Source organism: Balaenoptera musculus, chromosome 20 (genome assembly GCF_009873245.2).
Source record: "Balaenoptera musculus isolate JJ_BM4_2016_0621 chromosome 20, mBalMus1.pri.v3, whole genome shotgun sequence".
Classification (NCBI taxonomy): Eukaryota; Metazoa; Chordata; class Mammalia; order Artiodactyla; family Balaenopteridae; genus Balaenoptera; species Balaenoptera musculus.
The window spans coordinates 6543093-6606870 of NC_045804.1; the positions used below are offsets into that span (position 1 = coordinate 6543093).

The following is a 63778-nucleotide window of genomic DNA, read 5'->3' on the forward strand; positions in this document are numbered from 1 at the left end:
CTTCTAAGGTATTACTTTTGCCCCTTGGGTTTTTGTCTGTTTCTGGATTCTCTGTTCTGTCTCATCGACTGATGATGTTTGCCTGTTTGCTTACACCACATTTTCTTCATAACTGTGGTTTTATAATGTCTTAAATTTGGGTAGGGACTTCCCTGGTGGCGCAGTGGTTAAGAATCCGCCTGCCAATGCAGGGGGCACGGGTTCGAGCCGTGGGCGGGGAAGATCCCACATGCCGCGGATCAACTAAGCCCGTGCGCCACAACTACTGAGCCTGCGCTCTAGAGCCCGCGAGCCACAACTACTGAAGCCCACGCGCCTAGAGCCCGTGCTCTGCAACAAGAAGCCACCACAATGAGAAGCCTGCGCACCGCAACGAAGAGTAGCCCCCTCTGGCCGCAACTAGAGAAGGCCCGCGCACAGCAACGAAGACCCACCACAGCCAAATAAATAAATAAATTTTTTAAAAACTGAATAATCTATTTAAAAAAAAAAGTTGGGTAGAATGATTTTAAGTCCTACCACTTTATTCTTCTTTTTCAAAATTGTTTTGGCTATTCCGATTCCTTTGCCTGTCCATATAAATTTTACAAACATCTTGTCTCTATACAATCTTTCCTTGTTTTTATAGATCTAGAGTGTTTCCAACACACCAAGCAATTCTCCAGTCCCCAGAGGACACCAACAGAGTGTCCTACAACTTTAGCTCAGTTCTGACATTATCCACCGGAAGACAGCATCAGATCCCACAGCGTAAGGGTTCAGTCCCACCCAACTCCCACCCCGCCATCCCCACCCCCGCTTTAGACACCAATTGCAAGTCCATGTTATTACATGTACTTCTGACCATCCAGCTATGAATCCGAGGTTCCCATGACTCCCTTTTTGGGTTCGATTAATTGGCTAAAGCACTTCACAGAGCTCAGGAAAACAGTTTACTTAGTAGAATACTGGTTTATTACAAAAGACATTACAAAGGATACAAATGAACCACTAGGTGAAGAAGTACATAGGGTGAAGTCCCGAAGGGCGCCAAGCTCAGGAGCTTCTGTCCCTGTGGATCTGGGGTGCATCATCCTCCTGGCACGTGAAGGCACCACTCCAGAAGCTCATCAAGTTTGTTGTTCAAGAGTTTTTCTGCAGCTTATCTCCAGCTCTGCTCCCCAGTGGTAGATGGAGCTGAAAGCTGCAACCTTCTATTCGCTTGGTCTTCCTGGTGACCAGCCCCATCCAGAGGCTATGTAGGGATCCCACCCTAGGTCACCTCATCAGCACCAACTCAGTTGTGTTCCAAAGGGCTTGTTATGAATCACAAAATATACTCCTATCACTTAGGAAATTAAAAGTGTTTCAGGAGCTCTGTGTCTAGAACAGAAGACAAAGACCAAATATATTTCTTATTATACCACCAGGTATAGACTTGTGCTACCCCAACTCTCTTTGTTCTAGGTAGGACTTTGACACTCAGATCAGACTTTGAGGGGATTCTAAGGGTGGGAGAAATGTGAATTTTATAGAAAAACTCAAAACCGGACATTCACCTGCTTCCTGGGAGAACAGATTGTATTTTACCTGAGGAACACAAAGAATGCAAATTTGCTTTCTTTTACTCACTGAGTTGGTAAGTGGTTACAAAAAGATTCAGACTGCTGAATGCTCCCCTCTAGGCTGCAAGGCCAAGTCTGTTCACTCTTTGACAGCAAAATGATCACAACACTTCTGACTTCACCTGCAAGATATTACTTATCCATTGGAAATATGTTTTTCATCAAGGTCAAAGAACTAAGGTGAAGTGGGAATCTGTGTGGTCTTCTGTGATTGTCAGGTCTGAATATACTGCCCTCCAATTCTCTGGTTTCTAGAATAGACAAGGCTGCAGCTCAACATGGAAGCTAAGGGCGGAGTTGAAGTGGGAGTAGGTCCCGCCTGCTCCACTGGTCCCCCTGGAGCCCGGAGCCGGGACCACCCTCTCCCCATGGCCTCCTTCCTGGGACTGGAGCCCTCGCTGTCCTTCAGCCCCTCCACTCCCAAGTCCTCTGCTCTTGCGCTGGACCTGGGGCCCATGCTGCTTCCCTGTAAACTGTCCACTTTGCTATCGGCCCTGCCCGTCTCGTGGAATTGTGGTGAGGTTCAAATGATCAAGCACAGAAAACATCTGGAAAGCTATAACCCAAACTGGCTCCTGTAGGGAATGGAAGGGGGAAGTGGAGAAGAGAGATCAGGGACATGCCTCATCTTCAAACGACTCTGATCTTGTTTCAAATTTTTTTGAACAATTATGAATTCCTTTCGTGATTAAAAAAAGAGTTTAGAAATGTTTACAGTGACTAAATATGTTACTGTAATAATGTATTTTGTGGTCTTCAAAGAGTTTCCAGCCTTGTTAAGCTGCCAGCTACTCTTCTACGCCTGTGTGGGGGTCGGTTGGCCCAGCTGTGGATACCAATGAGATCAACTGGGGTGGAACCTGGGTTCCAGGGGAGGTGGGGGCTAGAGGTGTGTCTCCATGGGGCTGTGAGGATGGCTCCTCCTTCCTCCCTCTGAGCTCCCAGGTATGGGACATGTGTTTCTCCCTGGCTGTCTGGCCAGACCAGCTTGCAGGCAGGAGCTGCGGTGCCAGAGAGAAGGATGATACAGAACAGAATGGAGTCAGCACAGAACACATTTTAAAAAAATCAATCGCCGGGACGGCAGCCCACCAGAGTAAGGGAGCTGGGCGCCAAGGCCATCATCCCAAGAAGCCAGCTTGCAGCTGCGGGTTCTGGGCATACTGATGGCTCAGCAGACACTGGGGCCAGCCTTGGCCAACTGTATTCAGTGCCCAAGGGCACAGCCGGGGGCTGGCACACCTTCACCAGGAAGTGAGGAGGAATGGAGCCGTGTGCATTTGTACTTGTTTATTTGCTGTTTGAAGCTCCTCGCACGTGGGTGTGGGTGTGAATTTCCCCATGTGGCTGGAGTCCGCCCAGGACAAGCACTTCCTTGCTCACAGCCCCTCCCAGGTCTGGGAAAGTGGCTGGGGGCACGGTCCATGGAGAACCCAGGAGACCACAGGAGCAAGAAAAGGGACCTGATAAGGAGACTACTGTTGTTCCTAACAGGGGCGGTCCCCACCCACTGTCACTCTGCTCATGATAGGAGGGCAGGTCCCCAGGATGACTCCGAAGAAGTGGGAGAGAGGCAGGGATGGCAGGGAGCCCAGGCCCCTCCAGCGAGCTGAGTACACCCGGTCACACTGAGCTCAAGTAACAGTGGCTCTCACCCCTCCGGAATTTACCTCCTGTCCCTCAGGCTCCGCAGTCATTTGGCTAGTAAGTGACAGCAGCTCACCGGAAACTCTTCATGTGCTGGGAACAAGTTCTATCCATTCCTCCTGGGCTGCCCAGGACCTGTTGGACAGAGGGAACCGGTGGTTCTCTGCTGGGGACTGCAGCTGCCCAGTGACCAATGGCTCAGGGCAGGAGTAAGAAACAACCCAGGTCCTGAGTCAGCACCACTTAAGACCTCAACCCGCTCTCATTCTGAACAAGTCCAGCCCATCAGGTTGGGAGAGACACCCAAACATCCCCTCCAACAGACTGTCGCTTACTCAAAACACAAATCTCCTCTATCAGCCCAAACAGAAATCATCATGCAGAGGGCAGCTTGAGGGCTTCCCTAATTCAGGAGCCAGCAGTTTGTTTTTTATGTTTTTTTATAAATTTATTTATTTTATTTTATTTTTTTTGGCTGTATTGGGTCTTTGTTGCTGCACGTGGGCTTTGCTCTGGTTGCGGAGGGCAGGGGCCACTCTTCGTTGTGGTGTGCAGGCTTCTCATTGCAGTGGCTTCTCTTGTTGCGGAGCACGGGCTCTAGGTGCGCAGGCTTCAGTAGTTGTGGCACACGGGCTCAGTAGTTGTGGCACATGGGCTCAGTAGTTGTGGCTCATGGGCTCTAGAGTGCAGGCTCAATAGTTGTGGCACTTGGGCTTAGTTGCTCTGCGGCATGTGGGATCTTCCCCGACCAGGGCTCGAACCCGTGTCCTGCATTGGCAGGCAGATTCCTAACCACTGCGCCACCAGGGAAGCCCGCCAACAGTTTTTGTAAAGGACCAGAGAGCAAAGACTTTTGACTTTGTGGCCACGTGGTCTCCATCACAACTACTCAACTCTGCCATTGCGGCATGAACACAGACAGACAATACATCAACAAATGGCTGTGGCTGTGTCCCAATAAAACTTTATTTATAAAAATGGGCCAAGGGCCGGATTTGGCCTGTGGAGTATAGTTTGCTGACCCCTGTTGTAATTCACCAGACCCCTGCTCAGGCAGGTCTGAGCAGCCTTTAAGACTGGCCATCCTCCCTAAACTCTGCACCTGCAGTATCCCTCAAGAGCCCGGATGTCCATCACTGCAGAGAGGAGAGTTTGTATGGGGGGAGAGGAAGCAGATGTTTGCTGAACTGAGCCCTCCACCCCGACCCCGGAAATCACTTCACCTTTGCCCAATTTAATTAAACCTGATCAGATACCTCCCCAGTGAACACGTGTTTGTGGCTCCATAAATCACCAAGGTAGGCCCCTTACTTACAGAGATGAACAAGGAGAGACCCTTCTGCAGGGGGTATGTGAGTCTAGAGAAAAAGCTGGAAGCCTGAGGAGGGACCATGGGGCTTAGGATCAAGCTGCTGTGGGAAAAAATGGGTTCAAGTCTCAGAGCTGCTGTCACTTACTAACCAAATGACCTTGGGCAAGTTACTTAATCTCTCTAAGCTTTATACTTTCCCTGATTTATAAAATGGAGATAAAAACAGTCCTTGGTTCCTGGAGCCCTGAGGTTTAGATCAGATAATACATGCAAAGCATTTAACGCCTAACATTTTGGGGGCAGGGCCGTACCTGCAGCTATGGCTGTTAACTTACTCAATGGGCATCTTCCATGTGTCAGACCTGTGCTAGGAACTGCTAGGTTAAATCTTATTTAATGCTCATAGCAACCCTATGAGGTAGCTCTTATTATCTCCATGTTACAGGTAAGGAAACTGAGTCTCAGAGAAGTAATAATTTGCCCCAGGGCACACAGAGTTAGTTATAGTCAAAAGGGAAGTGTGAAAAAAGAATCTGAAAGAGAAATAGCTATATATGTATGTATAACTGAATCACTTTGCTGTATACCTGAAACTAACACAACACTGTAAATCAACTATAGTTCAATAAAAACAAATAAAGGTTTTTTTTTTTTTTTTTAGGGAAGCATGATATACAAGAAGAAATGTACAAGAAGAAAAGGATGGGAGTGGGCAAGGGAGCTGCGGAACGTCTGCAGACAGTGGGCAGGGAAGCAGCTCCATTGGAATAACTGCATTTTCACTTTCTGGGGAGGAAGAGGGAGTTGCCTCTGAGCCTGTCTCTTGTACACCTGCCAGTCTTTCCCAGGAAAGGACAGATTCTTTGGGGGTTGTTGGGTGTATATCCCAGTGCCCCCGTGTACTGGGTTGGATGGTGTCTCTCAAAAATTCACATCCACTCACCTGGAAACCCAGGTCATGACCTTATTTGGAAATAGGGTCTTCACAGACAAAACCACAGTCAGGATTGACATGGGATCAGACTGGATTAAGATGGGCCCTAAATCAAATGAGAGTGTCCTTGTAAGAACCAGAAAAGGAAACATGGCAGGCGACTTAGGGACAATGGTGATGTGGAGATGGAGGCAGAGACTGGAGTGATGTGCCTACAAGCCAAGGATTGCCGGCAGCCTCCAGAAGCTGGGAGAGGCTGGAAGGATCCTTCTCTAGAGCCTCCAGAAAGAGTGTGGCTCTGACGACACCTGGATTTCAGACTTCTGGCCTCCAGAACTGTGAGAGATTAAATTTCTGTTCTTTGAAGGCTCCCAGTTTGTGACAATATGTTACAGCAGCTGCAGGAAATTAACACACCATGTGTGAACTTTTGAGGGTAGTTCCTGGTGTCCAGGTGCCCGGCACACTCTGAGGTCCACAATGATGTTAGTAGGATAAGAGAAGGGACAGGGAAAGGACACAAGAAGGGAGAAATCCACCGGTGGGCCAGGATGGGTTTGGAAAGCCAGGGAGTGTAATGCAAGTTTAAGGGAAGCCACTGCTAGGAGCCAGGAATAGGGGTGAAGTTAGGAAATAAATGGGAGGCGAGGCTGGCCGAGCAAGGATCCATCTCCTCTCTGCCTGAGAACTGCAATTAAACGGGGCTGGTGACAAGTTCTTCATTAAAGAAAGATGGCACATTCAATGAATGCATTGTTTGGTCGGCTTCCCTCTTCCACTTCAAGCTGCCCTCACCACCCCCACATCAGGGCCTGTGCCTGCACAGCTGTCCAGCAGACAATCTGAAACCACTCCCATGAAGCCATTCAACTTCTAGGTCAGAGCTGTGGTCAGGATGTGGGAATAAAACCAGGCTAGATGGTGGCCATGTATAGACCTCTATGTTGTGGCTCTGATCTTGGTGCCCCAGGGCCTGTGCTCTACCAGGATTCCCGTTGTCCAGGGCAAGCCAGCAGCACCTGGGTGACAAGGGAGGGGACTAAGGTTTCCCAGTAGCTTTTTGATTGAGAGGTTTCTTCCTGTCCCCACACTCCACCAAAGGCTGTTGTCATAGCAACAGCCCTTCTAAGCTGGACAGCTCAGGAGCCTGAGTAGTGGGACTGTTCCATAATCCGAGTGGTAGCTTGTCTCAAAGATGGTGACCAGGGACTTCCCTGGTGGCACAGTGGTTAAGAATCCGCCTGCCAACACAGGGGACACAGGTTCGAGCCCTGGTCCGGGAAGATCCCACATGCCACAGAGCAACTGAGCCTATGTGCCACAACTACTGAGCCTGCACTCTAGAGACCTCAAGCCACAACTACTGAGCCTGCGTGCCACAACTATTGAAGCCCACGAGCCTAGAGCCCGTGCTCCACAGCAAGAGAAGCTACCGCACTGAGAAGCCCATGCACCACAACAAAGAGTAGCCCCCGCTAGATGTAACTAGAGAAAGCCCGCGTGCAGCAACAAGACCCAGTGTAGCCAAAAATTAATTAATTAATTAACTAAAAAAAAAAAGATGGTGGCCATCAATTCCTGCCCTCCTATGTTCATACCACTGCCCCATTGGGAGGTAGAGTCCATTTCTCCACTCCCTGTAGCCACGCTGCCCTGTGGCTGCTTCGACCAAGAGAATATGGCAGAAGGGATGCTGAGCCATGTCCACACCCAACTCTTGAGAGGACCGGCCATTTCTACCTGCTCTTGGAGTTGTGAGCTGCCACTTAAGAAGCCAGGGACAGGGGCTTCCCTGGTGGCGCAGTGGTTGAGAATCTGCCTGCTAATGCAGGGGACACGGGTTCGAGCCCTGGTCTGGGAAGATCCCACATGCCGCGGAGCAACTAGGCCCGTGAGCCACAACTACTGAGCCTGCGCGTCTGGAGCCTGTGCTCCGCAACAAGAGAGGCCGCGATAGTGAGAGGCCCGCGCACCGCGATGAAGAGTGGCCCCCGCTTGCCGCAACTAGAGAAAGCCTTCACACAGAAACGAAGACCCAACACAGCCAAAAATAAAAATTAATTAATTAATCAATTTAAAAAAAGAAAAAAGAAACCAGGGACAGGAGATCTGTTCAAGATGGCGGAGTAGAAGGACGTGCACTCCCTCCCTCTTGCGAGAGCACCGGAATCACAACTAACTGCTGAACAATCATCGACAGGAAGACCGTGGAACTCACCAAAAAAGATACCCCACATCCAAAGACAAATGAGAAGCTGCAATGAGATGGTAGGAGGGGCAAAATCACAATAAAATCAAATCCCATAACAGCTGGATGGGTGACTCACAAACTGGAGAACACTTATACAACAGAAGTCCACCCACTGGAGTGAAGGAGCCCCACATCAGGTTTCCTAACCTGGGGGCCTGGCAACGGGAAGAAGAATTCCTAGAGAATCAGACTTTGAAGGCTAGCAGGATTTGACTGCAGGACTTTGACAGGACTGGGGGAACAGAGACTCCACTCTTGGAGGACACACACAAAGTAGTGTGTGTATCGGGACCCAGGGGAAGGATCAGTGACCCCATAGGAGACTGAACCAGACCGACCTGCTAGTGTTGGAGGGTCTCCTGCAGAGGCAGGGGGTGGCTGTGTCTCACCATGAGGACAAGGACACTGGCAGCAGAAGTTCTGGGAAGTACTCCTTGGCATGAGCCCTCCCAGAGTCCGCCATTAGCCCCACCAAAAAGCCAGGTAGGCTCCATTGCAGGGTCGCCTCAGGCCAAACAACCAACAGGGAGGGAACCCAGCCCCACCCATCAGCAGACAAGTGGATTAAAGTTTTACTGAGCTCTGCCCAACAGAGCAACACCCAGCTCTACCCACCATCAGGAAGCTTGCACAGCCCTCTTAGATAGCCTCATCCACCAGAGGGCAGACAGCAGAAGCAAGAAGAACTACAGTTCTGCAGCCTGTGGAGGGAAAACCATATTCACAGAAAGATAGACAAAATGAAAAGGCAGAGGACGTTGTACCAGATGAAGGAACAAGATAAAACTCCAGAAAAACAACTAAATGGAGTGGAGATAGGCAACCTTCCAGAAAAAGAACTCAGAATAATGATAGTGAAGATGATCCAGGACCTTGGAAAAAGAATGGAGGCAAAGATCGAGAAGATGCAAGAAATGTTTAACAAAGATCTAGAAGAATTAAAGAACAAACAAACAGAGATGAACAACACAATAACTGAAATGAAAACTACACTAGAAGGAATCAATAGCAGAATAACTGAGGCAGAAGAACGGATAAGTGACCTGGAAGACAGAATGGTGAAATTCACTGCTTCGGAACAGAATAAAGAAAAAAGAATGAAAAAAAATGAAGACAGCCTAAGAGACCTCTGGGACAACATTAAACGCAACAACATTCGCATTATAAGGGTCTCAGAAGGAGGAGAGAGAGAAAGGACCCGAGAAAATATTTGAAGAGATTATAGTCAAAAACTTCCCTAACATGGGAAAGGAAATAGCCACCCAAGTCCAGGAAGTGCAGAGAGTCCCAAAGAGGATAAACTTAAGGAGAAACACGCCGAGACACATAGTAATCAAACTGGCAAAAATTAAAGACAAAGAAAAATTATTGAAAGCAGCAAGGGAAAAACGACAAATAACATACACAGGAACTCCCATAAAGTTAACAGCCGATTTCTCAGCAGAAACTCTACAAGCCAGAAGGGAGTGGCATGATATACTTAAAGTGATGACAGGGAAGAACCTACAACCAAAATTATTCTACCCAGCAAGGATCTCATTCAGATACGACGGAGAAATCAAAAGCTTTACAGACAGGCAAAAGCTAAGAGAATTCAGCACCACCAAAAAAGCTCTACAACAAATGCTAAAGGAACTTCTTTAAGTGGGAAACACAAGAGAAGAAAAGGACCTACAAAAACAAAGCCATAACAATTAAGAAAATGGTAATAGGAACATACATATCGATAATTACCTTAAACATGAATGGATTAAATGCTCCAACCAAAAGACACAGGCTTGCTGAATGGATACAAAAATAAGACCCACATATATGCTGTCTACAAGAGACCCACTTCAGACCTAGGGACACATTCAGACTGAAAGTGAAGGGATGGAAAAAGATATTCCATGAAAATGGAAATCAAAAGAAAGCAGGAGTAGCAATACTCATATCAGGTAAAATAGACTTTAAAATAAAGAATGTTACAAGAGACAAGGAAGGACACTACATAATGATCAAGGGATCAATCCAAGAAGATATAACAATTATAAATATATATGCACCCAATGTAGGAGCACCTCAATACATAAGGCAACTGCTAACAGCTATAAAAGAGGAAACTGACAGTAACACAATAATAGTGGGGAACTTAAAAATAAAATAAAATAAAATAAGATAAAAAGAAAAAAGACCCAATGCAGCCCAAAATGAATAAATAAATATTTAATTAAAAAAGAAATAGTGGGGAACTTTAACACCTCACTTACACCAATGGACAGATCATCCAAACAGAAAATTAATAAGGAAACACAAGCTTTAAATGACACAAGAGACCAGATAGATTTAATTGATATTTATAGGACATTCCATCCAAAAACAACAGATAATACTTTCTTCTCAAGTGCACACAGAACATTCTCCAGGATACAACACATCTTGGGTCACAAATCAAGCCTCAGTAAATTTAAGAAAATTGAAATCATATCAAGCATCTTTTCTGACCACAAAGCTATGAGACTAGAAATCAATTACAGGGAAAAAAACGTAAAAAACACAAACACATGGAGGTTAAACAATACTTTACTAAATAACCAAGAGGTCACTGAAGAAATCAAAGAGGAAATAAAAAAATACCTAGAGACAAATGATAATGAAAACACTACGATCCAAAACCTATTGGATGCAGCAAAAGCAGTTCTAAGAGGGAAGTTTATAGCTATACAAGCCTACCTCAAGAAACCAGAAAAATCTCAAATAAACAATCTAACCTTACACCTAAAGGAACTAGAGAAAGAAGAACAAACAAAACCCAAAGTTAGTAGAAGAAAAGAAATCATAAAGATCAGAGCAGAAGTTAATGAAATAGAAACAAAGAAAACAATAGCAAAGATCAATAAAACTAAATCTGGTTCTTTGAGAAGATAAAAAAATTGATAAACCATTAGCCAGACTCATCAAGAAAAAGAAGGAGGACTTCCCTGGTGGCTCAGTGGTTAAGAATCCGCCTGCCAATTCAGGGGACACAGGTTTGAGCCCTGGTCCGGGAAGATCCCACATGCTGCGGAGCAACTAAGTCCGTGCGCCACAACTACTGAGCCTGTGCTCTAGAGCCCATGAGCCACAACTACTGAGCCCACGTGCTGCAACTACTGAAGCTCGCGTGCCTAGAGCCCGTGCTCCACAACAAGAGAAGCTACCGCAGTGAGAAGCCTGCGCACCGCAATAAAGAGTAGCTCCCACTCACCGCAACTAGAGAAAGCTCTCACGCAGCAACGAAGACCCAACACAGCCAAAAATAAATAAATGAAAGAAAGAAAGAAAAAAGAAAGAAAGGGAGGAAGGAAGAAAAAGAGGGAGAGGACTGAAATCAATAAAATTAGAAATGAAAAAGGAGAAGTTACAACAGACACCACAGAAATACAAAGCATCCTAAGAGACTACTACAAGAAACTCTATGCCAATAAAATGGACAACCTGGAAAAAATGGACAAATTCTTAGAAAGGTATAACCTCCAAGACTGAACCAGGAAGAAATAGAAAATATGAACAGACCAATCACAAGTAATGAAATTGAAACTGTGATTTAAAATCTTCCAACAAACAAAAGTCCAGGACCAGATGGCTTCAGAGGTGAATTCTATCAAACATTTAGAGAAGAGCTAACACCCATCCTTCTCAAACTCTTCCAAAAAATTGCAGAGGAAGGAACACTCCCAAACTCATTCTATGAGGCAACCATCACCCTGATACCAAAACCAGACAAAGATACTACAAAAAAAGAAAATTACAGACCAATATCACTGATGAATATAGATGCAAAAATCCTCATCAAAATACTAGCAAACAGAATCCAACAACACACTTAAGAGATCATACACCATGATCAAGTGGGATTTATCCCAGGGATGCAAGGATTCTTCAATATACACAAATCAATCAATGTGATACACCATATTAACAAACTGAAGAATAAAAACCATATGATCATCTCAATAGATGCAGAAAAAGCTTTTGACAAAATTCAACACCCATTTATGATAAAAACTCTCCAGAAAGTGGGCATAGAGGGAACCTACTTCAACATAATAAAGGCCATATATGACAAACCCACAGGAAACATCATTCTTTTTTTTTTTTTTTTTAGAAAGAAGGTTTATTTATTTATTTATTTATTTAAATTTATTTATTTATTTATTTTTAGCTGTGTTGGGTCTTCGTTTCTGTGCGAGGGCTTTCTCTAGTTGTGGCGAGGGGGGGCCACTCTTCATCGCAGTGCGCGGGCCTCTCACTGTCTCGGCCTCTCTTGTTGCGGAGCACAGGCTCCAGACGCGCAGGCTCAGTAGTTGTGGCTCACGGGCCTAGTTGCTCCGTGGCATGTGGGATCTTCCCAGACCAGGGCTTGAACCCATGTCCCCTGCATTGGCAGGCAGATTCTCAACCACTGCGCCACCAGGGAAGCCCCAGGAAACATCATTCTTAATGGTAAAAAACTGAAAGCATTTCTTCTGAGATCAGGAAGGAGACAAGGATGTCCACTCTCGCCACTATTATTCAACACAGTTTTGGAAGTCCTAGCCACGGCAATCAGAGAAGAAAAAGAAATAAAAGGAATACAAACTGGAAAAGAAGAAGTAAAACTGTCACTGTTTGCAGATGACATGATACTATACATAGAGAATCCTAAATATGCCACCAGAAAACTACTAGAGCTAATCAATGAATTTGGTAAAGTTGCAGGATACAAAATTAAAGCACAGAAATCTCTTGCATTCCTATACACTAATGATGAAAAAATCTGAAAGAGAAATTAAGGAAACACTCTCATTTACCATTGCAACAGAAAGAATGAAATGCCTAGGAATAAATCTACCTAGGGAGACAAAAGACCTGTATGCCGTAAACTATAAGACACTGTTGAACGAAATTAAAGATGATACAAACAGATGGAGAGATATACCATGTTCTTGGATTGGAAGAATCAATATTGTTAAAATGACTATACTACCCAAAGCAATCTACAGATTCAATGCAATCCTTATCAAATTACCAATGGCATTTTTTACAGAACTAGAACAAAAAATCTTAAAATTTGTATGGAGACACAAAAGACCCCAAATAGCCAAAGCAGTATTGAGGGGAAAAAATGGAGCTGGAGGAATCATACTCCCTGACTCCAGACTATACTACAAAGCTACAGTAATCAAGACAATATGGTACTGGCACAAAAACAGAAATATAGATCAATGGAACAAGATAGAAAGCCCAGAGATAAACCCACGCACCTATGGTCAACTCATCTATGACAAAGGAGGCAAGGATATACAATGGAGAAAAGACAGTCTCTTCAATAAGTGGTGCTGGGAAAACTGGACAGCTACATGTAAAAGAATGAAATTAGAACACTCCTTAACACCATACACAAAAATAAAGTCAAAATGGATTAGAGACATAAATGTAAGACCAGACACTATAAAACTCTTAGAGGAAAACATATGAAGAACACTCTTTGACATAAACCACAGCAAGACCTTTTTTGATCCACCTCCTAGAGTAATGGAAATAAAAACAAAAATAAACAAATGGGACCTAATGAAACTTAAAAGCTTTTGCAAAGCTTTTAGGCAGAAGACCTAAATAGACATTTCTTCAAAGAGGACATACAGATGGCCGAGAAGCACATGAAAAGCTGCTCAACATCACTAACTATTAAAGAAATGCAAATCAAAACTACAATGAGGTATCACCTCACACCACTTAGAATGGGCATAATCAGAAAATCTACAAACAACAAATGCTGGAGAGGGTGTGGAGAAAAGGGAACCCTCTTGCACTGTTGGTGGGAATGTAAATTGATACAGCCACTATGGAGAACAGTATGGAGGTTCATTAAAAATCTAAAAATAGAATGACCCAGCAATCCCACTACTGGACATATACCCAGAGAAAACCATAATTCAAAAAGGCACATGCACCCCAATGTTCATTGCAGCACTACTTACAATAGCCAGGTCATGGAAGCAACCTAAATGCCCATCGACAGATGAATGGATAAAGAAGATGTGGTACATATATACAATGGAATATTACTCAGCCATAAAAAGGAATGAAATTGGGTCATTTGTAGAGACGTGGATGGATCTAGAGACTGTCATACAGAGTGAAGTAAATCAGAAAGAGAAAAGCAAATATCGTATATTAACGCACATGTGTGGAACCTAGAAAAAGGGTTCAGATGAACCAGTTTGCAAGGCAGAAATAGAGACACAGATGTAGAGGACAAAGGCATGTACACCAAGGGGGAAAAGTGGTGGTGGGGGTGGTGGTGGGATGAATTTGGAGATTGGGATTGACATATATACACTAATATATATAAAATGGATAACTAATAAGAACCTGCTATATAAAAAATAAATAAAATAAAATTCAAAAATTGAAAAAGGAAAAGAAAAAGAAGCCAGGGACGTTAAGAATCTGCCTGCCAATGCAGGGGACACGGGTTCGATTCCTGGTCTGGGAAGATCCCACATGCCACGGAGCAACTAAGCCCGTGTGCCAAAACTACTGAAGACCGCACACCTAGAGCCCACATTCCACAACAAGAGAAGCCATCGCAATGAGAAGCCCGCTCACCACATCGAAGTGTAGCCCCTGCTCGCCTCAACTAGAGAAAGCCCACTCGCAGCAATGAAGACCCAACACAGCCAAATATAAATTAATTAATTAATTTTAAAAAAAAAAGGAAGCCAGGGACATACCGCTGGACAGAGAGGCCACGTGGGGGAGCCCTGAGCTTCCACCTCGGACATCCAGCTCAGTTGGGCCTTCAGATTACCAGAGCCCCAGGTGCTCTCTGATACAGCTGCACAGAGGCCCCGCTCCCACGGCCGAGGAAGAATGGGCCAATTGAACCTCATCAACCCACACAACCATGAGAGATAAAAATATTGTTTTAAGCCTCTAGATTTGGCGGTAGTTTGTTTACACAGCTCTCAGTGGTAGGAACATTCTGAAAGAGTAACCCCAGTCTTATTCCCTGGCTACTTTGGGGCAACTGAACCCCCCCACACCATACTTCAAGTCCATGATCCCTCATTGATCCCTCATTGATGATTTGGCCCAGTGGTGTCCCTGGTAACCGGCCCTGGTTACGAGGCTGAGTTGTTGGGTGGTGCTGCTCCTCCTAGGATTGGTAGGAAATCTTTACATTAAAATCAACAAATATCTGTAAAGCAGCTAGGAGGTCTCTGGCACTCTGAGGAGCTCAAAGAGACATACAACACTTTTTGTTTGAAGAGCGTTAAATAGCTTAGCAAGCATGCTAACTTATTGAACATCGTTTTACCCGTGACAACCATGAAAGAGCAAGGCAGGCATCATTCCTTTTGTTCCTGAACAGGAAAGTACACAAGACCACACAAATAGAAGCAGCAGAGCCAGAGCTGAAAGCCAAGTCACCTGGCTAACTACCTGTCCACAGCCCTCCTTTGCGCTGTACCCTGATTGTCCCCAAACCATCCAGATAGCAGTTTGGGGCTCGGTCAGGCCCATTTTCCCAGGTCAAAGGAACAGAAAGCTGGGGAAGAGAAAGTGACCACAGGTGCAACATATGTGTTATAATTATGGGCCCTAAATTTACTTTCCTGAGTTCTGCCCTTAGTTGTAATAACTTGGCAGTTACTTACCTTGCTGAGCCTGTCTCTGTCCCTGTAAAGGGAGATGCACTTCTGCAGAGAGCTGCTGTGAACCCAGGGGGAGGGCGGGCTCTTGCGACTGTCTCCAAGGACAGAGCGCGTGGAAGTGGCCCTTGGGGATTCTGGAAGCTAGGTCACCAAATGCAAGCTCTCCGCCTTGCTCTGCATGAGTAGTGTGACGTCCCCTGGCAGCCATGCTGTGAAGAAGCCCAAATCAGCCCACATGGGGAGAACCGCCCAGCCAAGCCTTTTCTGAATTCCTAACCCAAAGAAACCATGAAAGATAAGAAGATGGCGGCTGTTGCTTGAAGTCACTAAGTTTGGGGGTTATTTGCTGCACAGCAGTAGATAACTGGAAGAGACTGGGTTGGCGGGGGGCAGTTAGTGGGTTGAATGGTGTCTCTACCTCCCCTTCTCCCCAGCCAAAAAAACAAACAAACAAACAAGAAAAGATACATTCCCCTGGAACCTCAGAATGTGACCCTATTTGGAATAAGGGTCTTTGCAGATATAATTAAGATAAAGATCTTGAGGGAGTTCCCTGGTGGTCTACTGGTTAGGATTCAACACTTTCACTGCCATGGCCTGGGTTCAGTCGCTGGTTGGGGAACTGAGATCCCGCAAGCCCCACGGCACAGCCAAAAAAAAAGACAAAGATCTTGAAATGAGATCATCCTGGATTGGGATGGGCCCTACATCCAGTGACAAGTGTCCTTATGAGAGACAGAAAAGAAGACACAGAGACACAGGTGCTGTGAAGCCAGAGGCAGAGATTGGAACGAGGCTGCCACCAGCCAAGGAATGCCTGGAGTCACCAGAGCTATAAAAGCCAAGGAAAGAAAGAAAAATAAATTTTAAAAAAGGCAAGGAATGATCCTCTCCCTAGAGCCTTCAAAGGGAGCATGGCCTTGCTGACACCTTGATTTTGGACTTCTAGCCTCCTGAACTGTGAGAAAGTAAATTTCTGTCATTTTAAGCCACGAAGTTTGTTGTAGTTTGTCATGGCAGCCCTAGGAAACTAACACAGAGGTGAGAGGCAGTTCAGGACCTGCTGTTATCATGACAGTAACTGTATTTTATGACTCCTGAATCAGACGCAGAACTGACAAACAGAAGTGCTCCTCTGTTCCTCGTGGGAACAAGAGGACAGAAGCTGTGTGGTCAGGACCTCTTGGATGATGAATGATGCCTGTTTGTCACAGCCAGACCCAGAGCAGACAAAAGATCAGGGCAGGAGGCAGACAGGAGCTGTCTATCTGTCGTAGTTCCTTACAGAAAAGTTCACCTAAAACAAAAATAAGCAAAAGTATGAATGACCTGTGTGTGTGTGGCGGGGGTCTCAGTCTCTTGACCCTAGAGTTCAGGTTACCTCCCTCTAATCCTCATAATTCAACTTTTTGGCAGAGGCTGGCCAAAAAATCCTTCCCCAAAAAAATCTTGTGCGGATTTGGAATGAAATCGTCATGCAGCTGGAGTTGGTGTAACTAAAATACGATGCTTCACAGGAGCACGGACATCTGCAGTGGCAACAGGTTTTGAAAAAAGGGGCTGCAAACTTCAGTGCCGACAGGGCCAGGCAGGTAGCATAAATGAGAGAAGGCTGAGTGTGGGAGACAATAGGGAGGGGTGAAGAGTGGGGCAAACGGAAGGGCTCCAGCTGATGCCTCTTGTGTGGGAACGTGGCCGCATCTTCCAGTTTTCTAAGAGAAGCTGGAAATCTAGATTTACATATAACATCTGATTTTTAAGTTCTAGTGATCAATGCAAATTTTAAACATTGGGTGGATAAAATGAAATGTGTCTGGCAATTCCCTGGTGGTGCAGTGGTTAGGACTCCGTGCTTTCACTGCCAAGGGTCCAGGTTCAATCCCTGCTCAGGGAACTAAGATCCCACAAGCCCCGCAGCATGGCCTAAATAAATAAATATTATTAATAATAATAATTTAAAAAATGAACCGTGTCTGTAGACTGGATTGGGCCTGAGAGCTGCTGTTTGTGACATCTGCATCTGTGACCATTTAACCCAGTCTGGCACCATAGATGCCTTGCAAGTCTCCTCACCCTCCTCACAGTGGTTCAGTCATCAGTTCTGGAAGTTCTGACTCCACCATGGAACAGGGCGTGCTTCTGACCTCTCCTCTCCACCACCAGTGCCGTCAGCTCCCCATCCTCTCCCACCTGGACCAGCAACCCTGGATCCCAAGAGACACCCCTTTGGGGGCCAGGTCAGGCCTCGGTGGTCTTGCCCCAACCTCATCACCAGCCTTCAGTCCTCCTCTCTCCCTCCATGGTCCCTTTTCTTTTCTTTTTTGGCTGCACTGCTTGGCATGTGGGATCTTAGTTCCCCGACCAAGGCTCTTAGTTCCCCTGCAGTGGAAGCACGGGAGTCCTAACCACCGGACCACTAGAGAAGTCCCACGGTCCCTTTCATGAGCCACATTGGGTTACTCGTTGCTTTCTGAACCCACCAGGACCCCATGGCCTCCAAGTCTCCTTTCATGCCGTTCTCTCTGCTTAGAATTCCTTTCCCTCCCGCCTTTGAATTCCTCTCAGAGTTCCTGGCCCAGCTCAAATCTCACCTCTTTTCTTATTCTCTCTTGGATTCTCCCACCCTCATTCCTGGCATCCATGGAGTCCCCCATCTTCATTCCCGTGGACTTAATGTACGTCTGTGACTGATATCACCCCATATCCCAGCGACTGGTTGATATTGACCTTGCTGATTAGATTACACATGTCTGGAGTCAGAGACTGACTCAGTTTCCTTTGTACCCCATGCCCCTGGCACAGCCAAGGAAGAATTTGATAGACAAATTTTGTGACCAGAATCTAGAACCCACTGGAACCCATGAGAAAGTTCCAATGTGAGGGCTTGGGAAAATGACTGAGACATCAAGGACTTTTAAAGTGACCTTGGGACTTCCCTGGCGGTCCAGTGGTTAAGACTGCGCTTCCAATGCAGGGGATGCAGTTTCGATCCCTGGTCAGGGAACTAAGATCCCACATGCTGGGCGGCAAGGCCAAAAAAATAAATTAAAAAAGATAATAATAAATAAATAAAGTGACCTAAAGAACTGTCTCCCTGTGCTGCCATCACAATGGCAATGCCATCGACTAGGCTGGCCATTCTAACCATCGACACCCATTATTGCTATACGACTGTAATCAAGGGCGATACCAACTCATACGTACACAGGGTTTTACACATCACATAGCATGTGCTGTGGGTTGAATTAAGCCCCCCACTCCCCAAAAAAGATATATTGAGGTCCTAACCCCCGGTACCTGTGAACGTAGCCTTATTTGGAAACAGGGTTCTGTAGATGCTATCAAGTTAAGATGAGGTCATACTGGATTAGGGTGGGCCCTCAATCCAGTATGACTGGTGTCCTTTTAAGAAGACCATGTGATACAAAGCAGACATTGGAGTGATGCAGCTGCAAGCCAAAAAAAACAAAAAAAACAAAAAATGCCAAAGATCTCCAGCAGCCACCAGACGCTGGAAGAGACAAGGAAGCCTTCTTCCCTAGAGCCTCAGAGGGCACATGGCCTGGCTGACAACTTGATTTTGGACCTCTAGCCTCCAGAACTGTGAGAGGATACATTTCTGTTGTTTGAAGTCACCCACTTCGTGGTACGGCTGCCCTGGCAAACTCATACAGCATGTTTACATCTATTCTTTGATTTGATCCTCCCAACTGCATGTTACTATCTGTGATAGCCAGCCTCCATGATGGCCCCAGCGGTCCCACCTCCTGGCATTCACTTCTCTGTGTAGTTCTTTTCCACACTGAATAGGGCTGACCTGTGTCACTATAAGCAGATAGGGTAGGGGGGCCCTGGAGAGAGAGAACCAGGCATGGCTTTCTTGACAGAAGAGAAGCCATTTTTTTAAAAATGTTTTTAATTAATTTATTTTTATTTTTGGCTGCGTTGGGTCTTTGTTGCTGCGCACGGGCTTTCTCTAGTTGCGGTGAGCGGGGGCTACTCTTCGTTGTGGTGCGCGGGCTTCTCACTGCGGAGGCTTCTCTTGTTGCGGAGCACTGGCTCTAGGCACGCGGGCTTCAGCAGTTGTGGCACATGGGCTCAGTAGTTGTGGCACACGGGCTTAGCTGCTCCACAGCATGTGGGATCTTCCCAGACCAGGGCTCAAACCCATGCCTCCTGCATTGGTAGGCAGATTCCTAACCACTGCGCAACCAGGGAAGTCTGAGAAGCCATTTTTGGTCAAAGCCATTTCGTGATCTAAGCCTGGCCACAGTGCTTGCCCTTGAACAGGTCACAGTAATTAATGGTCTTAAGGGAACAAAAGAATGCAGAGACAAAGGACTGTTATCGGGCAAGAGAATTAACAATAGTAAAGATAATATATCAGTTGTAAAGACTGCCAGTTCTGTTTCAATGGTAAAGATTAGCCTGAGGTGCTCAACCACCAAATCAATGGCACCTAAGGGGTGACGATGACCTTTTGTGACTTCAATCCACTAAAGTTTGGACTCTGTCCGCTGCCCAAGCCCTTCATGAGAATGCATGTACCCTTAGCTTAAACCTTCCACAATTTTGCTGTTCGGAGAGACACTGCTTTGGGAAAGATCCTTGGTGTTCTCTTTACTTGCTGCAGGTAATAAATCCTTTCTTCTCCTGATCTTTGGCTTGGTTGTGTCTTTCGGCTTGAACATCCACCAAGAGGCGAACCCAGTTTTTGGGTAACATAACCAATAAGATCTCGTGCAAATAACAGTGTGTGCCTTCCATGATTCAGTCACTATGTTCAGTTTCTGCCTTGCCCTCTCTCGGAACACTTGCACTGGGAAAAGCCCACAGCCTGAGGCCACTCAAACAGTCTGTGGAGAGTTCTTGTGATGAGGAACTGAGGCCTCCAGCCAACAACCAGCTCCATGTGAGGGCACCATCTTGGAAGCAAATCCCCCAGCCCCAGTCCAGTTATTTATTTATTTGGCTGCTTTGGCTCTTAGCACTCGGGATCTTTTGTTGAGGCTCATGGGCTTCTCTAGCTGTGGCGCGTGGGCTTAGTACCCCAACCAGGGATCAAACCTGGGTTCCCTGCCTCGGAAGGCGGATTCTTAACCACTGGACCGCCAGGGAAGTCTCCCAGCAGACATCTTGGCTGCAGCCTCATGAGACACTTCAAATAATCTGGACCTCCCAGATAATCCACTCCCTGATTCCTGACTCCCAGAAACTGTGTCATAATAAATGCTTATTGCTCTTGTGCCACTAAATTTCACGGTAATTTGTTACGTAGCACTAGGTAGCAAATATGTGTTTTCCTATCTCAACCGAGGCAGTGTGCATGGTAGTTAAGAGTACAAGTTCTGGAGTCAACTATCACTTACTAGTTACTGACTCTGAACAAGTTACTTTGGCTTCTTTGAGTTTCCTCATTTTATAAGCATGTAGAACAATTGTATCCACTTTAGAGACTGTTGGGAGGAACAAAGGAGTTAATACATAACTTATAACAGTCCCTGGCACATAGTAAACATTAGCTATTGTTATCATATGGGTGAGAAAAGAGCTGCTTAGCGGTTGGGCTGCGTCCTGGACCCAGGTCTCCTGACTTCCTGCCCAGTGTTCATAGTTTAATTGAATGCCTGGGGATAGACGCCCTGTGAGTCTATCATTTCTATCATTCTCTCCCCCTGCAGCTGGCTGTTTTAGCTGCAAAGCCCTGTCAACAGCTGGCTGCACACATTGTGCTGGTCGTGGGGAGACAGCCAGTAGGGGTCAGACTGTGGTCCAGCCCCGGGGAGAACTCCTCAGCCTTTGCAGGAGGAGTGTTAAAAAGGCATGCAAGAGGGATCCCTGGTGGTCCAGTGGTTAAGACTCCACGCTTCCAATGCAGGGGGCACGGGTTCAATCCCTGGTCGGCAAACTAAGATCCCATGTGCTGCACGGCAAAAAAAATTAATTAATTAATTTTAAAAAAAAGAAAGGCATGCAAGAGCAGGCAGCAGCAGGCTGGGTACCATCTGAGGGGGCTGCTCTGGATCACATTTCGTTCGTTGCCAGGGTGGGTCCAAGAACAGGAATGAGCCTTGGTTAGGAATGGCCAGGAGAGTGGGACAACCGTTTTTTTTGTTTGTTTGTTTTTTGTTTTTTTTAAATTTATTTTATTTATTTTTTTATGGCTGTACTGGGTCTTCGTTTCTGTGCGAGGGCTTTCTCTAGTTGTGGCAAGCGGGGGCCACTCTTCATCGCGATGCGCGGGCCTCTCACTATCGCGGCCTCTCTTGTTGCGGAGCACGGGCTCCAGACGCGCAGGCTCAGTAATTGTGGCTCACGGGCCCAGTTGCTCCGCGGCATGTGGGATCTTCCCAGACCAGGGCTCGAACCCGTGTCCCCTGCATTGGCGGGCAGATTCTCAACCACTGTGCCACCAGGGAAGCCCGGGACAACCGTTTTGAAATGCAATATGGTTATTAGGGCGAAAGTGTTGTCAGGAGTAAATCTCTCTGCACGGCTGCTTTCGTTTAAGCAGATCAAAATGACCTCGGACAAGCAGAGGCCAAGGAGCCAAAGGCTCCCCCTGGAAGAAGTACCCACTCCCCTTTTTTCCTCTTAAGTCTGTGGCTCCTGCCCCACATCTGATAATAGGAAACAGTGAATGCCTGTAGTAAATGAGGCAATGGGGAAAAAAATCAGAAATAAGAAAAAGCAGTGGCATTTGAAATTTACCTTTGAATGAGCAGTGTCACCTATGAAAATTGGATGCAAAGAATTTCCAGGTGTGCTTGTAGCTTTCCAAAGACTCCTCGTGGCAAGTGTAGCCTTTTGGAAAACATCAAGTGAGGTCACTGGGTGTGGTTTTTCCAAAACTGTCCCTGAAGAGTGGTAGAATATGCCACCCCAAAATATGCCTCTTAGGCACAAGGGTTATTTTGAGAAACAGCACAGAGGAGAAACTCTAGAAGCAGAGCCACAATTACCCTTTGGCAAGAGAAATCTACATTTATAGAGGAAATCTCCATTTGTAGTGGTGTCTTCCTCTCTGTGCCAGGAAAAGAAGGATGGCTCTAAATCCTGACAATCTTATCAATGGAGAAGGTGTGACAGAAATCTGCATAACCTTACTCTTGTTTATCACGATGCTTTTCCTTTTTCCTTTTTTCTTTTTTTTTAAATCTTTTGGCCGTGGCACGTGGGATCTTAGTTCTCCGATCAGGGACCGAACCCGCACCCCTGAAACCGCGACCCCTGCATTGGCAGCGTGGAGTCTTAACCACTGGACCACCGGGGAAGTCCCCACACCTCTCTTTTGTCTTAAGCTGAAGATGGTATCTAAGTCTGAATTCTAAGCCACCTCTTTGAGTTACTCACTTTTCCCCTGGTTATTCCCCATGTATACATGAGGTAAACATGTTAATAAACATCTGTTTGTTTTTCTCTTGTTAATGTGTCTTCTGCTACAGAGTTCCCAGCAGAGAACTTAGAAGAGTAGAGGGAAAATTACTCTTCCCTGCTCTACATCACCAAGACCTAAAATGGCCCATAACAGCATCCAAGGCCCTCACTCCATCCGACTTGCATTTTCTCTGGAGCTCTACCATGTCCACAAAGAGGAGTCTGGGTGAGAAGGGGCAAGACCAGACATCAACAGAAAATAATTCAAGATAACTGCCTCTGACCTCCAGGGAGAGGAAGGACCTCCAAGGGGTCAGCTCCCTGAACAAATGTTTTGAGGGCTGTTTTGTGGGCTTGGCTCACACTTTCTTCTTGCGCTCTTGGCCCCCCTCCCACCTCCGGGATCCTCATCTTCCAACAGACAAGAGTCTGGGGGCTTCAGATTATGGGTCTGGCCAATGTCTCTCACTGCAGCCTTGCCCCCCTAAGGACTCCACACTCTAATGCACTCTCATTACTTCTCTCTCCATGAAAACCCCCGCTCCCGGGAGTGTGTTCGTTAATCATGCTGCTCTCCAACCACTCACCCTCCAGCTGGCTGCTGTTCCTCAGCCCCAGTTCTGTTCATCACTTACGTTCCTGGGAAGCGTCTGCTTGTCTTCAAGATAGATTTGTATTTCGGTGACTCTCAAATTCTATCAGACACAAGCATCGCTTGGAGAACTTGTTAAAATACAGAATCTGGGGGCGGATTCAGAAAATCTATAGTCTTCTTTACATTTTACTTTATTTATTTATTTGGCTGCCTTGGGTCTCAGTTGCGGCACACGGGCTCCAGGACGTGCGGGCTCAGTAGTTGCAGCGCAGGTTTAGTTGCCCCGCGGCATGTGGGGTCTTAGTTCCCTGACCAGGGATTGAACTTGTGTCCCCTTCATTGGAAGGCAGATTCTTAACCACTGGACCACCAGGGAAGTCCATTAATTTTTATTTTATATTGGAATATAGTTGATTAACAATCTTGTGTTAGTTTCAGGTGTACAGCAAACTGATTCAGTTATACATATACATGTATCTATTCTTTTTCAGATTCTTTTCCCATTTAGGTTATTACAGAATATTGAGCAGAGTTCCCTGTGCTACAGAAAATCTATAGTCTTGATAATAAGCTCTAGGTTATGATGAGACTTGAACTCGGAGGAACCATGCCCTAACTGGGATGATTTCAGACCAGACTGGAAAAGATTTGGGACAGGAGCACAAGACAAAGGAAGAGAAGCCTAATAGTGACTTCCTGATCCTTAGTCATGCCTTCAACACAGGAGGGCCAAAGAGTGGATGTGCGAAGGAACAGAAAACTGCAAGGCTCTCATTTCCTGGAACGCATCCCTTGTGGATCTGTTCTGTGCTTCCCACCCTGGCTCCACCCTTATGTTGCAGGAAGGGGGACCCCTCCCAGGGCCCAAGAGTGGGCTCTTGTCTAACACTTGGAAATGAATTGTCCAAGGAGACACACATGCTGACAAAGCAAGAGACTTTTTTTTTTAAACCTATTTTTTTAAAATAAATTTATTTATTTTATTTATTTATTTTTGGCTGTGTTGGGTCTTCATTTCTGTGAGCGGGCTTTCTTTAGTTGCGGAGAGCGGGGGCTACTCTTCGTTGCAGTGTGTGGGCTTCTCATTGCGGTGGGCTTCTCATTGCGGTGGCTTCTCTTGCTGCGGAGCACGGGCTCTAGGCGTGCAGGTTTCAGTAGTTGTGGCATGCGGGCTCAGTAGTTGTGGCTCGCGGGCTCTAGAGCACAGGCTCAGTAGTTGTGGTGCATGGGCTTAGTTGCTCCATGGCATGTGGGATCTTCCCGGACCAGGGGTTGAACCCATGTCCCCTACACTGGCAGGCAGATTCTCAACCACTGTGCCACCAGGGAAGCCCAAAGCAAGAGACTTTAATGGGAAGGGGCGCCCGGGTGGAGAGCCAGTGGGGTAAGGGAACACGGGAGAACTGCTCTGCCACATGGCTCGCAGTCTCGGGTTTTATGGTGATGGGGTTAGTTTCCGGGTTGGCTCTGGCCAATCACTCTGACGCAGGATCCTTCCTGGTGTCTCGAGCATGGCTCAGCCAAGATGAATTACGGCAAGAAGGATTCTGGGAGGTTGGTAGGACATATGGGCTGGCGTCTCCTCTCTCCTTTTTTTTTTTTTTTTTTAAATTTTTTTTTGCAATTTTATTTATTTATTTTTTTAAACTTATTTATTTACTTATTTTTGGCTGCATTGGGTCTCTGTTGCTGCGCACTGGCTTTCTCTAGATTCGGGGAGTGGGGGCTGCTCTTTGTTGCAGTGCGCGGGCTTCTCATTGCGGTGGCTTCTCTTGTTGCGGAGCATGGACTCTAGGCGTGCAGGCTTCAGTAGTTGTGGCACTCGGGCTCAGTAGTTGTGGCTCACAGGCTCTAGAGCGCAGGCTCAGTAGTTGTGGCACACGGGCTTAGTTGCTCCACGGCATGTGGGATCTTCCCGGACCTGGGCTCAAACCCATGTCCCCTGCATTGGCAGGCAGATTATTAACCACTGCGCCACCAGGGAAGTCCTCCTCTCTCCTTTTGACCTTTCCCAAATCCTTCCGGTTGGTGGTAGCTTGTTAGTTCCACGTTCCTTACCAGGACCTCCTGTTAAGAGAACTCATGCAAGTGATTACTATCTTGCCTGGTCAGGGCAGGTGGCTTCGGCCAGTGGTTCCCCTAATGCGTTCATCCTCCAATGGCCCTCATTCCCCAAAAAGCAGGGAACCTGTCCGCCTGGCTGCGACGACACAGAATCCTTCACGGGCCATCCGTGCCAGTTGTGTTTTGCCTCTATTCCACCTTCCTCTCCTCATAGGTGACTTGAACAATTCTTGGTTTAACCTTGGTTCTCAAGGTCAGTGTGCATCATTAATCATATTTGGCAGTGGGGAGAGGGGATTTTTAAAAACAGGCACTTAGGCTTCTTCTTGGCTAGAGACTCAAATTCCATAGTGCAGAATGGAACCGAGAAATCTGCTTTTTAAACAAACACAACAACTGACCCTGAAGCTGTGCGCTGAAGTTTGGGAAAGCCTAAGGACCAGCTTGTTTCCATTTTTGTGAGTTGCTTTCTCCCTACACAGACCGGCAGTGGAGGAAGACGAGCCTGGGACCGGAAGGTCCCAAATCACTGGTCACTCCAGCCAAGGGTTCTCAGATCTGTGGTTTCATGTAATCTCTACAGCAATCAGCAGGGGAAGAGGGGCAGGGATTATCACCTCATTTTACAGAGGAGCAAGTTTCGTGCTCTTTGGACAACTCTGTTGCCCTTTCCAGCTCTAAAACTCGATGATTTCATGGCAGGAGATCAAAACACCACGTTTAAGCTTTACGTCCATCACTTGTGACCTTAGGTAGGCTCTCTTCCCAACTTGGCCTCCAGTTCCCACATGAGGATAATAAAACCAGGCATGATCTCAGGGGGCTTCTCTGAGGGCTCTCCAAAAGCAGGTTAATCACGGGGGTTAAACTTTGTTGTAAATTGCGTTTGACTATGACCCTAATCTTTTGTCACCCAAACTCGGTCTTCATACTTGATTGTTTGCACTGCAGAATCAAATCTTCCAGTCTCAATTTAGGAAGGAAGGAAGGAAGGGAGGGAGGGAGGGAGGGAGGGAGAAGGCTCTCAGAGGAAATCCATCATTGGATTTAAATTTGAGGGACTGCCCCAGAATGCCAGTGGATGGGTTAATGTGGCAGAGTGGGTATGAGGACACACTATAAAACTAAAGGAAAATGACTACGGGTTGTGTGGTGTGAGTGAGAGCAAGAATGAAGGCTGCTGTGTCCAAGGGCTGAAGTATAGATTGTTTATGGCCAGTTCCCCACTTTAGCAAAACCACAACTGCTATTAAGACACTCAAATGCACCATCAGTGGTTCTGAACTTTGGATGATGATTTGAACTCTGCCTTATCATCCGAGGGAAGGCAAACAGCACGTCTACCGAAGGGGCTGAAATTTCAGCTGCTGCCAGGCGTCCCGGAGCTCCATCACAGTCCCAGAATAGCGCAGCTCGGTTCCCAGCAGCCTCGGGCTGCACCGCAGCTGGGCTTCCGGCGACGGAGCTGGAGTCAAGCCTCAAGCAGCGGCCGGAACAGCTGGGACTGAACTCCACCCAGATGCCAGCTGGCTGGCCCTGCCCTGCTGGAGGTGCCATCTCTGGTGAGTGCAGGCAAGTCTGGCTCTCCTGTGGCACCCTGACTCTCCCCCCGTCCCCTTGGGGTCCTGGCTGAGTTTGAGAGGAAGGACCCTCAGGGTGCCCTCAAATCCCAGGCGAAGGGGTGGGGGCTTTGGGTGATCTAGGCTGGTGGCTGGCGAGGCTGATGAAGGGCTGAGAGTTCCCGAAGGTGGACAGGCTGCGGTGTGCACAGAGAGGACACGACCACAGCGGGCTGGCGGCCACCAGGAGAACCGGGTTGAAGAAGGAGAAAGGGCAGAGAGAGAGACACACAGCCCTGCCACAGGCCAGGCGGTTGCCCAGTGCAGCGCTGTCGTGAGGCTGGCTTCTGAAGGTGATGGGATTGTTGGGAGAAGGGAGGGTGGCTGAGAAGGAAAGCTGCAGACTAGACAGCTGGTCAGCTCTGTTTCCAGTGTCCTTCTCCTGTACTGGCCCATGTAGATCTTCCATCTATTTATTCCCTCGCAAATTTTTTTTTTGGCTGCACTGCACTCCATGCGGGATCTTCCCTGACCAGGGATCGAAACTGTGACCCCTGCGGTGGAAGTGCGGACCGCCAGGGAAGTCCCGCTGGCAACTGATCGAGGCCCTGCCACGGGCAAGGACGGATCGGGCACACATCTTTCCCTCGAAGAGCTTACACCCTGGTTGAAGACATAAGACATGTACATAAACAAACATTCGTAAAGCAGAAAATGAGCTACATAAGAGATACGAAAGCTCTTTGGGACATAGAACAGAGAAATTAAAACCAGTCCAGCACAGTTAGAACCAATGGGTTCTAATCCAGGGCTAGTCCCTTAGCCTTTATGAACCTCAGTTTTAAATTGAACTCCTAGGGTTGTCAAGACCAAATATATATAAAAGACACGGAAAATTGTACAGTGCTACACAGAGGTAAACTATTATGGGTGTTGTTGCATTATTAGATCAGCCAGTGTTTGTGTTTCTCTGAGCTTCTCAGTCTGGGATTCTGGGAGCCAGGGATCTGAGTGTGAGTCTCAGGACAGCAGCAAGGCCAAGCCTAGACCCAGAGCCCACCCCTTCCCCCGAGAAAAGGCTGACGGCATCCCTCAGGTCTGGCCCATCATTCCACCCATTTTATTATGCGTACAGAGAACTATCCTAGGGGCTGCAGGGAAGGCTAGGCGTGAAATCTGTTCCCCACTGAGCCTATCATGGAATTACGGAGGCCAGATATCTATATATAAAATATACTTAACCGTGCAAAGCAGCGCAAGATTGGCAAATTCATGCTAGAGGGGAAGCTTTGGGAGAGCAGAGGAAGGAGGTCTATGGGGCGGGGTCACCAGCAAAAGCTTCTGGGAGAAGCAGAAGGCTTTAAAGGGGGAATAGTTCAGAGAGGCCGGGAAGGGGCGTCCTGGATTGAGAGTGGGGGACACTGTGAGTGAAACCACAGGAAGGTCAGTCCGGTGGCCAGACCCGGAGCCGACCTCTCAGGCTGGAGTGGCCGTTTCCTGTGGGGAAGAGGAGGGAGAGGAGATGGCCAGTCCAGGTTGAATGCAACCTGCAGGGGCCTCAGATGCTGGGCAAGGGAGTTAGATCTTTTACTTAGAGGCAGTGGGAACCACTGAAGGTCTTAGGAGCCGAGAATGCCAGGGGGAGGTCAGTGAATGCCCCACAGCAGAGGGGGTTTGCAGGTGACTGGAGGTGTCAGGGAACAGAAGGAAGACTGCAGGCAGGGTGATTAGGTTGGGTGTGTGTAACCCCAGTGGGAGGGTGCGCTTGCCCTGAAATGTTCTCACAAGGGGGGCGCGGGGGGGGTGTGAGGGGAGACTCTTCCTCAAGGAAGGGAAGGGGGACTAAACACTGCTGTGTACACATTTCTTTTCTGTTTTTGGAAGGGGCAGGTTGAGGGGCCTGAATCCCTGGACCCTTGGCCTTGACCCTGGTTCCTAGATTCACTCAGTCTATTGACGGAGGTTCTCCAGACCTGGGCAGCTCAGAAAATGCAGCTCTCTCCTTCCACAGGGAGCTGGTTAGTGGCCACTGAGCCATGGGCAGAGAAGGGGGGAGAGGGAGAGGCAGATTTTGTGGCCGCCATGGACGGGCTCAGCGTCAGGTGACATTCCAGCAGGTTCTGCCCTAGGCCCGTTTCCGGGTACCCTCCCAGGGGGATCATCCATGGGCAGCGGGTTGTGGTGAATAGGTGTTTATCTCGCCTGCAACCTGGCCCCTGGCTTCCTGCTTCTTAAGGGGCCACCTTGGTACCTGGGTCCTCTCAAAATGCCAGCTGGTACCAGCCTGCTCCAAGCAGGCAGTCCTAGGAGCTGAAGAGAAGAGGAAACTTAGCCAGACACCACAGCCTGGGCAGTAGCCGGTTAATGCGGAGCCCGGGAGCAAGGAGAGGTCAAATGCAAAATCTGTTTACCAGCTGGTTTGGGGGCACCCAGCTGCCTAGCGCAAGATTCCAGGCGCCTACCTGTCAGGGGGCCAAGAGCCCCACCCTCAGCTCAGCGAGGGACTACGCCTGCTCCACGGGGCCCAGGGGGCCAGGCGCCAAGACCAGGGACACTCAACCCTCTAGGGAGGGGGAAGCAGGCCTCCCAGTCCCCGGAGGAGGAAATGGCTCCTGAAAGAGATTCTGCACACTGAACCGGCAATCCAGGACTCCTGCTACCCAGGCAATAGGGAAGCCCCTCTAGGGAGCAGAACTGACCTCAAGCACCCCTGGGGCCGGCTCACCTGCTCCTCCAGTGCCCCAACTTGGGTTGCCAAGGCCCCCCACGCTGCACTCTAATGCAAGGCGTTGCTGGCCCTGGGGAGGTGGTGTCTCCAGCAGGTACTGGGCTTGCCTGCTTCCCAGGAAGGCCTGTGGCCAGTGGGCAGGGCAGGTACGGCCCTGTTTGCATGGTGTTTGCAGTGGTCCCCCCCTTCTCCACCCCAGGGTGATGGGGAAGGTCAGCAGGGGGCTGCCCTCCAGGGGCCATGTCTCAACTCTTGCTGCTAGGGTTCAAACCATAGAATAAATGGATCTACCAAGTGTCAGGCTCGGTGCCAGATACCGGGAACAACAAAATGAGTGAGACATGTCCCTGCTCTTGAGAAGACAAGAACTGAGAAGGCTAAGATACACTGAGATAAATGATAAATAAACAAATGCATACTAGGCTGTGGGTAAACAGGGCAGCTCACAACGGCTCATTCCGGGGAAGGTGAGGAAAGCATGGCAGAGAAAGGGACATTGGAGCTGAGCTTTGAGGCAGGGCAGGTTTTAAAAACCTTTGGTCAGACAGGGAAAGGGGGTTGGGGGAGGAAAGGAATAGCAGAGGAGAAGCCCAGAGCATGGCACAGCAAGGCTACTCTGATCATGGTAAAACAGGACCGAAAGAATGTTGGAGAAGCAGCTTCTACAAGAGTTTGGACTAAACACTTCTAGGACTTTTTTTTTTTTTTTTGGCCACGATGCGTGGCTTGCGGGACCTTAGTTCCCTGACCAGGGATTGAACCCATGCCCCTAGCAGTGGAAGTGTGGAGTCCTAACCTCTGGACCTCCAGGGAATTCCCATTTCTAGGCCTTTTTAACTGTCAGGGCTAAGGCTCAGAGGGGATGGACCAGGAAAGGAGAGGCTGATTACTGAGCATCTGAGTGCCAAGCTTGTGCGAGGCCCATTGTAGACATGGCTTCGTTTGGATGTTACAGCAAGGACTGGGGGTGGTGCTATCCTGACCTCTTTACGGTAGAGGAAAGTGGGGCTCAGAGCAGTGAAGTGACTTGTCCAGGTCATACAACTGGCAAGTGGCAAAGTTGCACCCCACCTTGGGCCTTGTCACTAGCTTAGACTCAAGCAGCTCAAAAAGGAATTGTTCCAATGAATAAAGGTAGTTTCGATCGGCCGGCGGCCAACAGGAACTCACGCACCATGTTGGGAGGGAGGGGTACAGACAATATCCACATAATCCATTAATCCAAGATCTATCTGAACAGTGGGGGGGGGCAGTGTCCCTTTGGGACCACTTCTCAAAGTGTTACCTTTTGGTGAAGATGGGAGTTTATAAAGGCCTATGTATTACATGCCTATGTATTATTACATTGGGCGAAGGGTATCTGGGGGCGCAGATGAGTCTGCGGTTGGAGTCTTTGACGCAATGGCACCTCCCACCGAACTTCTCTCCCGGCCACTGGCCGTGTCCATCAGGACCCACAGCCATCCGGCTCCCAGGGCTGGGGGTGGGGCTCTCAGGATTTCCACCCTCCAGTGTTCCTGTTCATGACAGGCCCTGGGGGATTAAAGCCAAGGGCACCAGGGATCCTGGAGCCTCAGAAGCCCCAGGTCATCTGCCCTGAGGGCGTTGCTTTGTCCTGAAGGCATATCCTGTCCCAGAGTGAGACGGGGTGGAAAGGGGGAGAGCAAACCGTTCTCAGAAAACGGCCCTACATTTCCACTGCCATCACCGCACAGGGCTGGCTGGGGGCGGAGCTCATCCACTGAGGTGTCCAGGCCTGTTTCCAGACCACCGCCAGTGGGTGGCCAGGCACCGGATACCCCATCCTGGCCCCTGCCTGGGCCCGGAGGGAGGGGGGAGACTTGCCTCATGGGAGAAGTCTCTGGAGGGTGAAGGGGTTCTCCACGAATCCAGACGGATCCTGAATTCACCTGTGTCTCCCTGAGGTCACTTGTATCCTGGTCTCCCCACTACTTTCCCCACCGCTTTCCCAGGCTCCTAGATCTGGCTTTAAACGTATGCTAATGAGGGACCCCTCCCAGCAAACTGGTTTCAGCGTTAGTTGCCTAGTTAATGAAAACTAGTCAGAGGTCAGAGAGACTAATCTGTTTCGCGTAGGTCTGACCTGCTGCTCCCCCTTTCAGGGTGGGCCCCCCACTGCCTGGCCCTTACACACGTCTGCACGTGCTCACGTCCGGTGTGTGTGTGCGGGGGGGGGGGTCCCTGAGATGCAGGAGGTGGAGTTAGGGGAAGGAGACCAAAGGCACAGCAATGTGCTCTTCCTCTCAACATTGAAAAGAATTGAAACAATTCAGTCCTCACATTTTCCAGGCCAGCCAGAGAGGGCCAGGCGCAGGAAGAGATATAGGGTTCTAGAAAAGCAGGGCCTCACCGCCAGCCCAGGCTGCTAAGCAAACAATCCCTCCAGGAGTCCGAAAACTGGTGTGCGAGGGGAGGAGCCGGCCTGGGGTTTATCGCTCCGGCAGCTCCGGGTGATTCAGGGAGTTTGACTTCTGGTTGTCATAGATGGAAGCACGCAAACAAACAGCCCGGGAGGTACCCCTCCCCTCGGCCTGCGCCCTCCCCCACCTTGCTACCCCGGGCCCGAGACCATCCGCCTCCCCCCACGGTTCCCGCCCTCCTCCCGGGCGCTCCGGGCAGAACCAACACGCCCAGCCGCCCGCCCGGCCACCGGCTGACTCCGACCGCGCGCTGCTGGCGATCCCCCAGGCAACTCGGCGTCACGAGAACCAGCACCCCGGAGACCCGGCGCCCGGCCCTGCCTCCGCGTCCCCTGGGTCCCGGCCAGGCGCAACAAGCACTCCCTTCTCGGTGCGCCGTGGCCCCTCCGGGCCTCCGGCGCTTGCCAACTAGGCCCCGCTGCGTAGCCCACCTCCCGCGGAGCCCGCAGCCCTGGGGGAAGGCAGCCGGAAAATCTCTCGTTTACTGGGCCGGGGTGATCCTAGATTGGATTCGCTTCCCCATTTCTGCAGTTCCCCTTCTGCTGATTCCTGGGGCCGGAGAGGAAAGGGTGGCAACCCGCTGATGCACCCCGGGAGAGGGAGTGAGATTGGGGTACGGGGAGGGGGGAACTCGAACTCGTGGAAAAGTCCCCGGGCGGCGGGAGGGGCAGGACTCGGTGGCCAGGCCGATGTGTCCCGGAGCGCAGAGACCGCGGGGGCCGGGTTAAACACTGTACCTCGGGGAACTGAACCGTGAAGGCTAATTAGGACAGGTCCGAACAGGTAACGGGGACACGGGGAGGGGAGCGCGCGCTAAGGAGGACCGAGTCCCGGGCGATCGCAGGAAACCCAGGCGCGGGGTAGTCGGACCCAGGGCAACTTCTGCCCACGGTCCCGAGTGGTTCTGGGCCCGGCCCACGGCGTTACGGGCGCGCGCGGTGGCGTTCCCACGCACACTTGGTGACCCGGGTGCCGGGGAAGGATCGCGCGTGCAAGAGGTGGACGCTCGGTGTGTGGTGTGTCCACGTGTGCAAGCTCGGGGAGGGCAGGGGGCGCAGAAGGCGCGACAAAGACAGACTTGGTATCTGAGCGTGCGCCTCGCTCTAGTCCGGAGCGGCGAACTGTGCCCCGCGTGTGTCTCACGGGAGAGCCAGGACGAAGGTGACAAAGACTAGGTGTCCGCCCCGGAGAGACGCACCAAGGTGGCCCCCGCGCGCGTTTGTGTGCGCGCGCGCTGGGACTTGCGGAGAAGGAGAGCCCGCCCGCGAATTGTGTTGGGCTGCACCCCAAATCGCTTTCCGGAGAGAAAACCGAGTCCCGAAAGTAAGTGCGCGTGAGTGTGCGCGCGCCCGCGTGCGGGGGCGTGGCAGTAAACAGCAGCAACCCACAAGCCGGCTTGGCCAGAAACTCCGATCTCCCTCCCCTGCCGGAAAGTGCGTCTAGTCGGAGCCTGGAGGTGAGTCGGGGATGGGTGGGGGGAGGGCCGGCCGGGCTTTGTTACTGTGTAAGCGGATTGCACGTACCTGGAGCGCCGCGGGCGCCCGATAAGCCCCTGAATGGAGGTGATGTCACGGTGATGCAGGCGCCGGCCCACCCTCGCGGCGAGAAAGGAGCCGAGCGCGGGCAGAGGCCAGCGCGAGGGCGAGAGACGGAGCGCAGCCAGCTCGGAGTCCCGGGGAGAGGCAGGCCCTGCGCCCCGATCCCCCGCCTGAGCCCCGCCACCTCAGACCAGGGCTGGGCCTGGCCCCGCTCTCTGCGCCGAGCCCCTCCCACCCCCCCGCTCGCGCCCCGCCTGGAGTTGGCCCCAAACGCCGCGCCGGAGCTGGGCCGGCGACGCGTCCCAGGTAAGGGCTGCAGCCTGCTCGCTCCGCCCTCCCCTCGGCCGCCGGCAAGAGTGGGGTCGGGCTGGTGGGGAGTGGGCGAGGGTTGAGGCCCAGGGGTGGAGAACCGGGGGGCGGAGGACACCGATCCTACTTCGCTCGCTCGCAGAAACTTTCCAAACCCGAGCAGGCTGGGGACTGGGGGTGTGGGAAGCCCGGCGCTGGGCTCGCAGTTGGCGGCGAGGGAGAGCTCCACGATCGGGGTCTCCAAGGACTACCCCCTCCGCCCTCGCAGCCTCTCTGCGTGACTCCGCGGCCAATAGTGACTGGGGGGCCGGCGCCCTCTCCGCGGCCCGCTACCGTGGATGGGGAGGGCAGGTTTCTGGGACCAGAGGAAATGGGAGAGAGGCTGGCCCCCCTGTTCCTTCTGTTCCGCCATCCAGGGGAGCGTGGGTGTGGACCCCGGTCCCGGCGAGAGGTAGGGAGGGGAGGGCTCAATCTTCCTGCGGGAAGTTCGGAATTTCGGTCAATCGTAGACCCTGTACCTTTGGCGGCGTGGCTTCTAGATCCCTTCCCTTTCCCCGCTCCTCCCTCACGCCCCACGGGGTTTCCTGCGCCCTTCCCAGCCGCGGAGGTGGAGTTGCGCCTCTCCAGCCCCAGACCCACAGTTTTAAACCCAGCAAAACGCAGTCATTGAAAAAACTCCACGCTCTTGATCCTAAAGCTCAGGGACCAGAATATGTTGAAATCGGGTTTTGTGCTCTTGGAGGTTCCCTGCCTGGGCCTTTATCTGTGGCTGGGGGAGGGCGTGCCGCTGGGGGGTGGGGCGCATTCCGGAGTGGCTTTCTAGAGCGGACCCTTGGGTTGAGGACTCACGTGTTTCAGAATGCTCAGGGAATTGGGGGCCAAATATCCGCCTTCGGTGTGAAGGGCTAAGCCTGGAGTTCCTGGAAGCCCCCTACCCCACCCCCGACCCCACCCCCCAACTTGGGCACTGAAGTAGCCCCGTACAGGTACAGGCACCTCCGACCCCTCTTCTTATTGGTTGGTTTAAACACCAGAGTCCCCTGAACAGAGGAGTAAGATGACAGGACCTAACCAGGGGCAGAGAGGAAGGAGGAGATGGATGGGAGAAGGGGAGGATGTGGGAAGGCTGCCCGTGGGTCCATCCGTCTCTCTCCATGGGCTGCTGAGTGGCGGCAGACCCGGGAGGAAGGAGGCTCCTCTGTGGCTCTGCTAGGCGCCTCGGAGAGGGACCTCTACATGGTCATGGCACCCTTGAAGGTACCTGGCTGTGGGTCTATATCTTACTCTGTCCCTTTGAGCCCAGGAGACAGACCAAGGCCGCAGTGTGAAGCCCATGTTGCCCTTTTCAGGATGGTTCTCAGGCTTTCGTGTAGATGGTCGGGGAGTGAGGAAAGGCGAGAAGGCCTGGCTGCCTCATCCTTGCTGGGTGAAGCCCAGTCGGGGCTGGCTGGGCCTCCGAGCCACCGCTCTGCTGAGGTCTCTCTGCCTCCCCTGGGAGAGGGAAAGAGGGAGGAAGGGGATTCTGGAACGGGATTGGGCTGACTCAGACCTGAGCTGGGGGCTGAGTGGCTGAGCCTAGGGAAAGGCCGATTTCAGAGGTGATTAAAAATACTTGTATAACTGATTCCAGGGAGGTGAAGCAAAAGGGCCCCTTTGTCCAGAAAATAATCTGCAGCTCGGCTGGGCTGCAACCATAGTGTGGGGGGGACTTATGGGACTGAAGGAAGTCCCCCTCTGGTCCTACTGAGAACCTTTTTTAAAAAAAAATATTTATTTGGCTGTGCCAGGTCTTAGTTGAGGCATGCGGGATCTTTAGTTGCGGCATGCGGACTCTTAGTTGTGGCATGTGGGATCTAGTTCCCTGACCAGGGATCGAACCTGGGCCCCCTGCATTGGGAGCTCGGAGTCTTAACCACTGGGCCACCAGGGAAGTCTCCCCTACTGAGAACCTTAAAGCAGGAGACATGACTCTAAAATGAAGAGGCCGGACTGGGATGGGGAGAAATGGGCACCAAATCCATTCAGTGAATGCTTTTCAAATGCCTACTATGTTCAGTGGATGACTAGATGTTGCAGGGGATGCTAAGATAAGCAAGTCTTTTTTTTTTTTTAATTTATTTATTTATTTATGGCTGTGTTGGGTCTTCGTTTCTGTGCGAGGGCTTTCTCTAGTTGTGGCAAGCGGGGGCCACTCTTCATTGCGGTGCGCGGGCCTCTGACTATCGTGGCCTCTCACTATCGTGGCCTCTCACTATCGTGGCCTCTCTTGTTGCGGAGCACAGGCTCCAGACGCGCAGGCTCAGTAATTGTGGCTCACGGGCCCAGTTGCTCCATGGCATGTGGGATCTTCCCAGACCAGGGCTCGAACCCGTGTCCCCTGCATTGGCAGGCAGACTCTCAGCCACTGCGCCACCAGGGAAGCCCCGATAAGCAAGTCTTGTTCACTCCCCTCAGACCTTACAGCCAGGTAGGGGAGACGCCTACGCACACGATTCTAACGATCAAGGCTCAGAAGACAGCCTGGAAGTGCAGGCTCTAGGGACCCGCAGGAGGGAGGGTCTCAAGGCAGAGCTGGTCTGTTTCATCCGAGTCCTTTCCCCCTTGGCCGCCATCTTCAAACACAGCATCCCTTGGCTGGCTGAATCTGCATTCCTGGATGTTGAAGGACACTGGGCTGAGCTTTCTTTAAGTCTCCTGCTGGCCGCCAAGAGTCGCTGTCCCAGGCAGTGGACAAGAGCCAGGCCCAACGGGTCCAATTTCCCCACTTGAGTTGGTGTCTGCCTGTCTCTCCACTCCCCCACTTTGAAGTTCCCATGTTGGTGGGACCGACAGGCTTGAAGGGTAAGGTCCAGGGCCAACAGCAAAGTTGAGAAGGAAATTGGGGTGAGGGCTGTGAAGCTTCTCTGGCCCTGGCCCAAGTTCTTATGAGGTGTTGGATTCTAGCAAGGTACAGGCAGGTATGGCTCTAAGAGCAAGATAGACCAAGAAGAGGGATTGACATAGTGGTCGCAGACTAGATGGGAGTGGGCTTGGTGTTTTGTAATGACGTGGCCGTTATAAGATTTGAACTTGTAGCGTGGACTTTTAGCATTCTTTCCCCCACATCCAGCCAGGCCTTAGACTTTATCTGGGAAAGGATCTCCATTAGGCCTTACCTTTGGCCTTGGTCTTTAGCCGGGGATGAATGTGTCCTCAACAAATCGATTGCCTGTGCTTTTTTGCCAGACCCAAATCTTAAAGCGCAACCCTGGTTATGCCCTCATCATGCAAAAAACAGCCTTCAGTGGCTCCCCACTGCCTTTAGAATCAAGCCCTAAACTCCTTCCCTGTAGTGTCTCTAATCTGTAGCCAGCCAGCTGCAACCTCCCTTTACAGACTCAGTTCATACTTGGTGAATTTGATTAGAAACTGAATAAAATGCTGTTGAGAGGTGTTCTTCACTCTGTCTTTTCTGACCCCCTCAGCTGGGAAGAGCTTCCTCCTCTGTGTTCCTGTAGCACTTTTCTCTCCCCAGAGGTAAATTCTTTTGTGTGACACTTACCTTATTCTTCTTTGGGTAGCTTTCTTGTAGACCTACCTTTTGGACTGTGTTTGTTCATCTTTGTATTTTCCACTGTGCGTCTCGGGGAACTACTGGGCCTGGTCCCCCTAGACGCACAGTAAATATTTGCTGATTTGGAATATTTGTCTCTTCTAAACTGGGACCTGGCGGAGGGAGATGGAATGAGCAGCTCTTGAAGATGTGCAGATTGCCAGAGGCTAAGTCTGAGTGACCATTCTCAGGGTTCACACCACATCTCCAACTTCACCCCAAGGTCTAGCTGTTTTGCTGTGAGCCAGAAATACTCATGATGGGGTTGAATGCTTAGGACCCCATAGCACGTTATCCATAAATTATCTCCTGGAGTGGTTCAATATTCCTTATCCATTAGCCCTCTCCGATTCCTCTTTTCTCTTCCCAGCCCTTGTAAATAAAGTACAGTTTGTGCTTTATTGATTTGCTATTACACAAAGTCCCCTACAAGAGCTTATTTAAATCGTGATGTAGGGGAAACATGATTTTGCATTGGAAGTCGAGAGAAACTAGCTGCGTTACAGTACGATTTATTTAGGAAAACAATAATAAATTCACAAAGGAGTGTTAATTTATTAAAAGTTAATGGTAGGTGTTGTTTGGGGAAAAGCAAGCTTAATTGACAGATGAGGTGGTAGTTGGGAAGGCTGAGAGACCTAAAATATTTTCAAGGAGCATGTAGGATATCTTAAAGGACTTTGAAAGTTGATCTTTATTATGTCAGTTTCACTTAATTTGTGAGTTTTATTTCCTCTGACTTAGTAACAGTGTCCTTCCCTTTCTCAATCGTGGAGAGACAGTTCTGTTTGCCTGTTATACATTAACTAACCAGGAATGGTGAAAACATTAAGGGCTTAGCGGTGTGCAAATCTACACTCCACCTCCAAATGGGAAGAAAGAGAGGTGGTGGGGAAGTCGGATCATGCCATTCCCCTCCCAGCCACTAGTGGTCACTATCAGCCCAGGAAAGCTTGGTTGCTGTCTTTCTGGAAAGTTCCTGGGTCCAAGAGGTGAGAGGAAGAGGCAGGGTTACAACTAGTTACTTGAACATAATAAGGGGTGATTTAAATGTGGAGTCCCTGCATTTCATAGAATTTTGGAATTTATGACTTGCTTTTTAGAGCATTTAAATGTTCTGTTCGCCAGGTAAATTTAAAGTCTTTGGGTAGAAAACTCACTGATTTGGTCTTTAATTTCTCTTAACCTGCCACACTCTTTACCTCCACTTCACACAAGGAAAATCCAGTTGGTATTGAGAGCAGGGGTTTGGTTTTCTTTGGTGCCAGTCTACAGCATTTAGTAAGGCTGCTGTCCGGGACCGGTCCAGTGAGTTGTTGCAGTAGTAAGTTACCTTCCTGGTGTGAATAAAAGACATCTTTCTTGCCTTCTAGCTACAGTGCCTCAACGTCTTCCATTATAGATTAATTTCTTTGGGTTTTGCTTTGCCGTTGCCTGGTTCTTGCTTTTAAAATGTTAATGCCTCATAGGAGGATTTTTGCATTAAGTCATTAACTCCCTAGCTGGGAAATTCGTTGATTTTTTTTTTTTTTTAATATTTATTTACTTGGTTGCTCTGGGTCTTAGTTGTGGCAGGCGGGCTCCTTAGTTGAGGCACGCGAACTCTTAGTTGCGGCATGCATGTGGGATCTAGTTTCCTGACCAGGGATTGAACCCAGGCCCCCTGCATTGGGAGCACGGAGTCTTACCCACTGTGCCACCAGGGAAGTCCCAGAAGTTTGTTGATTTTATTCTTGAGACTCTAGCAACTGAGCTTCCAAAGAACTTTGGATTCTGAGGAGAAGCGTTGGCACTAAAAGTGGGAAAATGAAGGGCAGAAAAGGGCAGTGGTAGGGAGGCATCAGGGGAAAAGTGTTGATACATACAACTTTTCAATCATCTCTTCACTTTCTCCGGTTGCAGTTTGTACCTGTTACAGGTGCTTGTTAAATACTCACTGAATGAATGAATGCGTGGCTGATTTGCCGTAGACTTAGGCATCACAGGGACAGAGTGGAGGGGCGTGGTGTCTGGCCATTTGAACTCTGGAAGTCCCGGGGCAGAGAGGAACTGAGTGCCGAGTGAACTTGCTCACAAACCTCAGCCCCCAGCCCACCAGCAAGAGCTTAGGGAATATCTGGGCCCAGGTTATGATTTGGGGGAGGGGGAGGGGCCTGAAAATTCAGCACAGTTTCCTCCTTTTCCATGACTGGGAACAGGGATGACAGGTTTCATCTCATTTGCCTCTCTGGTCACTTGGTACAAGGCCCAGGAGTTCCGTGTTAAGAACGATTCTGAAGCCCAGAGGCACAGGCAAGATCAGTGTGCCGTGGTTCAGGATGGGGGGAACGGCGCCTTGTGTGTCAGAGTCTGACCCGGAGGACTGATTTTGCCTTTCCTTCCCTCCGCCTCTAGGGACCCAGCTGGGGCCTGGCCTGGGAGCCAGCATGGCCATCCAGAAAGCGGTGCTGATGTGCCTGGGACTGCCTCTCTTCCTACTCCCAGGGGCCCAGGCCCAGAACCACGCCCCATCTGGCTGCAGCCCGGACCTCAGCCCCCTCTATTACAACCTGTGTGACCGCTCTGGGGCTTGGGGCATCATCTTGGAGGCAGTGGCGGGGGCGGGCATCGTCACCACTTTTGTCCTCACCATCATCCTCGTGGCCAGCCTCCCCTTCGTGCAGGACACCAAGAAGCGGAGCCTGCTGGGGACCCAGGTGTTCTTCCTGCTGGGGACCCTGGGCCTCTTCTGCCTCGTCTTTGCCTGCGTGGTGAAGCCTGACTTCTCCACCTGTGCCTCTCGGCGCTTCCTCTTTGGGGTCCTGTTCGCCATCTGCTTCTCCTGCCTAGTGGCCCACGTGATAGCCCTCAACTTCCTGGTCCGGAAGAACCACGGGCCCCGGGGCTGGGTGGTCTTCATCGTGGCCCTGCTGCTGAGCCTCGTGGAGGTGATCATCAACACGGAGTGGTTGATCATCACGCTGGTGCGGGGAGGGGGCGGCGAGGGTGGCCCTCCGGCCAATGGCAGTGCCGGCTGGGCCACCGCCTCCCCCTGTGCCATCGCCAACGCGGACTTTGTCATGGCGCTGATCTACGTCATGCTGCTGCTGTTCTGCGCCTTTACTGGGGCCTGGCCCGCCCTGTGCGGCCGCTTCAAGCGCTGGCGGAAGCACGGGGTCTTCGTGCTGCTCACCACGGCCGCCTCCATCGCCATCTGGGTGGCATGGGTCGTCATGTACACCTACGGCAACCAGCAGCGCAAGAGCCCCACGTGGGATGACCCCACGCTGGCCATCACCCTCGCCGCCAATGCCTGGGCCTTTGTGCTCTTCTATGTCATCCCTGAGGTCTCCCAGGTGACCAAGGCCAGCCCGGAGCAGAGCTACCAGGGGGACCTGTACCCCACCCGGGGCGTGGGCTACGAGACCATCCTGAAAGAGCAGAAGGGCCAGAGCATGTTTGTGGAAAACAAGGCATTTTCCATGGACGAGCCAGCCTCAGGTGGGTCATGGGACACCCTCCCCAGGTGCCGTTTTATTTTTTTTTAATTTCTAAAAAATTTTGGCCACACCATGCAGCCTGTGGGACCTTAGTTCCCCAGCCAGGGATTGAACCTGGGCCACAGCAGTGAAAGTGCCGAGTCCTAACCACTGGACCACCAGGGAACTCCCCCCAGGTCCCCTTTTATTCCAGGTGGTTTACTGCAGGACAGGGGGCTGGTCTCCTGAGCAAAATGGGAGGTTCCTGAGATTATCCAGAATTTTCTGCCTTAAAGTCCCTAAATCCCATTTTTTAAAAAAAATTCTTTATTTATTTTTGGCTGCGTTGGGTCTTCGTTGCTACGTGCAGGCTTTCTCTAGTTGTAGCGAGCGGGGGCTACTCTTCGTTGCGGTGCGCGGGCTTCTCATTGTGGTGGCTTCTCTTGTTGCAGAGCACGGGCACGCAGGCTTCAGTAGTTGCAGCACACGGGCTCTAGGACACGCAGGCTTCAGTAGCTGTGACGCATAGGCTCAGTAGTTGTGGCTCTAGAGTGCAGGCTCAGTAGTTGTGGTGCACAGGCTTAGTTGCTCCGAGGCATGTGGGATCTTCCCAGACCAGGGATTGAACCCATGTCCCCTGCATTGGCAGGTGGATTCTTAACCACTGTGCCACCAGGGAAGTCCTCTAAATTCCATTTTTCTTAAGGATTTTTTTCCTATACTCGTGCAATTCATGAATATATTTTCGTTGTAAAATTTTACACATTACAGGTAAAATTTCCCTCCACTGTCAGTTCTACCCCATTCCCTCCTGTTCTATCCCCAGAACTGATCACTGTTGACTGATATTTTCCTGCTAGGAGCCTCAGTTTCCTCATCTGTAAAATGGGGATAATAATGGTTCCTGTTTCATAGGATTCTTTTGAGGATTCAATTAATGCATCTTCTGGCACTTGGAAGATACTCTAGAAGTATTAGCTATTAGCTCTGTGTATTACTAGTATTTTACTGTCATTATTATTATCCTTCCAGAGCTTGTTTTTCCACTATGTACATATCCATAGTCTTAGTTTCCTTTTAAAGTCTTTTCAGTTCACAATTTTTTCTTTTTCATAAAATCGCGTGTGCCACATGCTGATCTAAGCAGCACCCACTATCCGATAGCCAGCTTGTCCCCAAGCTCCTGCCTCGGCTCTTTGTTAATGGGATGGGCCTCTCCTGAGGTGCCAGGCAGCCCCAGAGCCTTGGTGGTTGGAGCTGAGGGCGCCTCGGAGGTGGAAGCGGCAAGAAGGCAAGAGAAGCCCCTGCAGCCTGGGTCAAGCCCCCGTCGGAAAAAGCTTGGGAGGCAGGAGGGGGTGGCCATTCTCCAGGAGACTTGGCCAGACGTGCTCCCAGCTCCCTAAGGAAGGAGCCTTTTTCTGGCATTTGTTCATTGTAAGGACCATTAGCGTTTATTGAGCACAAACTGAGTGCCAGGCATTGAGCCTTTCCGGATGTGCCCTGTGGCATGCGTCTCACGTGCTTTCTTAGCCGGCTGGTCACAGCCCCTTCATCTGCTGTGACCCGGAAAGCCTGGACGCTGACCCCCTACTCTGCTGATCGAGGTGTTGGGGGCTTAAGAGTTGACCTGGCTGACTGTTGAGCGCTACCTCTGGGACCTCTGCCAGGGGTCAGAGTCAGAGGCAGGGGAGGTTTCAGAATGAGAACTCTCTGCCTTTTCTCTACAAGCTGCGATCCCTGTGATCCCTGCCTTGGGGAAAGGAGTGATCCTCACCCCGTCAGGCCCTGATCTTTGACCTGCCCAGCGGGGTGGCCCCTGGCATCCGCACAGCCTGGTGCCAAGTGAGGGGGGAGGGTGGGGCAGCTGGTGAGGTTGGGGACGAATGTTGGGAGGAGCCTTGGCGGCCCCCACCTTTGCTGTCACCCGCTGCCTGTTTGCCGGGCCAGAGAGTTCTCAGCCTTTGTCCTCAAGGCAAACACTTCTGGGCCTGTAAGGGTTTTTTTTTCCTTTTATTTTATTTTTTCTAAATGGAAAAATCAATTGAGTGAGCCCAGCACTTAGGAAGCCCTATAGAGTTGTGGTCCCTTTAGAGCCGCAGGGCCATCAGCCGGCAGGAGATGGGCATCCGTGGCCCCGGCCCTCACGGCTCAGCCCTCTCCCCGGCCCTCACGGCTCAGCCCTCCCCCCGGCCCTCACGGCTCAGCCCTCTCCCCGGCCCTCAGAATTGGTCAGCAGCTTTCCTCCGACCCAGCGCCCAGCAGCGCAGGACAGATCGGGAAATCAACACCCCCGAAGGCACAGGGAAGTGTTCCCAGAGCTGAAAATAGTTCTGGAAACTTGCCAAGGGGCCACAGGACAGGATGTGCCTTCAGTCCCCCTGGTGGAGCTCTGGGTCCTGGGCAAACAGCACCCAGCCCTGCCCCATGCAGACTCTTGGGCAGTGGGGTCTCTGCTTTTTTTACCCTGGCGCCTGGCAGCTGGCCCGCAGCAGGAGAGGCCAGAGCTGGAGGCTGGCCATCTTGGAAGGCGGCCGAAGGTCCATGTGCCCCTCTTGGCCTCTGGCCCCAGAGGGCGGAAGGGGATGTGAAGGTTGCTGACGGGACGTTTTTTCGGTGGGAGGGGGTCTCGTGCTGCAGGAAAGCCCAAGGGGAAGGCAAGCATTGTGCTCTCTGTGCATCCAAACAAAGGGATGCTGGGCTCCACGGGGTGGGGTACACCTACAGCCTCAGCCCCAGGGCTGGCCTAGCCCCCTTTTCCCTCTCCCTGCCTCCTGGGGAGCCTTGCTTGAGAGCAGGAAAGGGAGCTGAAAGTCCAGCCCGGAACAGCTGCTGTGTTTCCTTGCAGCTAAGAGACCAGTGTCACCGTACAGCGGGTACAACGGGCAGCTGCTGACCGGTGTGTACCAGCCCACCGAGATGACCCTGATGCACAAAGCCCCGGTGAGTGGGGTCCCCGGGTGTGCAGGGTGGGTGGAAGCGGGAGGGAGAAGGCAGGCTCTGCATCCAATGCGTCAGCCTTCGGGAGCCCAGGACCCCGGCTCCTGATGCCTTCTTCCTGGGGTTGATGTTCCTGCTGCCTTTCACGACACTGTGGCGGGACCTGTCTGCCCTGTGTCGTCGGGGCGTCAAACACGCACTGAGGACAGCTGCTCAGAACAGTCTCTCTCTGAGCTGGTGGGAGCTGCCAGCTTTCCCCTGAGCAGCTTAGGGGGGGACAAGGGGGGGGCCTCAGCCAGGTAGATGCCATTCTTGGTGGACAGAGGACCACAGGGCAGGTCTGGGTAGGTATTAGCTGCTCGACCACAGCTGTCCCAAGAGGGCCTCCTGCTCCCTTCCCCCCACCAGCAGGCAGCAGCTCTTGACCTGACACCTCCCCTGGGTTCTGGATACCAGATGCTCCATTAGCCAAGGGAGGGCGGGTGGGAACAGGAAGCCGGTGGGTTAGAGTCTTACTCACTCCATATACGTGCCTCCTCCCCGGATGGCTGGCAGTCGCTCTTGGGGAGACCCCTCGCTCTCCGGAGCCTGAACCTGCAGCTAGGTTCCAGGAGAGGGAGGCTGTGGCCAGGAGCCAGGATAGGCCGAGGAATGAATCTCAGAAGGGCATGAGCAGAGTTGGTCAGCGCCCAGACACCCAGGGTGCCCCACCTGGCCACCCCTCCCCACCTGTGTGCATGGAGTCGTGCTCCTTCAGGAAGGATCTGAACTAACAGAGATTTCATCTAATGGTGGCTCCCAAAACATGGTCCCTCGACCCCCAGCGTTACCATCCCCTGGGAACTTGCTAAAAAGGCGCAAGGGCCAGGGGTGTGATGGAGCCAATAGTTACATCTCTTCAGCGATGTCACCTTGATAACTTGGAGTTATCCAAGCCATGATGGGAGTAACCGCCCACAGAGATCTGCCAACACTACAGATCAGGGTCGTTAAACATTCACCAGATCACCGCGGGGTGGGGCCCCCTAGGCATGGCTGTGGCTTCGTAAACAGTCAGGTGATTCTGACGCACAGCCAGGTTGGAGAACCCGTCCTCCATCTAGATGTTCCAGGAGCTACATGGGGAGGGGGAGTTGGAGATGGTAAATGGGTTGGGAGGACCACCCGGGTCTGAGTTGATTCAGAAGGCGGCTTGGGGCCCTGGAGCTGCGGGGGTTTGGTGGCAGCTCTTTGCCTAGGGATGAGGCAGGCAGGGCCTGGGGCTCACCTTCCCTCCAGGGTGGGACCTGGGACCCATGCCTCAGCCTCACCCGCACAGGAACAGAACCAACGCAGCTCCGACCAGAATCCAGGCAGAGACTTTGGATTTTAAGTCTCCAAAACTTAAAACTCCCTCAAACCCCAAACCATTCGGGGTTTAAGTCTCTAAATCAGACTGCTAGATAAGAAACGTGTGACATGCCTGGGGCCTGACAGAAGGGTGTTCTGGGCCCGGCACACCAGCCATGATGCTGTTGGGGGGATGTAATGCTACCGGGGGTACTCGGGTAAGAGTCTTGGAGGAAGGGAGCCTGGGAGCGGAGCCGGGCGGGTCACAGAAGCCCCGTGCGTTTCACCCTCTGTTGGGCCCCAAGGTTTAGGGAGGGGGACAGGGCTTGAGAGGAAGATCCTTTTGGAAAGAGCCATCCACTGTGTGAAGCCCGGGACCGTGGAGGTGGCTGGGAGCCTCATTTCCATGCCCAGAGGGTGGCCCTCTGCAGGGTGAGATAAGGGGCTGGAGGTCAGAGGTGAGCTCCTCCGTTTCCAGGCTCCCGGAGTAGTCATCCATCCCAGGCCCGGCTGGAAGGGGGCGGAGGGGGAGGACAGGGAGGGAAGGGGAAACTGCAAGCGCAGCCCTGCAGGAAGCGGAGTGGGAGCGTGTGCGCATCCGCCCGGGCGGAACCCAGCTGTGAGGCCGCCTGTTCTTCCCTCCAGTCTGAAGGAGCTTACGACGTCATCCTTCCGCGGGCCACTGCTAACAGCCAGGTGATGGGCAGTGCCAACTCCACCCTGCGGGCAGAAGACGTCTACGCAGCCCAGAGCCACCAGGATGCCACCCTGCCGAAGGAAGGCAAGAACTCTCAGGTCTTTAGAAACCCCTACGTGTGGGACTGAGTCGGCACCAGGAGGAGGCGGGTAGATCTGGGGACCTGGCCCCGGGCGAGGGTCTTGCTGGGAGCCCGTGCTCTCCCCTCCCCTTCCCCCTCGCCAGCTCAGGACAGGTCATGGGCCTCAGCCGGGAGGCCCTCCCCCATCTGCCAGTGTTCGGCTGGGCGTCCCCGTGCCCCTCACCCACTCCTCAGTGTTTGTGGAGTCCAGGAGCCAACTCCGGCTTCGTGTCAGGGTCACCTGGCTTCGTGTCAAGGTCACCTGCGGTGGCCACGTTCCAGCCAAATAGTGGCGGCCAGTCAGCACCTACGTTCTCTGGAGTCTTCGGAGAGATTCCTGCAACCTTGAGAGATGTCCCAGGCGCTTCTGTCCTGGGTCTCGCTCCTCTGTGAGGGGCAAGGGTGCCTAATAAACACGTTTCTGCTTTATTAACCCTTCTCCTGGGAATGTCGTGTCTGATCTGGGCTCTCGGTGTCTGACGAGCCGCTCCTCCACCCTGGCCTGTGGGCCTTTCCTCTTTCTCCTCCTCCCTCTGAATCCAGCTCCCAGGAAAGCCGCTGCTGACTTTTCCTTCTGTGCAACGAAGTAGCTGACACCTCTCCCCAGGGAAGAGCTCTTCAGCTAAGCCTGGGTCCGTGTCCCATGTGATCAGCATGGACCTCTGGGCCTGGCTCCTGTCTCGGGTCTCGTCCAGCATCTGGGCTTGTGTGAAACGAGGCAGCTTTCCTCTGGGATGCCCTCCACTGGGGTCGGGGCCGGGGGAACGGAGCAGGGAGTTCTGTGGAGGGTATTTGTAAGGGAAGATGGGCTGGCTTCAGCCCCTTAGTGGGAAGGGTGGTGCAGATCCGTCAGGGGATGGGGTGGAGGAGCCACTGCTCCATCTCTCAGATCACACTGTGTGTGTGTGTGTGTGTGTGTGTGTTTGTGGCCGGGAGTGATTCGCAGAGGACCAGGACTTGTTTTCAAAGGTGGGAAGGGGCGGGCCAGGTTCTGGTTGGTTTCACTCCTGGGCAGGAATTTAAATGCCCATTTGCTCAGTCCTTTATGGTAAAACCTTTCCACAGTGGCTCATTTGAATCCTGGGGGCTGCCCCTGAAAGATGGGTAGCACAGTAAGTACTTTCTCTCCCTTTTCCAGAGTCAAGATCCCAGAACCAGACCATTTTAGGGTTAGACAGGGCCTTGGGCGTAAGTGATCAATGTAGCTCTCTCACCGCCTCTGACAGGTAAGCAGACTGACCCAGAGAGGCCACAGAGCCTCTAGAAGTGGCCATGCTGAGACTGGCCAGGCTTTCGCAAGACTCTGACTTGTAGCAGGTCTCGGTGGCCTGGGTTCAGACATGCAGCGGTGCTCTGACCCTTTGCAAGGGGGTTGCCAAGTCGGCTCCTCCCAGGTTTGGGAATGTTTCTCCCCAACTTGCCAGAAGCTATTTTCTGACACCGGTTGTAGGGAAAAGATGTTTCTGTTGGAAGAGGGGAGAAAGGTTGCTGGAAGAAAAAAAAAAAAGCAAACTTCTCCTTCGATGTCAGATTGCACCAACTCCCCTGGAGACTCGAACCCTTTTCTTAGTTGTTCAAACACTTGTTCTTTCTGGTTACTTTAGGCTCAGTCCCCGAAAAATAATACAAGATGGTAGACGCCCTCTTCCCTGGACCGCACGTCGTTCTGCTGTCCTCATTCCTCTGTGTCCAGGCTGGGCAGGGCCCTTGTCACTGGAGCGGGAAGGGCCCGGAGGCCACCGATCTGGAGCAGTGGAGTCAGGGGCCGTGTGAAACCCTGGGGCACGTGGCTGGGGCTATGGGCCACCCCCACCCCCTGCCCCCGCAATTCCTGCCCAGCCCAGCCTCTCCTGGTCCCCAAGTGACCTGAGACCACAGGAGCGGTCTGCAGACACCCAGCCTCCCTCTGGACGCCCTCCCCCAACATCACAGCCCCTGTTCCCCCCTGCTGTGGGTCTCCAGATGGCCATCTTTCCCGGCCATCTTTCGGTTCCAGCCTCAGCCTGTCCCACCCTGCTCCAAGGCGAAGCCAAACCATGGCGAAGCTGGCCCTTGCCCTTCTCACCAGCTCCTCCTGCCACCACCTGGACGGTGGAAGGCCACTGAGCTGGGCAAAGCTCACTCGAGACCTGGACAGATCGTGCCTCTCTTCCTGGCCTGTGGGTCCTGGATCTGAGCCCCTCTGCATCACCACCTGATACCTTCACTGAACCAGGTCCCATCAAGACACAAAGTAGGGGGTAGGACTGCATTCTCAGGGGTCAATTGAGAGTCCTGGGCCAGATGGACCGGGGTCTAGGCCTCTCCCAGGACTGAGACTTGTGGGACTCGGGGCAGCCCCTTCGATAAGTGGTGTCCAGGACTGAAGATTGTGCCATTTCCTGACGGGCAGATGGCTAGGTTTCTGCCTCACCTTGGGCACCTTGACAGTGCTGGTGCCGCTGTCATCACCCATGACATGCTCCACCAGGTCCTGATGGCCACCAAGGGAAGTGGGGGCATCCTGGCGACCTGCACGAGGCTGGCACCAACAAAGATGTGCACTCGGCTCCAGACTTGTGGGAACGAGATCTCTGGAGTGTCTCCTTGGCCTCCTGCCCCTGGGTACCGGAGCTGGCTCATCCAAGGGGCTCAAGCCAGGTGTGTCCCCGGAGCTCACCTCTGCCTACTGAGACGAGAGAGGATGAGCACAGCGCAGGTGCTGACCCCATAGGCGGCCCCACAGCCCTCACCCCCACCCCAGCGCCACGCCCTGCCCCCAGCACCTGTGCCTTTGTCGCCAGTGTATTTCTCCAAGGCTAAGTTGGGTGAACAGGCCCTGCAGAGACTGATGGAAGGGGAGGGGGGAGCTCTGAGTGCCCCGGACTCCTTGTGATCTAGGTTAGTAGCCCCAAATCCCTCACAGTGAATAAAGGCTCTATCTCGCTTTTCGAGCTGATAGTCTCGAGTGAGTCCTGGCAGCGCCAAGGGACCACGGGGAGCAGGCTGCAGTGAATGTGGGTTTGTTCAGAGTCTGAGTCCCCTGGAGGCCTGCGGGTGAGGCCGGGGAGGGATGGGCTCCTGAAAGATGCGAACCTGCCCGGATTCAAGAATACCCCCCCCCACCCCGTGGCCCTGCTTCCTCCAGTCTATGGCCAAGTGAAGAAGATAGAAGTGTTCCAGCTGCATCACAAGCTCTGAATGGAAAAAACCAGAATAGGCCAGGACCTGTTGCAGGTGACGTCAGGCCAACACCTTGGTAAACGGCACACCCATTTCTGTCAAACCGTGTAGTCGGGGCTGAGTAGTTTGGACTTCATCACTGCTCAGGATTACATGACCTTATTCTCTGTTTGTGAGGAATTACTACCACAGAATCCCTGTGTGTTCATTAATTTGTCTGGGATTTATTAATATATATTTTTAAATCCAACTCCTTGCCTTCTAGACCAACAAAGGCTGTTTGATTCCAACAAAATATTTTTCTTGGTTGGGGATTTGTTCTAAGGGGAAACCAGGCCTCCCAAACAGGCCAAGCCCAAGGTCACTGTCTCCCCACACTCCCCCTCTCCCCCCAAACACAAGGCCTGGTGATGCAGGCATGGGGCAAGAGAGGGGACCCACCTTTATCATAATCTTGCTGCCGCCTGGTAGGCTGGTGGGGAGGGAGGTGGGAGCACCGTTGGGTAAACTTCTGGGCTCATGGGAAGGCGGGCAGGAGCCGGGTATAACCAATACCTCCCTTGAGTCAGGAGGACCTGCCAAATGCCACGCCCAGCATTCAGTTTACACATGTGGTTCCTGAACTCTTTCAGGGTACCTCACAGTTCCTGTAAGAGCAAGAAACAGGTTAAGTGACTTGCCCATGGTCACGCAGCTAGTTAGGGTCCGTCAGCCTTCCAATCCATTCTCACCAGGTCTAGCACTTCTAGCTCCAGGGGGACCTGCGGTGCTCAGGCACAGGTGCAAGTGACCAGACTTTGTTTCCTGTCTGCCGTCTGCACTCTGGGCCCTCTTGGATGCTGCAGCCCCCGCTCACAGCAACCGCATGAATTATTTAGCATGTGCACCAGCCCCGGTAATGCTCTGACCTCATCCCCCTAGGTCTCAGGGCGGGGCTCTGACCTCGGTCTCCTTGAGGAAAGGCTGCTGAAGGGCAGAGGCTGGGACGTAGGTCCCTATGGGATGTGGGTGACCGAGGGGACATCAGTACCCTCAGGGAAGTGGGTGGGGGCCAGAGCCCAACTGCCCTTGTAGCAGGAGGCAACTCTGCAGAGGAGAGAATGCACCCCAAGAATCAGATGGCCACGGGTTCGGATCCAGGCTCTGGCTTACTAACTTTGTGACTCGGGGCAGCCCTCTTGACTCTCCCTCAGTTTCCTCGTTTGTAAAATGGAAGTGCTAACACTCTGAGTTCATATTTAGTGCTGAGCTCCTCAAGGTCGCTCCGTGGAAGTCACGGCCAAGGATAAGCATCCAGGAGCTAGCTGCCTCCTGTTTCCTGCCCAGGCAGGCTGCCCTCCAGGCCAGGTTTCACCACCTTCTGCCCTCTGGAGGTGCCACATCTTCCCTTTCCTCTGCTGTCCCTCACGGGTGCCCAATGGGTGGGACAGCAGGTTGCTGGGATTGGAGGGAGACACCAAGGAGAGGGACAGACCCTTGGCAGAGCCTTGACTGGCAGGGGTCGGCAACCAAGATTTTAAGACGGTCACCTGGGCACAAGAAGTCAAGAAGGCAGGTTGAAGAGCTAAGGTTGAACTGCTTTCAGTCCGTAAGCAAATGCTTATTAAGCCCCTACTCTGGGGACCTAGCAAGAGCTGATCCCTGCCCGCTGGGGGCTCACAGCCTAACTCCTCCTTCACTGGGTCAGACCCAGGGGCTGAAGTGGATGTGGTGATGGTGGGTTCCATCCCGGATCCATGCTGGCATTAAGCAGGCGGATCACACTTCCACCAGGCCCCTCCCGCCCCCGTCCCTCCGAGTGGCACCTCTGCTGTCAACAGGGCTCCTCGGGTGCGACCCGGTTCTTACTAACTCCCGGACTTTGGGCAGCTTCCCTCACCCTGCCATACAGCGTTTCCTCATTTGTAAAATAGACCCCAGCCTCCAGCTCTGCCTAAGCCCTGGATCTGGGGCCCCCAGCAGTTGATTGAGAGGGGCCCCGAAACCTTAGGGCTGTGCTGAGGGTGACCCCAGGGGCCTCGACTCCGGGTCTGGAGGAGAGCTGGGCGGACGCGGGGCCACCACCCCCTGGCGGTGCCTGGAGCAGAGGCTCTGGGGGCGGGGGGCCGAGGGGCGGGGTCGGGGAGCGGCGAATCCCAGCCAGCTCTGTGCTCCTTGCCCCGCCTCTCCGGCCCTGCCCTGAGGAGGGGGAGGGGGAGGGGGGGGGAGCGGGCCCCCGAATGCCGCAGACGCCCCACTGTCTCCCACGCACCTGGGGTGGCAGGAGGTGGAGCTGAGGACCGAGCCCCGGGCGCCCGGACGTCATTGGCCAGCGAGGACCCGCCCCCCCAGCCCCCAGCCAACCCGGGTCCGCCTGCTGCTCCCCTCCCCCGGCCCCGCCCCGACACGCCTGCAACCTGATCCCCGCCGCCGGGGCAGCCGGCCCGGACCGGTTGTCTCCGCTTGTGTAGCCGTCTGGGCTGCGGCCTGCCCGGGGCCGCCGAGTCCTGCCCCTTCTCCGCCTTCAGGGCCCGGCCCGGCCAAGACCCGGTCCTTCCACTCAGCTTCTCCTCTGGGGACCTTTTTTCCTCCCCCTCCCAGGCTGCGAGCCCCGGACCCGGGCCGATACCTACAGCGTGCATCCTTGTATCTCTGGGCCCAGCACAAAGCAGGGGCCAGGGAAGCGGGTCCCTGTTCCCTTGAGAAGAAATCCCCTCTGGGAGGCTCGCTGCGCTCATAAAGTTTGGATGGGTGGGTGTGACGGGGCCCGGGGAGCCCCACTGCCTCCTGCCTGCCTTGCCTCTAGGGCGGGATTTCTCAGACTGGCGCTACTGACGTTTGGGCCCAGATCATTCTCCGTGGTATGGGCCGTCCGATGCAGTGTAGGACAGTGGGTAGCGTCTCTGGCCTCCACCTTCTAGATGCCAGTAGGCCACCATCCCCCTTAGTTGCGACAACCAAAAATGTCTCCGAACATTGCCCGGTGTCCCCTGGGGGCAAACGCCTGGGTTGAGAACCACTCCTGGGGGTATTGCAGTGGGTGTCCAGCCAGGGCACACAGGGCCCTGGGTCTGGAGCTGGAGGCACACCCCCCGGCTCCCCACCTCCCCACTCTGTTCCAAGTCCAGGACTCTGATGGGCTTCCCCTCCCCGAGCTGGTTTGCAGGAGCCTCAGGCCAGCCTGGGGACTATGACCCCTCAGCCTGGCGACATTCAGGCAGCACGTGACCAGCCAGCTCCTCTCACTGTGCAAACCCCTTCTCAGCTCCTCCCCTGAGGTGGGTGCTGAGCAGGGCCCTGGGGCCGGGGATGCGGGAGACTCAGATGCTTTTCTGTCACTAACAGTGTAGTTGGGCAACCAGAAGGGCAGCCTCTTACACACGAGCGTGCACACACACACATATGCATACACATCACACATACACACACGTACACACGTGGAGGTAGAGGGTAGGGGAATGGGGTTTTCGGAGCACAAAAACTATAGGTCCCGGCTGGGGAAGATTCAGTTCGGCCCCTTAACCAGGCCCGCTTGGGGCTGGCCCTCACAGCCAGGTCGGGGGTAGAGAGAGGGTGGGGTACCCCCCCACCCCATATGCGGGGTACCCCCCCCACCCCATATGCAAAGCAGAATTTTCAAAAGGATCCAATCCCAGCCAGAAGTGGGGAGGTTTTACTAGTCCCTTCTTTCCCCATATTCATATTTTCCAGTATCTGCATAAAGAGACAGAAGACATCATAACAGGTTAAATAGGAGGGGACGGGTCCCCAGGACCAGGCAGATGAGGGACAAGAAGGTTTTTCACTGTTTCCCACCCCCACCTTTCCCTCCTTGCTTCCTTCCCCTCATTCCTTCCTTCTCCATAAAAAACAAATTACATATCTTTGGGACCTCCCTGGCGGTCCAGTGGTTAAGGCTCCACCCTTCCAATGCAGGGGACGCGGGTCTGATCCCTGGTCAGGGAATTAAGATCCCACATGCCTCGCAGCTCAGCTTAAAAAAAAAAAAAGTTACGTATTTAAAAACAACTGATCTGAAAGAAAGAAAAGGTGCCCCCAAAGTGAACTCGCCCTGTAGCAGCCCCCTTCCCACGGGCCTGTGTGGTCACTGCCCTGCCCTTTGCAGAGGCCAGACCCAGCGATCCTTGGCCACACCTCTCACTCCTCATCCCCTAAGAAAGACAGGCAGCTCTCACCCTGCCTAGTTTGTCCAGTGCCTTCTCCCCTGGGGAGGTTTCTGAGGAGGCTGAGGATGGGGGCCTCAGAAGGCAGAGTGTGTTCATTGCATGCAGGGGCATGGGAACCCCACGCCCACCCCACCCCTACCTTGCTAAATAATTGCAATTCCGGGGACTCTGAATGAGATATTCAGGCCGCAGATTGGTGTGCTCCTGCAGTTTTCAGTTTTTCTGCATGTAGCTCATCCTTACAAAGCATGCCGTGTCCCGCAGGGCAGACATTTCAGACCTGGGAATAACATTTGGCTCGTTCATTTCATTCATTCTTTACCTCTTCATCAATATTTATTAAAGGCTGTTCCCTGCCGTCATGCTCATTGACATCAGTTTCCACACTGAACTCTGTCGGGCACACAATTTTCCTAACGCCTCAGATCTGTGACCTCCATCTCTGCGTGTCACTTCAGCCACATGTCAGATGTCTCTGGGAGTTACCACCCACCGTCTGTGTGATTTCCGCAGCTACCTTACCGCATCAAGAAGGTGCTGCCACACGCTTGGGCTGCGAGGACGGAGTCACCCATAAGTGTGCGCGTGTCTGAGTACCTGTGTTGGGGGTGAGGGCTGACCTGGGAGAGGTTGTCAGATTAGAAAGTGGAGCCCATGACCCCTGGGCAGGGGTGAGGGAGTCTCTCCCTTGGTCAGAATCACGAAGGCCAACAGGGGAGTTTGTGAGTCATCAGAAGGTCCATTCTCCATGGGCACCAATGAGTAGAGAATCTGGTATATTCGTTTGCTACTTTGCCATCTGCCAAGGTACCACAGACTGGGCAACTTAAACAACAGAAGTGCATCATCTCACGTTTCTGGAGGCTGGAAGTCCAAACTCAAGGTGTCGGCAGGGTTGGTTCCTTCTGAATCTGCGAGGGAAGGGTCTGTTCCAGGCTCTCTCCTTGGTGGGCGGATGGCCATCTTCTCCCTGTGTCTCTTCACATCGTTTCCTCTGGGTATGTCTATGAGTCCAAATTTCCCCTTTTCATAAGAACTCCTGTCATATTGGATTGGGGATCACCCTCATGACCTCATTTTAACTTGATTACTCCTATAAAGACCCTCTCTCCAAATCATTCTCATTCTGAGGTACTAGGACTTCACCATATGAATCTGGGTGTGGGGGGATGAAACTCTCCCATAACCCCTGGGCTAGTCTTGGGCAAGGTTGAGGTGAGTGGCAGTACCCTGGGGTGGCTTGAGGAAAGGGACCCCAGGAAAGGACCGCCTTGAGAAGTGCAGTCTTGCACGCATGGCTGTTGTTATGTTTCAAGCACCCCCATGCAGACTTCGTTTGATTCTCTCTGGGGTGGGACACCCCTGCCTGGGGTCTGAGACTCCCTGACACCACCAGGCTGAGATTTTTTTTTTCTCCTCCAGGAAAGCAGGTGGCATTAATAAATAAATGGAGACAATTATCTCCCTTGTCCATAAGCCAAGAATGTTGAGCTCCTTGTGCCCCTTCCCAGATAAGGGCTGCAGATCTGGGTCAAGGGAGGGCCGGCACTGAGCAAGCCCCACATGTAAAGTCCCTCTGTTTAGAAAACGTGCCTCCTCGTCTTTCATGTGTCAATAAAAGAAGAGGGAAGGAGCTGCGCCCCCCCCCCCCGCACCCCAGCATCCCAAGTGAGGTGAGAGAGCTGTGATTGGCTATCACAGTGGGCCCACAGTTGCCCCAGAGGAAAACCATAAAAGCCATGGGCATCTCCCCATCTTGGGTCCAGAGCACCACCGTAAGTGTCGGCCACCCCAGGAGTGAGCACCGCCCACCAGCTCTGACCCCCAAGGCCACCTGGGCAGGTGATTAAAGAATCCATCTTCCAAGGAACAGAAGCTGCAGGTAACACCCGAACACAGTGTTATATTCCAACTGGAGGGCACAAAGGACCACAGTCCTCTTGGCCAGTTTCGGACTCACTGAGATTACAAAGGAAGTTCAGCCTTGCCCGGTAGGAGGGAAAGACCCTACCCTGGCATTCCCAGGGTGCAAGGCGCTGAGGAGGGGTCTTTTCAGATGGCCATCCTGCCCCTGCTGTCCTAGTGGGGACCAGGGGAAGGTTTTCTGGCCATCCTTGGACGGGGCAGCAGGGAAGGGGGACTCCAGGGGCAGAGTCAGGACCTCCTGGAGGAATCTTGTTTAGTTTGATGCTGACCTTGGAAGTTCCAGGTTTTATCTTTCTAAGGATCGTTCTTTACAAACTCTTTCCTCTTCCAAGTTTCAAATCCTGAAATCCTTTCCGCTGCCATAACCTATTTACCTTCCACCTTCCCTCCCACCCTTTCCTTGGACTTACTTCCCCTCACTGGGGTCTCGCATCTCCCAGCCCCCTCCTTCCTCCAAATCCACCAGGACCCAGTCTTCCAAGCGCCCCTGGGCAAGCTCATCCTCGCTGTACAGTCTGTAAACAAGGATGCTGCTGGTCACAACCTCACCAGTGACCAAAAGATGGTCCGAGCCACCTTACCCTGCCCCTGTTAGTCTAATCTTAACACAGCTTTGGGAGAATCTGGAGCACCACAGGCACAGTTATCTTTCTGTTGCTTGTACAATGCTTTAACAAATATTTCTGATGCTCCGGGATGCAGGGGCATGTGAGGTGCGGTGGCATTAAACTCTTTACTAGGACTCTAGGGCCCTCCGTCTTGATGAGACACTCACCCTAATGCCCGAGACCTCTGGGAACCCAATGGGAATCCTGACACTGTCTGGGGAAAGCTGGGGAGCTGCTGATCTCCAGTCCCCTGTGCAGGTACCAGAGAGCTCTTTAAGCCACTCCCACTGATTTCATTTCATTCAATAAATATCTGTTGAGTTGGCCACCATGGGTAAGGCACAGTCCTATCCTGTCCTATCCTCTCTGCCACCTCTGAGCACAAGTAGAGTCCCAGGCATCCCACAAATCCTGCACAGTAATTTCCTAAACTTATCTGATTGTAGGCATCTTCTAGGGGGTCTTGTTAAAAATGAAAGGTTCAGGAATTCCCCGGCGGTGCAGTGGTTAGGACTTGGCGTTTTCACTGCCGTGGCCTGGGTTCAATCCCTGGTTGGGGAACTAAGTTACCACAAGCCATGGTGAGGCCGAAAAAAAAAACCCAAAACAAAAAAGACAGATTCCCGGTCCCCAGCCCTGGAGAATCCTGATGTGGGAGGTCTGAGGGGGGGCCCAGGATTTTTGTTCACAACTAGCTGGGAACAGGACAAGCATCCTTCTGGAATTTTCAAGGGCTCTGTCCATCCATCTCCCAGAATATCTCCAGGGGGGCAGAGATCAAGTGGGACTGAGAAGGAGGGTGCAGGGCCCTGGGCCGCCTGTCTGTGCTGACCCCTGTGTCTGATCTTCTGTGGCCCCTCCTCATGCAGGTCACTTGGATTTCTGCCTTGACCTGAGTATCACTTCTACCTTTTAAGGGTAATCTTTTGTTTTCCTGTCTTTGTTTCCGTGCTTGCCCCTGAACCACAGACTCCTGGAAAGGAGAATTGTTGTATTTTTATCTTCATGTTCTCGTCTTTGGGCCCAGTTCTTGTTACAACCCAGATCTCCATTAAATATTTGTCAAATAAATGGATAAATGGTGCCTGGGCATAGAGTGCCCCCTGGTGGAGCCAGAGAGTATGGCAGGATCTTGGATCTTGGCTGGAACAGTCAACCTGGAGAGACATGTCCTGGCCCTCGGGTTCAGAGCAGCCCATCCAAGCGTGATGTCACGTGGGGCTGGGGTAGGGGTCCCTGGACAAAGTCTGAGGGGAAGGGATGAGCTGGACCTTTGAAAGATGTGGCTCTCCTAGGATAGGCAGGGCTGGCCAAACAGTGAGACCCAGAGTCTACACTCTTAATCACTCTCAGCCTCCATCTATCCATCCATCCATCCATCTATCCATCCATCCATCCATCCATCCACCCATCCATTCATCCATCTATCCATCCATCCATCCATCCATCCGTTCATCCATCAATCCACCCATACATCTATCCATCCATCCATCCATCCATCCATTCATCCATCTATCCACCCATACATCTATCCATCCATCCATCCATCCATCCATTCATCCATCTATCCATCCATCCATCCATCCATCCATCCATCCATCCATCCATCCATTCATTTTCAGAGCCACCTTTATGGATCTGACCCTGTGGAAGGACTGGGGATGGGACACCAAATCCCCCAGTCACGTCAAGTCCCCCTGTTTGAGCCCTCTCCTTCTCGGGAGAGTTTTGGTGGTCTAGGGGTTAGAGAGTGGCTCCCTGAATTGAGTTCCCTGGCAGACTTCTGTGCTCCCTCCACCTGCTCCTGGATGTGTCCAGGGTCTGTCTGAAACCTCTTTTCTCCCCCTGCAGCATCCTCCCTCCTCCCTCTTCCTCAGAGCATGGTGCCATGCCAGGGCTCCACCCAGACCAGCTGAGTGTGAATCTCGAGGTGCAGTTGGGTAGGGAAAAGGGGGAGGGAGATGGAGGAAGTGGCTTAGGCAAGGATGTTTTTTAAAAGCTCCCCAAGGGACTTCCCTGGTGGTGCAGTGGTTAAAAATCCGCCTGCCAATGCAGGGGACACGGGTTCGAGCCCTGGTCCGGGAAGATCCCACATGCCGTGGAGCAAGTAAGCCCGTGCGCCACAACTGCTGAGCTCTCATGACACAACTACCGAAGCCTGCGCACCTAGAGCCCATGCTCTGCAACAAGAGAAGCCACCGCGATGAGAAGCCCGTGCACCGCAACGAAGAGTAGCCCCCGCTCGCCGCAACTAGAGAAAGCCCGCACACAGCAGTGAAGACACAACGCAGCCAAAAATAAATAAATTGGTTAATTAAAAAAAAAAGCTTGAGGTATAATTGACATAGAACATTATAAAAATAAAGAAATTTTTAAAAAAAAGCTCCCCGAGAGAGTCTAATATGCATCCAGGGTTAAGACCCCTGCCAGCTGCTGTGTAAACAATGTGGTGAACAGGATTGGGAAGCCGTACCAGGATTATGCCTCTTTCTTCTTCACCCCACCAGGTCCCCGCAGTGCTGTGCTATTTCTCCTACCCTCTCCCCCACATACATACAAACATGCACTCTGCCCATGACAAGAGCTGAGCCTCCTGTTCTCCAGAGCTGGAAACCTCAGCAGCATTTAAGGTTTCATCCTCGGGTCCCTGTGGCCAAAATACATACGCAGAAAGGGCTTCCTGTCAGCAGGGAGCCTTGGGGTGGTGCAGCCTTGAACCCAGATCCTTATAGTGGAGAACGTTACCAGCAGGGGAGGGCAGGGGTGTGTGAGACCCACTTCCCTGTCTCTGCTTCCCAACCGGAGGTGAGGCTGCTCCTCCCCCACACCTGCAGCCTCAGCCCCACCCTTCTTCTAGAATAGTCCAAAGGAGGCAGGAATTGGAGCAACAGCATGCCCACATTAATGGGGCAGCTGGACCGTCCCAGGCTGGCCTGAGAGCTGGTGGTCTAGTTGGGCATCTGAGCCCCTCCTGGTCTCACTGGCTGCGAACCAGGAGCCCGAGAGACCCCAGAGCCTGAGCTCTGGCATCTGCCATCCCTCCTGGTCTGCGAGCTGGGCACCGCCCCGTTTCCTTCTCCATCCCTTCCACCCCTTCTCCTTTCATCCCCTCCTTCTCCACCACGGAGGGCCAGCCTGCCTCTCTGAAGCCCCTACATCTTCTTTCTAAGGGACTGGAGCCTTCCTCTTGTTCCTGGTCTACTGGCTGGGGGATCTGGAACGATCAGTGCCACACACCTGGGTACCCGGGCAGAAGCCTCTCTACTTCCTGACTTGCAGAGACGGGAGCAAAGTTACCTGCCGCAGAAAGCCGGCAGTTCTGGCAATCACCGACAGATGGCGACAGGGGCTGCTCATGGCTGGCCAGTTGCGTCTTTGCCGAGGTTCTAAGGAAAGCAACTTCTCTAGTCTCTGTTGCACTGCTTCTTGGCTGCCTGACTGGTATTCCCTGGTTCCGGCCACCTTGGGAATTAGGACCAGGTCTGTTGGACATCCCAGCACTGCCCCATAACCTGCCTGTTCCAAGGCTAGTTTTGGTCATCTGGTCCACCCCAGTTCCACTGTCCAGCCCCTGCTCACTCCCCTCCCTGTCACACTGAGTCTCCGGGGGCCCTCGTGTGTCCCCTTGGGGCCAACCAGAGATGGGACAGACAAGCAGAGATGGAACCAGGTGGGCAAACAGGAGTTGAAGCACAGAAGGCACTGGAATTCAGAGTGTGGTGGAGCGGATAGGCCTGGTTTGGGCGCATGGAGGGTCGAGGCCAGGCCAAGGCAGTAAGTAGATCTTGCCTGCAGCTCTGCTGACCAACAGGAACCACACCCCTGCACTTAATTCCTCGATCCCCAGGGAGAGCGAGATACAGACACCCATCCCCTCTGCTGAAAGTTTTTTGATGACTTTATCTCTGGCACATTGACAGCCTCTCCTGTTTCCTTTCAGTTTTGCAGGAAGGAGGCAATCAGCTCTTTGATGTAGAAGCATTTGATCAGGAAGTGGGGGAGGGGCAGATGAGGGGGGGAAAAACCCAAGGAGAAAGGCAGGCCGGGGTCAAGACGATGGATGGGGTCGGGGTGGGGTAGAGAGAGGGTCTTCTGGTTCATCTTCACCACGGGCTTCAACTTTGCTTTTTAAAAATTTAGGTATAACTTGCCTTCCATAAAGTTTACTCCTTTTAAATGTATAATTCAATAATTTCTAGTCCCCTAACAGAGTTATACAACCATTACCAGAACCCAATTTCAGAACATTTCCTCAAACTTAATAGTGACATTATTTTCAGTGAATTTCTCCTTAAAGGCCCAGAATTTATGGAACTTCCCCTTCTGGGAAGGAGAGAAGGTACCTTTCCCATAACTTGACACCGGGGTCCCGTTACCAGCCCACACCATGAATTAATATTTTTATAAATTTTGCAGCTGTCTAAAGAATAGTCCAATTTCTTGCTCTGTGTGTGTGTGTGTGTGTGTGTGTGTGTATGTGTGTGTGTGTGTGTGTGTTGCATATCAAAAGCCTTGATTTGTTAAATGCTGTCATTTTCATTAATCCTTTTTTGGAATCTCTTCTTTGTGTAAAGTACTAAGAGGCTCAGAAAACAGAAGTGGGCTAGACCTCTCGGGTCTCAGGGCAGCACAGGAAAACAGAAAGATGAAGGGAACACACCAGACCCAGGTCAAGGTGAATCAGCACTTCCGGCTCTCTCTTTCCTAACAGGCAGCGCGTATAATACTCAACCTGCTGCCTTGGAACAGGAATGGAGAGACAGGCTTTTCTCTAGTCAGTGCTCCCCTATAATGAAGTGCTGTTAACGCTTGGCTTGCCTGCAGTGGTCCTTTGAAACACACACATTTCTACCAGCTTCTGGAAATGTCTGCGAGAAGGTCGCTGTGGTGTGAGACAGATGAGCAGTGGGGTCAGGATGGTTACAGGGGTGCTGGGGGTGGGGAGGAAGCTTCTGACCTTCCTGAGGCCTTGGGAGCTGGGGTCATCTTCAGCGTGAAACTCACACATTCAAGCTCAAGGCCAAGTGTGCCCCTCAAAGTCAAATATTAGAAGTTTTTTAATGGACCACTTGCTGTTTCATCCCACCCCTGCTCTTCCTCAGCACAGGGGCAAGAGCCGCCAGGGACAGTTTTGTCTTTGCCTGGGGCGGCCCTTGGGAAGGAGGAGGAAGCGGAAGGTGGTGGTGGTGATGGGGAGGCCGGGGGGGATGGGGACTCCCTGGCAAGTTCATCAGTTTGGTTCCCGTGGCCTCATCATCCTGTTCCCCATTTTGCTCCTGGATCAGCAGTTTGGGCAGCTTCCACTGCCTTCTCGAAGCCATTCTTTCCCTGCCCTGTGCAGTCACCACCCTTTGAGTCATGGGTCATGGTCTGGTGGATGGAAGTTTGGGGATTACTATGGACAGACGTGGGTTCTTACGAGTAAGTTATCTCATCTTTCTGGGTTGTGAGGAGTAGAAGTGAGCACATGTCCATGATGTGTGTTGAGGAAACAGGAGAGTAAGTGATGGACCAGCCCATTCACGTCTCTGATCTCATTTTAAGCCTCCCTTGAAAGGGGCAGGGCAAGGAGTAGTGTTCCCATTTCACAGAAGGGGAAACTGACTGAACAAGGATACCCAAAAAGCCAGAATGCAGCTCAGGGCCGGGACACAAAGGCTGGACCCTCCCCACTTTCCTGTCCCCATTGTCACAGTCAGGGGTCCCCTGGAGGCCGGCTCCCCTCACCCACCCCACACTTTCAGTCAAGCTCCCTGGAGAGATCTCAGATTATTACCTGTGATTCAGCAGAGACGCTGGAAGCCAGCGCTGGGAGAAGGCTGTCCCCTTAGACCCCTGTCCCTCTGTGCGTCCCTGGGCAGTTGGGAGGGGGCTCTTTGTCCCTGGTGCTGCCGGTGCTTACCCTTCCGGGTGTGCAGACCACTGGCCTCTGCTCGAGCCTAGTTTGAGGTGTAACTTAGGTGAAGTGCACGTCTTACATGCTCGGTTGGATGGATTTAACACGCTCGCACCATTTTAAGTTCTATCCCTTTCTTCTCCCTGGGGGTGGAGTTTGCCAAGAGGACGAGAGAGAGACCTCGGTGCCCTGGCCTTCCCTGGATTGATCTCCAGTCCGGTTTCGCTTCCGCAGGAAGTGCAGTGGGCATGTGAGCCTGGGGCGATGGGGGCCCCGTGTGGTCCCCGCTTTCGTGAGGTCTTACAGTCTTTCCATGAAAAGGAGGGCACGCAGTGACACCTGGGCATAGATGATCAAATACAGAAAGAGGCATTGCAGGGCACGGAGGTGAAGGAGGGGGCTCAGAGAGGCCTGAAGAAGGATGGGGTCTTCTGAGCAGATGGCTGAGGATGGCTGTGAAAGAGTGAGTGGCGGGCACGGAGGAGGCTGAGGACGGAGGAATGACCTTGAGGAGCCGTCCACGCCCCTGCCACTGTGGGTGCTCCATCCCCGTGACTGGCCCTGAGGAGCTCACGACCATCTCTCTGCAGTGGAGCCAGGAGCGGCCCCAGGGGGACGCTGCCCTCCCGAGCCGCTGCCCCCCACCCCACCCCCCCAACCACGGTGCCCGGTGAGCTCCACAGGCCCCCGGTGCACTGGCTCTCGATCCCGGCTTCTCCCTGAGGGTGGAGAGATTCTCTCCAGGTCCAGGTGCCTGTGAGGAAGGACAGGGCCTGCATGGAGCTGGGGCAGGAAACCTGGAGGATCCCTCCAAGGGATGGTGAGGGCTCCCAGGCCCCTGGCTGGCACTGCCAGCCCTCTGCCCACCCACAGCTTCCTCTTCCTCTCGGTCTCAACCACTGCAAGTCCAGACCCAAGCAGAACAGCATGGTACGGCCGTCACGTTGGCGGTGGACGGTAGCCCTGGGACTGTGGGATGCCCCGGAACATGGGCTGCTCAAGCCACCTGGGCCCCCAGAGGGTCAGGCCAGGCTGGGGTAGCTTCCCTAGAGAAGGGCAGGAGGACGAGGTGTGGGCGGTCCCGGGGAGTCCCACGGAGAGGCAGGCCAGGCCAGACGGGAGCTTCGGGGTCAGGCCGCGGATGCTGGTCTCACCCAGGCTCTGGCGGGAGGGAAAGTAGATGCTCCATCCGTCCCTCCCCGCTGCTCTGCCCCTGACTGCTTCTCATCTGGAGTCCATCCCTTTGCCCTATGGATCTTGCAGTGATGCAACTCCGAGTGGGTGCATTCCACCACCACGCAAGCACTTGGAGAGTAGTAGGTGCTCAGCGGATGTCGGGCAGCCCCCCCCACCCCGGCCATCGCCAACTCACCCAGCTGTCAAGCTCCCCTTCTCCCCACCAGCCACAGGCACCTGCTTCTTTCTGCTTCTCAGCCCAGCCTCTTGGCCACAGTCGACCCACTGCAGTGGGTAAGACACTGTGGGTGAGACACTCCCTCCCTGAGGCCCCCCTGGCTTTCCTTCAAGCTCAGGAGGAGGCAGAGGCAGAGCTGACGGGGAGCTGCTGACCTTCCTGGGGTGGCGGCTCTTAGATTGTGCTGCTGGGCAGAGGGAAGTTCCGCTGAGCGGTCCCACCCTTCAATCTTTTCTGGCCCCTCCCTACCGTTCTCGGGGCTCAATGCTGCTGCCGCCAGTCTGCCCAGAGAGCCGCCATCTGTCACCACGTCACCCTCGCCCTCTGGTCTCTGAGCATGTGCATCCGCACTGGGAACAGGATCCCAAACTTGGTCAGAGGCTCTATGGTTGCAGGACCCCCGCCCCGCCCCCTGAGAAAGAGGGTCCAGGCCTGCAGCTGGCAGGTTTCAT

At 52.2% G+C, this 63778-nt stretch overlaps 1 protein-coding gene, 1 long non-coding RNA gene and 1 other non-coding gene across 8 annotated transcripts; 1 reads left to right on the top strand and 2 right to left on the bottom strand.

The window, feature by feature from the left end:
• Positions 1–1379: 1379 nt before the first annotated feature.
• Positions 1380–33780, bottom strand: LOC118886530. Its single transcript, XR_005017757.1, has 3 exons — positions 33697–33780; positions 3275–3386; positions 1380–1855 (listed from the first exon to the last, which is right to left on the bottom strand). It is a non-coding gene; the product is annotated as an uncharacterized LOC118886530 (long non-coding RNA).
• GPRC5C (G protein-coupled receptor class C group 5 member C) lies at positions 32386–49084 on the top strand. Of its 6 annotated transcripts, none has more exons than XM_036836441.1 (5): positions 32386–32543; positions 40007–41092; positions 43916–44010; positions 45982–46131; positions 47759–49084. In XM_036836441.1, exons 2-5 carry the CDS (start codon positions 40039–40041, stop codon positions 47789–47791), a joined length of 1332 nt encoding a protein of 443 aa, XP_036692336.1. In that variant the 5' UTR covers positions 32386–32543; positions 40007–40038; the 3' UTR covers positions 47792–49084. The 6 variants fall into 6 exon arrangements, with proteins under 6 accessions (XP_036692336.1, XP_036692334.1, XP_036692333.1 ...); XM_036836439.1 differs by lacking the exon at positions 32386–32543 and adding an exon at positions 32813–32956; XM_036836438.1 differs by lacking the exon at positions 32386–32543 and adding an exon at positions 32968–33629.
• TRNAE-UUC lies at positions 41185–41256 on the bottom strand. Its single transcript has one exon. It is a non-coding gene; the product is annotated as a tRNA-Glu (tRNA).
• Positions 49085–63778: the final 14694 nt, after the last annotated feature.

Coding starts and splice junctions, on each gene's coding strand:
- GPRC5C (XM_036836436.1), top strand. CDS start 33,750: ATGCAGGCGCCGGCCCACCCTCGCGGCGAGAAAGGAGCCGAGCGCGGG. Junction 34,018..40,006: donor GGGCCGGCGACGCGTCCCAG/GTAAGGGCTGCA, acceptor CTCCGCCTCTAG/GGACCCAGCTGGGGCCTGGC. Junction 44,011..45,981: donor CCCTGATGCACAAAGCCCCG/GTGAGTGGGGTC, acceptor TCTTCCCTCCAG/TCTGAAGGAGCTTACGACGT.